Source organism: Carya illinoinensis, chromosome 9 (assembly GCF_018687715.1).
Source record: "Carya illinoinensis cultivar Pawnee chromosome 9, C.illinoinensisPawnee_v1, whole genome shotgun sequence".
Taxonomy (NCBI): Eukaryota; Viridiplantae; Streptophyta; class Magnoliopsida; order Fagales; family Juglandaceae; genus Carya; species Carya illinoinensis.
This window is the reverse complement of record NC_056760.1, coordinates 14,270,474-14,325,405: the sequence shown is the minus strand read 5'-3', so window position 1 is coordinate 14,325,405 and position 54,932 is coordinate 14,270,474. Positions and strand designations below refer to the sequence as shown.

General features: G+C 34.9%; 6 protein-coding genes across 19 annotated transcripts; all 6 read left to right on the top strand.

The window, feature by feature from the left end:
* Positions 1-3,380: 3,380 nt before the first annotated feature.
* LOC122276345 (CBL-interacting serine/threonine-protein kinase 23-like) lies at positions 3,381-11,632 on the top strand. Of its 2 annotated transcripts, XM_043085988.1 has the most exons (15): positions 3,384-4,324; positions 5,330-5,392; positions 5,622-5,693; positions 5,824-5,931; positions 6,107-6,187; positions 6,535-6,588; positions 6,673-6,798; positions 7,540-7,629; positions 7,776-7,895; positions 7,987-8,115; positions 8,732-8,848; positions 9,467-9,523; positions 9,610-9,684; positions 10,689-10,764; positions 11,353-11,632. In XM_043085988.1, the coding sequence occupies exons 1-15, from the start codon at positions 4,145-4,147 to the stop codon at positions 11,385-11,387; spliced, it is 1,383 nt and encodes a 460-aa protein (XP_042941922.1). In that variant the 5' UTR covers positions 3,384-4,144; the 3' UTR covers positions 11,388-11,632. The 2 variants fall into 2 exon arrangements, with proteins under 2 accessions (XP_042941923.1, XP_042941922.1); XM_043085989.1 differs by lacking the exon at positions 9,467-9,523 and having other exon boundaries at positions 3,381-4,324.
* A 12,421-nt stretch (positions 11,633-24,053) lies between these two features.
* Positions 24,054-33,597, top strand: LOC122276836 (receptor-like protein EIX1). Its single transcript, XM_043086733.1, has 9 exons — positions 24,054-24,645; positions 24,871-25,025; positions 25,154-25,256; positions 25,339-25,449; positions 25,522-25,869; positions 32,364-32,589; positions 32,932-33,091; positions 33,222-33,329; positions 33,517-33,597. The coding sequence occupies exons 1-9, from the start codon at positions 24,054-24,056 to the stop codon at positions 33,595-33,597; spliced, it is 1,884 nt and encodes a 627-aa protein (XP_042942667.1).
* A 910-nt stretch (positions 33,598-34,507) lies between these two features.
* LOC122277332 (CBL-interacting serine/threonine-protein kinase 23) lies at positions 34,508-37,972 on the top strand. Of its 13 annotated transcripts, none has more exons than XR_006228983.1 (6): positions 34,533-34,815; positions 35,621-35,664; positions 35,751-35,825; positions 35,912-36,092; positions 36,830-36,922; positions 37,492-37,972. XR_006228983.1 is itself a non-coding variant. In XM_043087291.1 (5 exons), the coding sequence occupies exons 2-5, from the start codon at positions 35,091-35,093 to the stop codon at positions 37,524-37,526; spliced, it is 228 nt and encodes a 75-aa protein (XP_042943225.1). In that variant the 5' UTR covers positions 34,542-34,815; positions 35,012-35,090; the 3' UTR covers positions 37,527-37,972. The 13 variants fall into 13 exon arrangements, 2 of the variants coding, with proteins under 2 accessions (XP_042943225.1, XP_042943224.1); XR_006228978.1 differs by lacking the exon at positions 35,621-35,664 and adding an exon at positions 35,012-35,132 and having other exon boundaries at positions 34,542-34,815; XR_006228985.1 differs by lacking the exon at positions 35,912-36,092 and having other exon boundaries at positions 34,508-34,815; positions 36,796-36,922.
* A 1,221-nt stretch (positions 37,973-39,193) lies between these two features.
* Positions 39,194-42,554, top strand: LOC122277320 (receptor-like protein EIX1). Its single transcript, XM_043087277.1, has 2 exons — positions 39,194-41,351; positions 41,471-42,554. The coding sequence occupies exon 1, from the start codon at positions 39,222-39,224 to the stop codon at positions 40,968-40,970; it is 1,749 nt and encodes a 582-aa protein (XP_042943211.1). The 5' UTR covers positions 39,194-39,221; the 3' UTR covers positions 40,971-41,351; positions 41,471-42,554.
* Positions 41,160-42,605, top strand: LOC122276835 (receptor kinase-like protein Xa21). Its single transcript, XM_043086731.1, has 4 exons — positions 41,160-41,351; positions 41,471-41,755; positions 41,873-42,157; positions 42,276-42,605. Exons 1-4 carry the CDS (start codon positions 41,160-41,162, stop codon positions 42,603-42,605), a joined length of 1,092 nt encoding a protein of 363 aa, XP_042942665.1.
* Positions 42,606-42,684: 79 nt separating this feature from the next.
* LOC122277465 (receptor-like protein EIX1) lies at positions 42,685-44,877 on the top strand. The gene is made up of 3 exons (XM_043087445.1): positions 42,685-42,963; positions 43,083-43,367; positions 43,485-44,877. The coding sequence occupies exons 1-3, from the start codon at positions 42,772-42,774 to the stop codon at positions 44,742-44,744; spliced, it is 1,737 nt and encodes a 578-aa protein (XP_042943379.1). The 5' UTR covers positions 42,685-42,771; the 3' UTR covers positions 44,745-44,877.
* The last annotated feature ends 10,055 nt before the right edge of the window (positions 44,878-54,932 follow it).

The window sequence follows — 54,932 nt, the reverse complement described above, 5'->3', positions numbered from 1 at the left end:
ATACAATATTTACAAACTTTAAAATAAAACATAAATAATATTAAAAATATATATTTAAATAAAATTTTACTTTTATATAATTTTTATTCAAATTTTTTTCTTATTTTTTAAAATTCATTCAAATATTTTCACTCAAATCATTTCATTATTATTTATAAAATTTTAAAATATTTCAATTATGCGAACATGCCTACTTCTGACCCGAGAATTGTCTCTTGCTAGGTTTTCAAGCTACAGCTTTGTCTTCGACTTGAAACTTTCCAAAAAGTAAGGGAGAAAAAGGCAGAGAAATGTTGGCTTTAGAAAATTGCTTTGAATACTGTTAATACGAAACTCTTTGTAAGTTAAAACTTAAAAGGTTGTTATCAAGGATTGATCAATCACGATTGCTTGTTTGACCTCACGAACGAAGATGAATCTTCAATGGAAAATGCTTTATCTCTCGAATCCTCGATAAAGCATCCCGATGTCGTTTCCCGATAAAATTTTTTTTACTTTTGCTTTATTTTTTATTTTTATTTAATAATTGAAAAAATATTTTTAAATAATGTTATGAATTATTTATTTTTTTTAAAAAATATTAAAGGTGATTAAAAAAATATATGAAAAAAATAGATTGCACTCATTGGGCTTTGGTAGCTATAGTGCTACTCAACTTCAATAACTATTTAGTAAGATGTTTAACTGGTTTGAATATTGAGTTGAGATGAGATGATATGAAAATTGAAAAGTTTAATAAAATATTATTAAAATATAATTTTTATTTTAAGATTACAAAAATTAAATGATTTATTATATTTTATTTAAAATTTTGAAAAAATTATAATAATTATATTAGATAATTTCACTAAACAAACTAGGCTAAGATTATTCCGTTCCCTCCTCTTGTATAATTATTTTAATTTAATGTAATTTTATTTACAAATATATTTTGAGGACCACATGAACTTCAACTTCAAATGGTCAAAAAATCATGATTTTTTATTTTTAAAACTCCCAACAAGAATTAAAATAGGGCATTTTCAAGGAAATCAAATTAAGGCGGGCAATTGTCTAACAAACTTACAAATTTTATATGAATTCAAAATAAAATTTATCAAGAAATATTGAGAGTCCGATCTGTTTAACAGAAATGTGAGTTTAATTAAATAGATTGAGTTATAATTGAAATGTTTCGACCTTAACGTGGTCGGTACCACTACGGCCGCGTATCCAACACTCCAGCCCCATTCTTTATTACTTTTTCTGTCCCACTAATTGACTAATAAATTATGTTAATTTAATAATTAAGTAATTTTACGTATGATTATAAAATACTTAAAATTTATGTAATCATTCAAAAGAAATAGAATCTATTATTAAAAAAATTAATTTTTTTATATAAATCTCATATTTTATTTAATTTTTTTAAAACGATTACGTGACCGTTACACCATTCACGATTATAAATATCTTTTTAATTTAAATATTTAAACATTCATAACTAATTATAACATATCTTGTAGAGTTTCGAATAATCATTAGGTTTTATTTATTTTTTCTAACCAGAATCATTAGAAGTTGCATTCGACAAATCTCATTATATAGAATATATTTATAATACTTTAATATGTATTATAATATAATTTATTTTTTTACTATATTTAATTTATTTGTATAAATTAATCCGTATCAATTAATATTATTATTGATTGATTTATTGTTATAAATAGGAACGTATATCTGACGAATCAAAGTTGCCTAAAAAAAGAAAAAGAAAATCCAATGCAAACAGGACCATTCGTACCACTTGGTCATTCGTCTGCTTAATTGATGAAGACGCTTGAATAATAAAGCATATTAGTGTTATAATGGGGACACTTTCAGTTGTTTTTTCAATGAATAAATTGAGTGTTTTATTTAATCATTGATATATATTTTTTTATTTCTTATACTTTATCAATGATTTTGAAGAATAGGAGAGTTTTGATATGTCATTCAATGTATGTCCGTAATGACCTATTCTTCTGAATATTATACATGATTATCCGGAAGTTTCATGTCCAACATGTGTTTGTGACTTTGTTCCATTCTCCAGAATTTTCTCAAGACTCTCGGATTCTTGAATCAGATTTTGTTGAAAGCAAGTTTTTCTTTTCTTCTTAACCTTTTAAATGAAAAACTAATTAAAAATATCCCACCTAAATGAAAATACATTTTCCTAAATTAGTTAATTATAGAAAATGATTTGTGCAAAATTAAAGCAAAAATATCTTTCATTTAACATATGATTGTATAAAAATTATAAAAAATACTTATAATTATATAATTTTTCTCACCTAATAAGATTATAAATTTTATTTATAGAATATTTTTTTATAAACCTACCGCTTCTCATTTCTTAACTATATAATAGCGTGCAAGTGTAGGTGTAAAAAAGGAAAATCCAAATCTTACCGAGAATTTCCATGAGAGTGAGTACCATTGTATTTTTTTTTTAATTTTATTTTAGGGTTAAAGAAAGTATTTTTAAATGATTTTATGAATTCTTTTTATTTTTAAAAAATATTTAAGGTGTTTAAAAAAATATTTAAAAAAAGAAAAAAAAAGAATTTTTATTTGAATAGGCGAGATTCTCAATAGGTGTATACCACCTACAAAGAAATTTGAATAATAAGTTGGTATGATAGTTAGATAAAATATTATTATTATTTTAAATTTTAAAAAATTAAATTATTTATTATAATTTATTTAAAAATTTAAAACATTTATAATAATTAGACGAGCAAAAATCATTTTTGAATCTTAACTAAGGACTCAGATATCTGGTTTTCACAAAACATTGCAAATTATGAATAGCATTCAAACTATTGTTTTTAAAATCGTACCGTACCGGCCGGTATACTCTGTATCGGTACAGAAATTCTACATATTTCATACCAGTTCAAATACCGGCCAGTATCGACCATACTAGCCTATGTACCGGCTGGTATTTCGATCTTAATTTTTTTTTTCATTTTTTTAAATTAAAAATTTATTTTTTTATTCTTAATTTAGACTAAACTATTTATAATTTATATAAATATATATATATTTATATTTTAAAATATATTAATTATATTTTAAAATAATAATTTATATATCAATTATTTTAAAATAATATATAAAATAATATTAATATTGAAATATTTCATTTTAATATATTGACCGATATGATATTCGATACCGTATTCAAAATATTGTTTCGTTGAAATAGCTTGTCTCGGTTTATGTTTAGTATTTACAACGCGCAGAGTGGCTAACTACCCATCCTTATTCTACTCTGATTGGTAACACTGACACATCACGAAGGGGACCCACGTGGACGGCTGAGACGTTGAGCTCTCAACTGAAACAGCCAATCGCTCTACGACACGACTGTGCCAGCCCAGACGCGATCGCATGACGCATGAAGGAAGCGACCGCATCACGGCTCAACCCTAGTTCCTTCCGCCTTCCTCGCGTACGCACGCGCATGCACCAGACCCATAGATACAATACGAAGTCATACATACCCGATTCCAATCAATCACTTGCTCACACCGGCCTGATAACTCCAGCTTCAGCTACCAAAGAGCAGCCAGCCGCTCAATTCCTTTTTCCGAAAATAGCAGAGAAGGAAGTTTACGCACTAATCCACGACTCCCTCCAGATATCTGCCTCTCATTGATTTCGCTTTCTCATTACTAATATGTTTACGATCCCGTAATTTGCTATGATTCTTACAGCCTTTTAATTACGGTATCCTCATTGGTCGGTTTGACACGGATTCATGGGGTTTCTATCTGTTCTAACGGCCCGTATCTCCAACAAAAGCTGGAAGCCCGGGTTTGATTTCGATAAGGATATTTAGCGAATTTTAGTGCCTTTTTGTTTCCGTTTTAGGTTTTATTTAACAGGAAAGGAAAAATGAGGGTTTCGAAGTCTCAGGTATGGCAACCCTGCAAGAAGAAGAGGTCTTGATCCTAGAGCTCTAGAGAGAGCGGAAATTTGATTCTAGAGAGGGAGGGCCATTTAGTGGAAGGATTTTTGAGAGACACAAACAAAAAGAGAGAAACAAGTTTGTGAAGGAGTCCGATTCTGGAGTGGTGGAATTGCGCTGTGGGGGAGATCCAAGAGGGAGAATATGGCGTCTCGGTCGAGCAATAGCAACAGGACGCGCGTGGGGAAGTACGAACTGGGTCGGACGCTGGGTGAAGGCAATTTCGCCAAGGTTAAGTTCGCTCGGAATGTCGTTTCCGGCGAGAATGTGGCCATCAAGATTCTCGACAAAGAAAAGGTTCTCAAGCACAAGATGATCGGCCAGGTCTAACTCCCCATTTTCGTTAGGATTTTACTAATGATAGATGTTTTCTTTTTTGGTTGGATTAATCCCTCGCATTTGTACGGATTTTGTTAAAATTTATATGTTTTGAATAATTAAGCTTTTCGTTTTTGTTTAAAATCTTGGTTTCTCAATTTGGAGGGGTAATATTTGGTGATTGACTGTTTGGTTTCCTTGAAAATAACTAGGAACTTGGCGAAGAAAGTTTTGTTACTTTTAATTGAAAACAAAGCAAAAGTCAGCTTTGGCGAGGTGACAAAATCATCTTGTCATTCTGTGACCAAATACAATGTACAGGACCTATCAAGTCGTATCGAATTTATTATTATTATTATTATTTGTTCCTGTTACAAGGGAAAGAAGTAGACTTGCATAGCATTTTAGTTGGAAAAATTGTACTCTTGGAAAATAACACCTTGTTAAAAAAAAAGAATTGAAGAGACGTGGAACTCAGTTTATTTCAGTTTTATCCCGAATGGCTGAATAAAATTGCAAATTGATTGAATCGAGTTCTATTAAGTTTTATATGACTTGATTTTGAATCAAGTGTGTAGATGCTAAAAGATAATCTCTTGTAAGATGAACGGAGTCATAAATTTGGAAAATTTTGCGTATTATTATATTATAGTGGGGATGTGGCGATCAACTCTAGTTTAGGGTTTTCTTTTGTGTTTTGGGGGTTGGGGGGGGGGGGGGGGTGTGAATGTAATATTTTCTTACCATAGAAATTGCAAAAAAGAGGAGATATAAGAAAAAAAAGAAAAGAAGCAACATTTTGATTGCCAGATGAGTTCTTCACAGTTCACACCCTGCACTGGCAGTATGTGAAAAATGTGATATTTGTATGAATGTGGCCATGCAAAAATATTGTGGAAGTTTTTTTTTTTATAAGTAAAAAATATTGTGGAAGTTTTAAAGTTATTTCTTTCAGTTTGAATATCAATATGTCTTACATTAACTATTTTCTGACTGGTTTATCCTTTGCAGATTAAACGTGAAATTTCAACAATGAAATTGATTAGACACCCAAATGTTATCCGTATGTATGAGGTTAGAGAGCAGAGCCACCTCCTTTAATTTAATTTTTACCTTATCTCAATAATATGGCATGACTAGTCATTCAGTGTATTCTTCATGCTTTATTTTTAGTCGTTGATATTAACCTTTTACAGCAATCAATTTCTATGTTCTGGATTTTCCACATGTTCAGTACTTAATTATAATGTTTCTTGACTATCTTCTGCATCCAAGTTGATTTTGGGTAGTATTACTGGTGTAGGTGATGGCTAGCAAGATGAAGATATACATTGTTTTGGAATTTGTGACTGGTGGGGAGCTGTTCGACAAAATTGTAAGATAGTGGTTGTCTCCTACTGATGATTAACATATGCAATCTGTAATAAAGTGCCTAAATTACTTGTTCATGATACGTTAACGACTCTATATAATAACTGGTTTTTGCATTATATCTCTTGAGCCAGGCAAGTAAGGGGAGGTTGAAGGAAGATGAAGCTAGAAAGTATTTTCAGCAACTTATTAATGCTGTGGACTACTGTCATAGCAGAGGTGTCTTTCATAGAGACCTAAAGGTGTGATTCCTTACTGTTGTTTCTGCTATCCTTTGCCTGCTAATGTTTTCGGAATGTTAGCCCCAGTGTTTTCAAAGTTAAATAATTCAGTTGGAGGCGAACTGATCTGTATGTATTTTTTTCAACTATTTCAAAATGAAAAAAACTGATGTTACTTTCGTTTGTCATTTCACAGCCAGAGAACTTACTGCTTGATGCTAATGGTGTTCTCAAAGTTTCAGATTTTGGATTGAGTGCACTACCACAACAAGTTCGAGTGAGTATGAAGACTTAATGCCTTACACAAAAAGTGTAATTAGGTGTTTTCTTGCGTATACTTCCTGTGTACTTGGGAAATTCCTTTTGTTGTGTTTCAATAAAACCTTACTCTTACCTAGAAAAAAAATTGCCTTACACAAAAAGAATATCATAATAAAAGTTATCCAGAACTTAATATGAGAGGTGTTCGTGGCTACCGGCCCCTAGAAGCCTCACTTTTCAGTTTGATTTGTCTGTGCCAAACAGTCTGTTTTGGATTTTTGATACTGTGGAGAAGTATGAGGCATCTTTGGCATAATCAATTTGTGAAGGTTTTATGACTGATAATCTTATCCCTCTCTTTAGGAAGATGGGTTACTTCATACAACATGTGGTACGCCAAATTATGTTGCTCCAGAGGTATATTAGGTCTTGTTTCTAAGTGCAAACTACTATTTCTTAATCTTATGAACCTATTTTTTCATTCGCGCCCTACTTTTCCAGGTGATTAACAATAAAGGCTATGATGGAGCAAAGGCAGATCTGTGGTCATGTGGTGTGATTCTTTTTGTCTTAATGGCTGGATATTTACCTTTTGAAGAATCCAACCTCATGGCATTATATAAAAAGGTTAATTGCTCTCTGGCTCTCTGTTAACTCATACTTCCTAATGTACATGTGAAGGCAGTGAACTTCTTGTTACAGATGCAGATGAAGTAGGTCGATAATTTTCTACACTGTAAACAATTCTAACAAAACTGAGTAATAGCTGGTCAATGAAGTGGCGCGAATGTGGAAGCGATGCTTCTTGTAAGGCAACAGAATGGGGGCAGAAGAAAAATTGGGGGCCTTTGCCTTTTTTCTTTTTTGCATTTACGAAAAGAATAGAACATCTTTGCAAATGTGTCATCACTGTGGTCTTTTCCGCTTAAAACTTTTACCATGTGTGTCTTTTTGGTTGTGTGTGGTGATTGTATGATGCACAATTTACATTGTATGGTGTTGATAGGGCATTCTCTGTTCAAGTGTGATTTGAATGCATAGATCTTATTGCATTATTGTGTATCTTCTTGTCAATATGCTATGTATACAATACTCAAGGAAAAGAGCACAGGTCCCAGACAAATGATAATTTAGTTTTTTGTTTTAAGTGTGTCATTTGTAAGCCATGCAGTTGTAAGATTTGTGGTGCATACGTAGACAACATAAGTTCCTATTGGGGCTGGACTCTTGGGCAGTTCTAGTTTATCTGATCTTTTAAATGAGTGCTTGCTATTTTTAAAATATGAACTTTATATTCTTTGTTTATAAGGCTCCATAATCTGATCATTGATGTTTATTCGCTCTATGCTTGCTCTATGATCCATACAGATATTCAAGGCCGACTTCACATGCCCTCCATGGTTCTCCTCAAGTGCAAAGAAACTGATAAAAAGAATCCTGGACCCTAATCCCTCAACAGTACGTCATTGTCTCTTGTTCATTATTATTGTTTACAACTATGTATTTCTTTTGTATTACTTATCAAAAATGTATTTATTGCGTATTAAGTAAATAAAAAATGTATTTTTTGTGTATTTAATATCTGAACCAATCAAATGAAACAGCGAATTACAATTGCTGAGGTCATTGAGAATGAGTGGTTTAAGAAAGGATACAAGCCGCCTAGTTTTGAGCAAGCTGATGTTAGTCTCGCCGATGTGGATGGTATTTTCAATGAAATTGGGGTAAGATTCATGTTGTAGTTATATTGTTCTTATTATTGTTTTGGTTTTTTGGTTATATTGTGACTTTATAATTGCTGTTTACCATGGACAGGATTCTGGTGAGCTTATTGTGGAGAGGCGGGAAGACGAGCAGCCTGTGGCTCCTGTCACTATGAATGCATTTGAGCTTATCTCTACATCTCAAGGCCTCAACCTCAGTACTCTCTTTGAAAAGCAAATGGTATGCTTGACTTTGGCTGTGATATCTGACTTGGAAAAAGTTGTACTGGAGAACCTGATATTTCAACTGTCGACGCAACACCTCATATATATCACATGAGAAAGGATGATGATCTGTTGACCTAAATGCTAACTTAAGGCAATTCAGAAGGATGTGATTTTTTTCTCCACGTGTTACTTGGCTTGAGGATGTGATAATAGTACATTTTGTGCTCAAATTCTGTGCAGGTTTTTTGATATTTTCAAACTGTATGTGAAAATAAAGGCTGGTTGATACTTCAAAATAAGCGCTGATGCAGATAATCAAGAATAATTTTAGGGAAAATCACACAAGGCCCCAAACTAATATTCATTTTGCAATATGACCACCAAACTATCAAAATCGTCACTCAAAGATTTTAAGTTGTAAAAATAGAGGTAGTATAGAAGGTAAATGACAACTTTGATAATTTAGTGGTCATAATACAATCTGAGTGGTTGTTTAAACTGTAATTTTTCCATAATTTTATCTTTAAAATTCCGTACAGTTGAAAGAGCTAACTAGCTTGTCATTTGTTGTTGGATTGACACCTTGACATCAAATTTAAGAAAATTGCTGACAAGTCTATGGTAACCAGGGACTTATTAAAAGGGAAACCAGATTCACATCCAAATCTCCTGCTAAAGAGATAATCTCAAAAATCGAGCAAGCTGCAATGCCTCTTGGTTTTGGTGTAAAGAAAAATAACTACAAGGTTCAATACTCTCTTTTCCATGCAATTATTGTAATTATCTGCTTTTGTGAACTTTTCGATGACTGTCAATGGTTGGGTTTTGTACTCTTTGTCAAAATCTTGATAATAACTTCATGGTTAAGTTACTCATGCAATTGATGGGACAAGGTGCAGTAATCACAATCAATATTTCAGCATTTCCCCTCATGTTGGGCAAACTTCTTAATAAGTTGGCTCAACATGTGGATTTTTTTAAAAGTTGAAATAGGGTTAAAGAGTTGAGTGAGAGAACTCCCAGATTGTCGTTCTGATACTACTTTAAATTACCAATTACTCTAAAAGATTTAGTTGATGAGAAAATTTGTATTTAATCATTCAGTAAATATTTCCACAATGTCAAATATTTATACTGCATGATTGGTTGCATAAAAAAGGCAAAATAAAGTGTATTCACTTACAAAGTATAATCTTCTGGTTCCAAACGAGATTTGAAGGGCAGATGTATTGTATGAAAGTGAGAGAAACTGGAGAAATCTAGAAGTCCAACTTTAGTATTAATCAATCAAGTGTTCAATTGTCTTTCACTTCTGACAACCCCGCCACCCCCACAAGTTGTCCCTCATTTTTTACCTATCTCAGTTGAAGCTTCAAGGTGAAAAAACTGGACGTAAAGGTCATTTATCTGTGGCAACAGAGGTACATCTATTTAAATCCCCCCCTCTTCTTGTAATTTGTCCCTTAGAAGTAATTTGTCCAGAACTTTCTACAATTCTCTTTTTCAGATTTTTGAGGTGGCCCCTTCACTCTACATGGTTGAGGTTCGTAAGTCTGGAGGAGATACTCTAGAATTTCACAAGGTATGGTGTACAATATCGTTTGCACTTCGTGGCATCTACTAGTATAAAATTATTTATCTATTGAAATTCTGCCTCTATTGGCATAGGCCATGGTTCATATGCTTCCTCATCTAGTAGTGGTGATTTCTCTGCCACCAAGCTATCAATGCATGTGTAGTGCAGCCGATAGACTTCACCAAGGTCCTCGTTGCTTGCTTTTCATGGCTTGCGATTTTGGAAGGACAAAACTCATGGAACATAGGCCTGAGGGGTTAGTGATGGTAGTGGAGTGCTCTGGGTCTCTATTTACACGTACCTGCATCCCAATTGAAAGTCTCCCTCCATGTCATTCCCATACCAAGGATGGGCAACTTATCGGTGCCCATCCCCACAACATCTCTTCAGTAATTATAGATAATAAGTGTGTGTGTGTGTGTGTGTGTGTGGGAGAGAGTCTAGTGACTTATGTGATGGTTGTGCACGGGAAATAGAGTGAACCTTGGGTTTACAGTTACATGAAGTGCATGGAATTTTTGTAATTATGTAATAATTGAAGGGCAAAGTTAAAAATAGATGTGATGTGGCATGGGACAAGGCAACCTAAAGCTGTCACTGTCAAAACCCCATATTCATCCTTTCCTCTTTTCATTTAATCTATAGCTGTCCCATATGGTTTGAAGCAGGGAGGATGACCTTTGACCCAACTCATTGCCTCCACTACTTGGGGTGGCAATAAGCCTGGACATACAGGCCACTTTTAATCCTGGTATATGAGAATGATGAGATACGCATCAGGCCTGGGACCTAGCATGTGGCTGTGGATCTGGATTACTGTTTGAATTTCTGGGCCCATTGGGGCTTTTATGTCAGCCAAAAACCAAAGTCCATCCTCCCGCATGTGGCATGAACAGGACAGGCCAACTCTAGAATCGGAACATTTAGATATTGTTATCATTCCATCTTATGAAATCATTTACTTTTTCCTCATTAGCTCAAGTTTGCAATTGATTATCCCAATGTTGCAGTTCTATAAGAGTCTCACAACTGGGCTGAAAGATATTGTTTGGAAAACTGGGGATGAAGCAGAGGAAAGGAAAGGAGGTTAGTTTTCATTATTGGTGATTATTTTTATATTTCTTTTGACTTATAATCAATTTGCCAATGGTCTGTTGACTGTGATTCTTCTAAAAAAATATCAGTTTTCCACTGGAGGTTAAAGTATGCAAAATGTTTCTGATGCTTGGGAATTCTTGCATATGTGCCTCAAGATTTTTAAATTATTGGAGGTCATTTATGATATGTCAAACTTGGGCCTTGCCTAATTACATGGTTTAATAAATTCTTCTTACTTATATTAAAAAAAAAAAATTATGATATGTCAAACTGACATTTTTTTTTTCTTTATGGAGGCTGTCAGTTGACATGTAAACTAGCTAATGAATGGCCCATTTTCATATTTTCTAAGCCGATACCTTGCTGTGAATGGCCCTTACTTTTTAGATTTGACAAACGAGAGATTTTCCGACATATCACATTAACTCCCCCCTCCCCTCCCCTGCAGATGGCAGATCTTGGGGATGTTCTCTAGTATTATACATAAGCAAGAATTATGTGTTTGCTTTCCCTTGGCAATAATCACACAAGCAAATAACATTTACTTATTTTCTTCTATTGGTTGTAATTCTACAGGTGATGGACCTGATGGTGTTGTGGCATCTAAATAAGGGTTTTCTTTTGGCAGGAATATTGTGATACCTATAAAAAAAGAAGTAATATTGTGATTATATATATTTGTTTCTCTGGGTGAAATTGTTCAGAGTACTCAATTATGGACTGCACTGCTGTATCTTAATTGTGTCGCCTTCGCTTGAGTCCTTGACCCCCCTCATTCTGAACCCTATGGATGGTTGCCTAGACTCTCTTTGGATTAGACATTGCAAATATATCTGTACATACTTTCTTCTCCGTATGATTGGGTATTTTTGGTTCACATCTCAAATTTGTGTGAAAACTACTGTACTGTAGCCTAGATAGGTTGAGAGTAGATTGTAAAGGTTGGTTACATTTCGGAGTTGGGGGTCAGTAGTGTATAGCTGGTGGTTTGGCTTCGTTTTGTGGGTCTATTGTGTTTAATTTTCCTTTGGCACTGGGTATCCGGACCAAAATCCCGACTAATCCCGAAGTGTACATGTGGGTCTATTGTGTTTGATGTATTGGTGCTGCTTTTATACCTGAGGGGATGAGTTATGTATATGATGGATGATTGCTCTGTACGTGATCAGGTAAAGGGAGTCGTCTCTAAACTGGCTTTTGATATATACCTTTATTAACATCACTTCCATACATTTTAAAAACTCGCAATTTAATTTTTCTGTCCTGTCAAGCTTTAACGGAATAATATGCCACGCAGTCACAAGTCGAGATAGGGCATTTGCTTTTACGTGGTCTTGTTTGATAATTCTTGAAGTTGTATCTTTTTTTATAACTATTAATCTAAGGGTTGTTGAACACTGAAAATATTTAGGGACTCTTGGGTTTTTGCATCTTTTTGAATATTTGATAACTCTTTATTATGGATAAAAATGACGTTTTTTTCCTTCTGTTGTTCTTTTGACCATATGCTAAGATACTTGTAGACAGACGGCCTTTTGTCTAAAACATATGGTAAGACAATCTAACTACTTAAATATACAAATTATAATGATGTTTTGTGAAGTAGCGCTTAGAAACTCGAAGCAACGTGATGGATATTGTTGTTGAAGAATTCACTAGGAAAAAATCAATACGATAGACAATCTTAACTACAATAATGGAGTATGTGCTTCTATGTATACACATTCGGGTCCATGCCGGGAAATAAATATACACATGTATTTAATTTTTCTTGAACTATAAGCCCGAATCAAATAATTGGATAATATTCGGAATATGAGAGAGCAAAAGAAGAGGCAAAGGGCCAGATGACCTTCTACTTCAACGACATTCTTGTGCGAAAAAACAATCAGAAAGATGTAGTCCAAATACATGGTAGCTCAAGGGGTGGCCAGCGTGGGCATTTCTCTCGAGTTGAATAGTAATGTTTATTGTGCATTTTTTATGAGTCCATTGTTCATCACTATAACACGTCATCTTTTGATTGGATAATTAACTCGTTTGTAAACCAAAAACCATATCTTCTTAAAATATAAAATAGATAATTACAAAGAAAATATCAAATTAATTAGAAATATTGCTTAAAATATCGTACGTTTTCATTTACTGTATATAAATTGACATGCCATCGTGATCAAGTGCCTGCTTCTGCAACCAAGTGTGAAGTTGTAGCTGGTTCTTTTTCTCTAATTTATTTTCTTTGTTTTTTGGTTCTTGTTTGCTGTTTTCTTTTGTTCTTTTCCTCTTGAAAGATTGGATAATCTAAAAGTGCATGTACGAGTGTGAATTAACCATGAAGTTCACGGGTCATTGTTACCACATTTTTCTAGCATTTCATCCATTTTCTAGATGAACAGATATTGACCCAAATCCCTAAACTAATGCCTTTTGTGTTTTTCCTCTTGAAAGATTGGATAATCTAAAAGTGCATGTATGAGGGAGAGTGAATTAACCATGAAGTCCACGGGTCATTGTTACCCCAGTTTTCTAGCATTTCATCCATTTTCTAGATGAACAGATATTGACCCAAATCCCTAAACGAATGCTTATAGTTTTAAAGAACTCGGGTTCTTTTTGTATTTAATGACCTTTGTACTTTTATATCATTGTTGTTTCCGTAATCCAACTTTTACGGTGGAAGGAAGATTGACTAGCTAACATAATTGTAAAGGTAAAAATTGGTTAAAATTAAATGATAAGGTTTATCTTATCATTATTTGATTAAATTTGGATGAATGATAAGGTTCATCTTATCATTATTTGATTAAATTTGGATGAATGTAAAATAAGTATTGATTTGTATCTAAACAATATTGAATCTATCTAGAAGTCTTAGTTGTTGTTTAGATAAGTTTTTGAGGTTAAAATCGAGTTCTGGAAGATTGGTATTTATCAAGAAGAAAGCTGAACAGAGTTTAAGTCAAAAACAAAAGATATTATCGTGAAATGCTAGCAGTCCGTCGGAACACGTTTTCATGTCTGTTGCTAACCGTCAGCAGAGTCCTACTACGACTAGAACTCTTTTAAACAGAGTTTAGTCAATAACAGAAGATATTATCGCGAAATGTTAGCAGTCCGTCGGAACACGTTTTTGCGTCTGTTGCTAACCGTCAGTAAAGTCCTACTACGATTAGAACTCTTTCCAGACTTTCTATTTAAAGGGATTCGGTTTTGTATCTTTTCAAGGACTTCAAGCCACGAATTTTACAGAGGAGATTCTGAGCGTTTATGAGAGAAAATTCACTTGAGAATTTTCATGGGATTTTTCATATCTTCTTGAGTGTGATCGTGCTTTGAGTGTGAAGCAACATCGATTGGATTTCAGCCTCTAGAGTTCCAGAAAGGAAGTCAACATTTAAAGATCGCCAGAGGTTCTGGCTGCTACTGCGGTAGAAGACAAACGGGTCGTTTGTCTAGGCAAGTAAGAGAGTCGAATTGCAAAGGTTTTGTAATTGATTATTGCTTGTAATTGTTCTTCAAATAATAAGATTGACTTTCCTGGGTTTGGCTGCCCCGTAGGGTTTTACCTTTAAAGAGTTCTTTAAAGGGTTTCCCTTCGTAACCAATCGTTGTGTTTTGCAAGTTTGATTATTTATTTTAAAGTATTTGATTCGTTTCATAATTTTAATAATTGAGATCTAACTTATTTGTTCAAGAAAATTGGTAGACAATTTCGTGGTTTTACAGGGGTACGTTGGGAATTTCAATAATGTTGGGCGGCAATATTATATTCTTTTCCAATCTTTCATGCTTCATCTATTTTAATGCTATCTATGTTTAGCCATGAACAGATAGGTTTTGTGATCAATTACATGATTGTAATATTATGACAGATAAGTCAGAGAAGATGGACAAGGGATTTAATACTGCCAGATGCATCAAACACGCAAATAAAACAAACACGTTTCGACGAAATAAATGCATAATTTCTTGGTAAATTCTTGCTGCATGGATATGAAGACGATGCATCCCGACTTTATATATTGATTTGGTGTGTGGCAGGACAAGTATCCTTAATTCCTAAAAAAATATCATTAGCTGTTCATGCAAGTATTTCAAGAGTAGTATGGCTAGTTCCCACAACTTCGTCTCCATTGCTCATCTCTTTCTGTTTTTCTTCTTCCTCTTTCTGTTGGGACCTCCTTGTTTGGAATTTATCAAACACGCTTCATGCACCGAAAGCCTAACTGTCAAATGCTTAGAGAAGGAGAGGAAAACACTTCTTGCCTTCAAAGAAAGTCTAATAGATCCATCAGGTCGGCTCTCTTCTTGGGTTGGTGAAAATTTCTGTACATGGATAGGCGTTGGTTGTGACAACAGAACAAGACATTGTCAAAAATGGATTACAATTCGATGATCCTTTTCAGAGGATTTATCCCCCTTATATAGAACATATTTACATATCTATGTACTGTCTAGTTTGAGCGGGAAGAGCCCCTAAAATTACGCCTAAGGATTGAGATTACAGCGCCGTATGTAGCCTCCCTCTATTTAGCAGTGTTGACCAGCCTCCCTCTATTGCAGCGCCGTATGTAGCCTCCCGTATGGACTGTTTGTACATTGACAGCCCCCCTCAAATTGATGCCCGTAGATCAACAAGCATCAATTTGCTACTTAGAAAGCAATGTCGATGACGAGTGAGAGCCTTGGTGAAAATATCAACAATTTGGAGTTCAGTAGAAACATGTGGAAGAGTGATAATACGAGCTTCAAATGCTTCACGGATAGAGTGAAAATCGACTTCAATATGCTTCGTGCGCTCATGATAGACAGGATTGGCCGTGATCTGAATAGCACTCGTATTATCGGCATGTAGAGGTGTGGGATCGGTCTCAGAAAAATCTAGCTCAGCAAGCATACCTCGAAGCCAAATAATTTCAGAACAAGCTAAAGACATTGCTCGGTATTCAGATTGTAACAGCCCGCTAGAAATTCAATTGTGAAATTTCTGTTAACTTTAAGAACCTCGTGAAAACCCCATAAGTTTTCACGAATCCATTAATCATATAGGTTTTTGTCTAATTACATAGTTAGTGTTATTATTTACTATGGTATCAGAAGTGTGTTTTTGATTATTGGAGATAGTTAGAAGTGTCAAAATGTATTATGGTTTGTGCCATTAGACTCGGAGGGTTATTTAAAGTCTTATGGCGCAATAACATTTTTTCATATTTTCGGTCAAAACGTATGTTTAAAACTGTAGATATTATTGGATAAAAAGAAATATCTTGAGATAATTTTCATGAATATTATTGGGTAAAAATATTTTGAGTTGATTTTTATAGATATTATTAGATAAAATATTATGAGATAATCTTTTATAGATATTTTGGGTAGGAGAAAACTACACTCAACTCTCAACTCCAGCCTCATCTCTTCCATATCTCATCCATAATTATCTCCAGCCACCTCTCCCCACGAAATTATCTAATTACACCTTCCAATAAAAGATTATCAAACACTCTCTCTCGGACAGCTTTTAGGAGGTCTTTTGTACGCCCATTTCGAAGCTGTTGTAAGTGTTTTATCATAAATTCTCCTTCATATAAGTTGTTCCTTTTTGAGTCTAGTTTACATGGATATATTATTTGCCCCATTTGAAGATCATTTGGTCAGTCAAATATTATATAAACTATAGAAAGGTTATTCTGGGAGATAAACTGGAGAATATGTTATAGTTTGGAGTTTTTGACCAAGCTAATGGATAGATATTGGTCCGAAATTTTTATGGAGTATTGTTAACATGTATATGTGACTATTGGTTGAGGATTTTTGCATGATTAAAGGTTTTGATGAAAGATTTACTTAGATTTAGAAACTTAGAAACTGGAAGAAGAAAAACAGTTTCTGTTTTGAGAAAGTTTAACTCTTTGGTGGTCTAAACCTATTCTAATGACTTTAATAATTTTATTGGAGGATCCTGAGTATCTTATATACATGTTATATTATTATTTTGAAGATATTTGATGTTAGTTTCAAAGATATGAAATTTTATGCAAAGAGATATTCAAACAAGCCAAAGTATGGATATTCTTGGCTAAATTTATGTTTTGGTTAATTTCTAACCATGTGATCTTGAATTAGAAGCTTATATATGTTTTAGGACATCTTTTTAAACCATGTGATGATTTGGTTTGAAGATCATATATTTATAAGTCATAGATCAAGATATTTATCAAAACTAGTTGAGGAAAAAGTTTCTGTTTTTGGATTAAGTGTAAAACCAAAAACTCCAAATGTTATTTTGTGATTTTGGTGACTTTGGTTTGATGATTTAAAGCATGGTTGATGTTAGGATGATATTATGAATATGTTAGAAGTAAGATTTGATTTTTTGAAACTCTTGGAGATGTTTTGATTTAATGTCAAAACTTGTGATTCAAGTGCTTGGATCTTTTTACAAAAAAGTTTGGTGTTGATTATTAGCTTTTTCTAAATGGATGTTTTAAGTATGGTTTTGAACTTAGGATTGGAAGATGTTTGTTGCAAAATTTTGGTTTAAGCATGAGTTTTGAAGTTGGAAGGAATTGCAACAAAAATAAAGGGAAATGGCCTATGGATGTTTCAACCATAGTGTGTTCTTCATAGTTGTGTTTTGTTTTAAATTTTTCTGAGTTGATATTTAAGTTTAGGATAAAATTTACATGAGGAATGTAAATTTTAGAAACTTTTAGAGTTAGTATGCAAAATCCTTAAGTTATGGGTAAAACAGTCATTTTTCCACATGTAGAGAGTAAAATGAAAATTTTACTCTTTAAGTTAGTATTTTCCATATTTCAAATTATTAGTGATTTAGTTCTAACTTTTAGAATTACTAATTACAGTTCCTCGTGATCGCACTTGAAGTTTTATAAGAAACGCGGAGATCGAGGTAAGTTAGCTTTTAACTTACTAGCAGTCTACTGTGTATGTGTGCTAAGTAAAGGAACTACAGTATATGTATGTGTGTTATTATATATGTCATGCCATGCTAAGTTATCACGTAATTGTCTGTTATACAGAATTTATTCTGTCATCAGTTTTTATCTGTTACATAATATATTCTGTCATGTATCATTGTACGTTACAAATATGTCATGCTAAGTATGCCATCTATTACATGTATGTCAAGTCATGTAATATTCACTGTTGCAAGTATGTCATGTTAAATATGTTGTCTATTATATGTTATGCCATGTTACGAAATGTTTCTATCTCAAGTTGGTCATGTATTCTAAGTTATGTTCAAGTCACGTTATGTTACGTCAGGACTTCAGTCCTTTCGTATTCCAATTACATTTCATCTTGAGTACATTATGATGTGTAGAATACATGGGGCCACAACAACTGTGGAGTATGTATTTAACTACAATTGTGATGCGTAAAATACATGGGGCCACAACAACTGTGGAGTATGTATTTTTCATGTTAAGTCAAGTTTGTGTAGAATACATGGGGCCACAACAACTGTGGAGTATGTATTTACACGTAGAATACATGGGGCCACAACAACTGTGGAGTATGTATTTTTAATGTTAAGTCAAGTTTGTGTAGAATACATGGGGCCACAACAACTGTGGAGTATGTATTTACACGTACAATACATGGGGCCACAACAACTGTGGAGTATGTATTTACACGTAGAATACATGGGGCCACAACAACTGTGGAGTATGTATTTTTCATGTTAATTCAAGTTTCAGAGCAAGTTCATGCTAAGTCAAGTTTCAGATCAAATTCATGTCAAGTCAAGTTTAGTTCACGATTCAATTTAAGCTATGTCAATTATGCTATGTTGTACGCTAAGTTATACTTTAATTACTTATGAATTTGATTATGCATTTATGCTTTTACTGTCATACATGCATCATTAGTCTGTATGGAAGTTTTTTGTTAACTTGCTGAGATTTGTAATCAAATCTCACTGTGGTAGTCCCAACTACCATTCCCCCCGAATGGTAGATCTTGTTACAGGACCTGAAGGAAGATCAGGAGCTGACCAACTAGATACAGTCGACTGAACGACGGTGCGTCGTTAAGGTTAATATAGTAGTTAAATTACTACTTGTACGATGGAGTTGCATCTCCAGTACTTTTAGATCATAACTATTTTGGAATAGTTCTGTGATCTTAGTTATTCAATGTATCTTTATATATGAAGTATGTTTTAAGTATTTGGGATATTTTAATTTGGTGCATAGTATTGCTAAAGAAAAAAATTATCCGCTGCGAATATTGCATAATGTTAGATGCATGTTAGGATTATTGCATCTTATATGTCATGAACGGGGGCAGGTAACCTTGTGTTGTATGTCTCGACGCTTCAAATGTCCGCCAATCCCAAACGGAATTTGGGGGCGTCACACAGATTCTGTAGATGACTTAGAAACTCGGTCTTGCTTCTTACTCTTCCAAGAGACCAATGCATTACCTAAGAATACACACCAACCAGTGATGAAGCGACGTGTATCCGCACAACCAGCCCAATCAGCATCGCTATAAGCAGCCAGATGAGTCGAGTTGCCGGCTGGGAAGAATAAACCACGAGCAGAAGTGCCATTAACATATCGTATGATCCGACGAACAGCAGCCAAATGAAGATGACGAGGAGTCTGAAGAAACTGGCTGACTTGCTGTACAACAAAAGAAATGTCGGGTCTAGTAATAGTGAGATAAACAAGGCTACCCACCAACTTTCGATATAAACTGGGATCAGAAAGTAAGTCACCCTCCTCTTTGCGAAGCTTGACATTTAATTCCATAGGAGTATCCACAGAAGTAGCCTCCTGTAGACCAGTTGTAGCCACCAAGTCACTAGCATACTTATGTTGACTGAGTGAAATACCAGAGGGACTACAATGCACTTCAAGACCAAGAAAATATGTGAGAGATCCAAGATCCTTCATATGAAAGGACTCTGAGAGATGAGTCTTGAGCTGGCCAAGTAAGACAGAATCGGAACCAGTGATCACAATATCATCAACATAGACTAAAAGAACAACAATACCCATGTCTGATTTCCGAAGAAACAATGAAGTATCATACTTGCTCTGCTTGAATGAAAATTGTAATAAAGTTGTGCGGAATTTATCAAACCAAGCCCTCGGAGCCTGTTTGAGACCATAAAGAGAGCGACGAAGCTTACACACATGTGAAGTCAGAGAGCTGAACAATCCCGGGGGTGGCTTCATATAAATACACTCTTTAAGATCCTCATGAAGGAAAGCATTCTTAACATCCATCTGATGTAGTGGCCAATCACTGGAAGCAGCAAGAGCTAGAATCATACGAACAGTAGTCATTTTAGCCACATGAGCAAATGTCTCTTCATAATTGACACCATATTCTTGATTATTCCCTAGTGCAACAAGCCGAGCTTTGTAACGATCTAAACTTCCATCAGATTGGATTTTGACTGAATAAACCCATTTGCAACCCAGAGGAACAATGGTGGGAGGACATGGCTCAATGTCCCAGGTGTGGTTGGCCTCTAAAGCGTCAATTTCTTCCTGCATAGCTTGTCGCCAACAATCATGCTTGACAGCTTGTGAGTAGCATGTGGGAATATCAAAATTGGATAATGTAGTAGTAAGAGCAGAGGCAAACCACCCATACCTATCCGGAGGTACTGATACTCGAGAAGAGTGACGTACCAAGTGCTCTGAAGGTGCTGCAACTGATTGATCCTGGAGCATGGTAGGATCAGATATTGGTTGAGCCACCGGAAGAGACTGTGAGTGGGAGCGTCTTGTATACACAATACCTGGTTTAAAACGGGAGCTGACTAGATGAAGATCTGAGAACTGCTGTTCAAAAGATGGGAGGACCACAGTAGAGGAAGAAGGTATAGAAGACACAGGAAAGAAATGTTGATTTTCAAAGAAAATAACATTCCGAGAAATGCGCGTACGATGTAAAGTGGGATCATAGCAAACAAATCCCTTTTGACACACATTATATCCCAAGAATGCACATCTAACAGATTGAGCAGATAATTTATGTCGCTCATGAGGAGGTAAATGGACAAAACATACACAACCAAAGGTACGAAGATTATCATAACTAGGTTGTTTAGCAAACAAGCGGAAATAGGGAGACTCCATGTGTAAGACTTGGGAAGGTAAACGATTAATCAAGTGAGTAGCAGTTTTCAGAGCCTCAACCCAGAACATGGATGGAACAAATGATTCTAACAAGAGTGTATGTACCACATCAAGAAGATGACGATTTTTGCGTTTGGCTACTCCATTTTGTTGGGGAGTAGCAGGACATGAACGTTGATGAATAATACCTTTAGAAGCCAAGAATGCCTGAAACTCAGTAGATAAATATTCACCACCAGAATCTGTGCGTAATGTTTTAATAGTCGCAGAGAATTGATTGTCAATGTACGCAAAAAAACTCAGTGAAAGTACGAAAAACCTCAGATTTAGAGCGAAGAAAATAAACCCAAGTGAATCTGCTATAATCATCAATGAAAGTCACATAATATTTAAATTTTTCACGTGAACTAACCGGGGAAGGTCCCCAGACATCACTATGGATAAGATCAAAGCAGTGAGAGGCTCTACTAGCGTGTAACGGAAATGGAAGAATTTTACTTTTACCAAGTTTACAAGAATCACATTGAAGAGATAAAGAAGAACGTTCTTCATTATCAAGAAAACCCGAGTGCAATACATGAGATAAAATCTGAGCATTGGGATGTCCTAAACGACGATGCCACATCATACTCAGAGTTGGAACATTATGACAAGTAAAGGACTTAATAGACGAAACTGAAGAAAGTAGTGGAACAGGTAAAAATAGTGGAAATAAACGCCCCACTTTAGGTTCCTTCGCGATCGGCTTCCCCGTTACCTGGTCCTGCACAACACATCCATCACCAGAAAAGTGAACAGCACAGTTGTTATCAACTAATTGACCAACAGAAATAAGATTTGTGGAAAGTTGAGGAGCAAGAAACACATCAGTAAATTGAGAAGAGGCATCTCCGATAGCAGTTATTGGCAAGGCACTACCATTGGCAGTCTGAATGGCAGATTGACCAGCATAGGGCCGAACATGACATAGAGCAGTAGGAGTATTCGTCATATGATTAGAAGCACTCGAGTCTACATACCAGAGTTTAGTTGTATTTTTACCTTGAAACCCCATTGCAGATAATGCCGAAATTAGCATTTGTTGCACCATTTCTGGTGTACAGTAATTTGTTGCAGGAGGTGCAAGATCGGAGGAAGCACCTGAGGAAGAGCCATGTGCTACAGAAGTTTGAAATGCGTGAGCCTGACGATTCTGGGGACGTATACGACAGTCTTTGATAATGTGACCCTTCTTCTTGCAATAAGAACAGTATTTCTTAGGACAATTAGCAGCAATATGCCCGTATTCCTTGCAGCAGAAACACTGTAAGGTGCGAGAATGAACAGGCGGTCCTCGTCGTTGAGCAGCATAAGCCATAGGAGGGAACCCTGAACTTCCATGAGAGTGTTTCAGAGAAGCTTGAGTACTGAGCCTTTGTTCTTCACGAAGTAACTCACCAAAACAAACATCAAGAGAAGGAACAGGCGAGCGATTCAGCAGAGAAGATCGAACAGATTCATACTCGGGGCGAAGTTTCATAAGAAACTGATCACGGCGACGAGTCTCGTGAAGACTTTGAATAGTGGAAAGAGAGGTAACAGGAACATCCGCAGTAATCAAATCAGAATATTCGTTCCAAAGAGTCAGAAAGGCCGAATAATAGTCTTGAATGGAACGACTGTCATGAGAAAACAAGGCAATCGTATGCTCTAACTGAAAACGACGAGCACCATTATCTTGATGATATACTTTCTTTAAGTAAGTCCACATGAATTGAGCAGTACGATGAGGCCGTAAGTGGGTGATAATATGTGGCTCAACTGAGCCAAGAAGCCAAGACATAATTCGAGCATCAAGCACATCCCAATCCTTGGATTTATCAGGATTAGATGCACAATCAGTGCCATCAATATGCCCCCAAAGATCTTTTCCTTTAAGAAAAAGTTCAAACTGAAACGCCCATGTAGAATAATTATTTCCCGAAAACTTAGTACATACAGGTACGGAGTCCATATTAAAAAATTAAATCCGAGAAGAAAATTAAATGGAACCCGAGATAAGACTAATAAATTATATCCCACGGCAAATCCATAAAAAAATGACCACGGTTAAAAGGCTAAGAAATTACGAAGTGCTTTGGAATAACTAGCAAGGGATCAGATCAAAACAAAGTTCTAAAAACTTTTCACCTCAACCCAAAAGATTTATTCACGCAGGTTGATATTCTCTGGACAAGATGGATCAACTTTTTAGGTGTGAGTCAATCAAATATCTTCAACTTTTGACTATTACTGTTTCTGACTTTATTGAAACTTGCAAGCATGGATTTATCTATATATTCCCATGGCTGAGCAAGTGAAATTGAATCGAGTTCAATAATAGCATGTGAACAATTATTGGGACCGAGAACAGCAAAAAAAAATAATTATTTGCTGCAAGCTGGATAAGACCGAGAAAAGCAATGTGAGTTTCAAATGCTTGAGCAAAATTGGATAAGACCGAGAATAGCTAAAAAAATAAACAATCGAAAATGATGAGCAACCGTGGGACCGAGAACAGCAAATAAACAATTATTTTGCTGCAAGTTGGATAAGACCGAGAAAAGCAATGTGAGTTTCAAATGCTTGAGCAAAATTGGATAAGACCGAGAATAGCTAAAAAAGATAAACAATCGAAAATGATGAGCAACCGAGAATAGTTAAAACCGAGAAAAATCGAGAATAGCTAAAACCTGAGACGTGAAGGAAATTGACCGAAGATCTGTGAAAGCTTGAAGCCAGCTCGCAGAAACAGGGCAAGGGAGAGAAGCGAACAGAGTTGACCGAGAATTACTTAAAGTCCCTGCATCCTGTGTTGAGCTGAAGTCCGAGTATGGGTCAAGTGGGAGTTTAGTGGGTTGGCCGGGGTTGGCTCCGTTATCTGCTGAGTTTATCTGCTGGGTTGGCTCTTGACCGGATGGGTTTCCTAATACTGCAGAGAACTGTCGACAGCCTCAAAGGACCACAATACTAGAGATAGGCTGAAGCAAGATAGAGCAAAAAAGATTCAAGCTCTGATACCATGTCAAAAATGGATTACAATTCGATGATCCTTTTCAGAGGATTTATCCCCCTTATATAGAACATATTTACATATCTATGTACTGTCTAGTTTGAGCGGGAAGAGCCCCTAAAATTATGCCTAAGGATTTAGATTACAGCGCCGTATGTAGCCTCCCTCTATTTAGCAGTGTTGACCAGCCTCCCTCTATTGCATCGCCGTATGTAGCCTCCCGTATGGACTGTTTGTACGTTGACAGACATGTCGTCAAGCTTGACCTCAAAAATCCAGTTCCTGTCTTTGACACAAGAACAAATGAAGTTAGTAAAGCTTTCAAGAAATCATGCTTGGGGGATAAGATAAGCCCTTCTTTACTCGAATTAAAGCTTTTGAGTTACCGAGACCTAAGCCTGAATTATTTTAATGGAGACGATATTCCAACTTTTTTGGGTTCCCTTGAAAGTTTGAGGTATCTTAACCTCTCGTTTTCATCTTTTGGTGGAGTTATTACTCCTCATCTTGGTAATCTATCACGGCTCCAATATCTGGACCTCAATTCACTTTCATTCTTTGACATCTTTTCAAGATTGGAAGTCGAAAGCTTACACTGGCTTGCTGGTTTTCCTTCCCTTAAGTACCTTAGCATGAGTCATGTGGTAAACCTCTATAAAGCATCAGATTGGCTACAGGCGGTTAATGTGCTCCCTTCCTTATCGGAGTTACACTTGGGTGACTGTGGACTCGTTAGTCTTCCTCGAACCATTTACTCTATAAACTTCACAGGGCTTTCTATCCTTGATCTCTCTTCCAACGAATTTTACTCCCCAATACCTCACTAGCTGTCAAATTTGAGTGACCTTACAGTACTCAATCTTGCCTCCAACACCCTTTGCGGTGTCTTTTCTGATACTGCAATTTTTAATCTACATTCTTTACGTGAGCTTCATCTTTCAGATAATTCCCTACTTGAAGGTCAGTTACCATCTAGTTTGGGAAACTTGACCAACTTGCATATATTGGATTTATCTGGTAACAAATTTATAGGAGAGATACCGAGCTCATTTGCCAACCTTTCCCAATTGCAAACGTTTGATCAAAAGTCCAACAACGTAAGTGGGGAGATAGTTGGGCTTGTGGATGGTTTGTCTCAATGTTCTACATCCAGCCTAGAAACCTCGCGTCCTGTTCTTTTTGGGGCTCAATTCCATCTTCTATTGGGAAATGGTCATCCTTGCAGGAACTTTTCCTTTCCAAAAATCAAATGAATGGAAGTATTTCAGAAACCATTGGGAATCTATCAATGCTGGTTTCCTTGTACCTGGATTACAATTTTTGGGAAGGTGCCTTGACTGAAGCTCATTTTCAGAATCTCTCTCGATTAGAAGCAATGATTTTGTCTGTTTCGGATTTTAGACCTTGCAGCCAATTACCTGTCAGGGGGAATCCCTCCATGTCTGGGGAACTTGAGTACTAGCAATGATGATGATCGTGATTTTTCTCCTGATTTTGGGGAAATGTTCGTGGTTATGAAAGGTAAAGAAAATCTATATAAGTCAATTCTTTCTCTTGTTCATTCTTTAGACCTTTCAAACAATAATCTATCAGGAGAAATACCTGACAATATAACAAGCCTATCAAAGTTTATCAACATGAATTTGTCTGCGAATCAATTAAATGGAAAAATTCCTGAAAACATTGGGAATATGCACGATTTAGAATCGCTTGATCTCTCAAGAAGTGAGCTTTCTGGTCCAATCCCCAAAAGTTTGTCTGCTTTGAACTTTTTAAGTCACTTGAATTTGTCATTCAACAACTTGTCGGGACAAGTGCCATATGGAAAACAGCTTCAAACACTGAATGACCCATCTATTTATGAAGGTAACTATCTACTTTGTGGCCCTCCTCTTCCGAACAAGTGTCCAGGCTTTGAAACTGAACCTAGAGGATCACCAGGTAAGGGAAATGGAGAAGATGACAGGGACGGAAAGGGAGTACTTGATTCACCAATATCATTCTACTTTTGTTTGGTAATTGGATTTATTGTTGGATTTTGGGGAGTTTGTGGGACTCTTATTATTAAAACTTCATGGAGGCTGGGTTACTTCAGAAGCTTTGATCATATGAAAGACAAGATTTATATTTTCATTATGGTCAAATTGTTTCTCTTTCTAAGAAGGATCAAGTTGGAGAGAAGATGAATGTATGGGAAATTATATTGGTCAGAGTGGTTCCCTCCTGTGATGATTGACAAACGGGAAAACTCCTAAGTTCGCTTGTGTTTTTTTATTTCTTTCTTCATACTCTGAATGCTTCAACTTTTATTTGCTGAAAGCTTTTCTAAAATATTTGGTTTTGGCATGTTATAGTAGACCTTTTATCTTTACCAAATGCATTGTGCCATTCAAAAGATGATAAGTGGCATCACAGGTTCTTGTTGAACATTAAGTACCTTTATACCCAAACTTTAATAAGTTACCTAAAAGATAAGCTGATCGAAGACAAATCAATAGGAGGTGAATTAAAGTATTTAACAAACACACACATGTATATATATATGTATGTATATATATATATATATTTATATATTCTAAGGTTTCCACAATTAATGCTCGTCCACATACTAAATAATAAAACCCATATTTGTCGAAGAGTGCATCTTTGTTCTGGGATGCGGTGTAAAGGTAGCTTTTACTTGACCCTCAAATTCCAATATGCAACATAGAAGATGCACAAGTTTTATTAAGAAAATATGCATCATATCACAAATGATCGAAACCAAAATACTATAAAATATAAAAGCATAAGTCTTAAAATCCCCCTTAATTCTAATTATTCTTAAATCTACATTTAACCACCATTCGAGTCGTTACTCGAGATATATTGTCAAAATTGTCATTGCAAAAACATCATTTTTTTTTAGGAGGGGCCAAATTTCTATCGTTTGAGACATTTATTTAAAATAAAAAAGAGATTAAAAATTCAATAAACATAACTATATATAAAATTATATCTCGATAAATTGCTATATACGCATAAAAATAAAATTCTAAAAACACAACTTAATATATGTTTCACATTTATGATAATAATATTTCATGGAATAATATTGATCATCCATTATTATTTTTGTAACGAAATATTTAGAACTCATTTTTTTCATAAAATCTATCAAGTGAGGCAATCTTACATTTTAGTGTGTAATCTAGTTAATTTATTAAGTTTCATGTAAAATCTGATATTTTCGTGTCACATTAAATATATAATAATATAATTGAAAACTTAAATAAATCTTTTCTTGCTCAATGAAGTCTAGCGGATAAAAACTCTCAACTATTTTTCATATAAATTATTAATTTTACATGATTTTTCTTAAATTTTCACTTTGAATTCCATATTAAGAAGCCTAATATTATATAACAAAAACTTTGGATCCATATTAATAAATTTATTATTTCTCCTAAACTTAGTTTAAATTAATCTTAGTGAGGTCACGTCCTTGAAAATAGATAATATGTAGAAATTATACAAAATTTTGAGACTATAGAAGAAGTTTGGAGAGAAGCATTTCTAGGTATATTAAAATTTTAGGGAGCAACATAAATTATAACTATTTTTGGAGAGGCATTCTCTATATTTATAGGGTTATAAATGAAATATAGGGGGATTTTAAAATTTGAAAAATATTTTGGAGGGCCATGGCCCCCCTTCTGCCCAACGTGGGTCTACCACTAAGAATTGTCACTATTAATCATGCCGCTGCATGTGGGTGGCGGCTAGAAAACCATCGGCCGACCGTTGCAGGTCACTAGATTCTGGCAATCGGAAATTTATTGGCCACCGTCTGGCCCACCCATTTTTTTCAAATATTAATTTTAATTGTTTTAGTTTTTAAAAAGTGTAATTTTGCGTAGTTGTGTGCTTTTGATCATTAATTAAAAACTTCAGGAGAAAAGCTTCAAATCGGATGTGGTGTGTAAATGTATTTTACACCCTCTAATAAAAAAAGGACACGTAAGAGATCCACGTTATTTACGGTAGAATTGATTCAATGAAATAATTTCTCAACCTCCTTTCACTCTCTCTTACTCTCAAAGTCTCTCTTTCTCTTCTCTCTTTCTCCCCCCTTAGCTCTTTTCTCCTTTTTCATCAGTCGCCCTCTCTCTCATCTCAAACCTAAGTCAGTATCTCTCTTGTACACATCACTTGGTGGAGGAATGCTTGTCACCTACTCCTTTTTTAGTCTCCACTCTCTTCTCTCTCTCTCTCTCTCTCTCTCTCTCTCTCTCTCTCTCTCTCTCTCTCCCTCTCTCTCTCTCTCTCACATAGGGAGAAAGAGAATACCAGAGAACTCACAAGCTTTTTAGAGAAACAAATAGGCAGATAGCTCCCTGTGTTTGCTCTATTCTTTGTAGTGCTTCCTTTTTTTGGGCTTTGATTGATTTCTTTCTTTCACTCTTTACTTTTTTTTTGTTGGGTATGTGATTGAGAAACACAACTGTAAGCTATACTTGAGGGGTTTCTCCAATGGCAAAGCTTTGGGGAGTCACACGAGGTCTCACATGTTGAATCTTCCAATTCCTACAAAACCAGAATCTTCCAACTCCTATAAAACTAGAGGAAACACCATTATCACCAATACCACTGCCACAGCCACCACATGACTAGATTAGTGAGATTGAGGGGTGAGAAAGAGAGTTTCGGGCCTGAGAGAGAGAGAGAGAGATAGGAGGGAAGGGGGAGAAAAAGTGAGGGTTTCGGCTTTTGGAGAGAGAGAGAGAGAGAGAGATGGGGTTGCATGGGATTTGCTTCTCTACAGTTGATTTTACTTTTCACTTGTTAGAATGCATAGACGTCACAAATACATTGAAGGGTGTAAATCTCTTGTTAACACCGCATCCTGTCCCTAGCGCCTCTCAAAGTTAAGGTCATGTCATGTTTTTATAGGAGGGTGTGAAAGTGAATTGTACACCACATCCGATCGAAATTAAATTTTTTGTGGAGCCATAGAAGTAAACAAAGAAAAAATACAAAATTATAACAATATTATGATCTTTTGCCTGAATTAGGCTTCTTAAGAACCCTCAACGATAACTAATAAGACGATCTTGAAGTGTTGCTGTCGTTCATCTTCAGTTAACAATATGTGTGAATCAGTAGTAGTCAAGATATTAAAGATTGTTGATCATCATGTACTGCAGCTAGCTGCTGCCCAATTTGTTGGCAAAATTAAAGCAAACTTAATATGAACCATTCTTACTGTCGTAAGGCCAAAAGGATCATGAATTAATCAAATCATCGCAACCCTCTCTCTCTCTCTCTCTCTCTATATGTATATATATACACATGTCATCAATCATTCAAAAATAGTAAGATACATGCATGTAGGCAGCATCCATTTTGAAACAATTAAGCTGTCTTAACAAGCATTTCGTCATTAAGTTACATGCTCGACCTTAAAAGCCCATTTTTGGTTAGCGAAAGGAAGATTAGAAGTCATGCTACTTGGTGGGTGAATAATTTTACTCGATCGATCAATATAAAGCTTTTGAGTTATCTGTAGTTTGTAGTACCCAAGTCTGAAGGACTTCTAACCACATAAGGATGAAGTTTTTTTTTTTAAGGATTTTGGCTTGTACGTCGTTCTTCAGTTTATTTTAAGCTTTTTTGAATAAAGCCGATTGTTATTAATATTTTGGTGTTATACGTTTTTGTGCATTTAGATGCAACTTATCCAAATGGTTTAATATTTGTGTGGGTACATCTATTATCTTTATTGGATTTGTTTAAAACGTATATGGTGTTTATGTTCGGACTGTTTTGGCTATATTGTTTTGTTTAAGCCGTTTTAGAATTTAAGAGATTCATTGCATGTTTTGGCTGCCGTATTTTTTTTCCCACGTCAACTATGGAGTTTAACTATTTTGGCTTCAATAAAGAAGCAAATTAGTTGAGAGATTTATTCTTTTATGGGAAAAATCAGATTCATCTATATCAATTTGTTGCGATAGTGCTACTACAGTTGGTAGAGTACAAAACCGTTACTGTAACGTTAAATCCAGATCCTTAGAGGAAAAACACAGTACTGTGAGGTTTTTTATTGATGGTGTGATTAATGTGGATCCACTATACAAAGTTTTGACAAAGGAAAATGATTTGGAATACATCGAGGGGAATGAGATTAAAACCCATGAATTCATGAGCCATGTATGAGGATATCCAACCTGGAACCAGAGATCCTGAGAATCGGGTTCAATGGAAAAAACGAATCATATGATGGTCGTAAGAAATGCACTATTTATTTTATTTCTCATTTCTATTATGTGAGCGCATTTATCCTGTAATGTTGTGGATCATGAGTTTTTTGAGAAATTCTTAATGAAATTCTGTAGCTCTTATGAGTAGGGTGTAAGAATTTTAGGAACACCCTTGACAAATTTCACCTATGTGAGTGTGGGAGTGGGGCCGCTCTATATGAGAATCGGGTTTATGCTCAAATACACTCATGAAACCGGGATTAGCACAAGACCGTAATGTGTTGGCTAATAAAGCTCATGTCAACACTTGGGTTATTATGTGTGAGTAATAATTATTTATTTCCCTTAAGTAGCCATAGTTCAAGTCTAAGACCACTACTGACTCTGGAGTAAATGTTGTTATTTCATTAAGTGAAGGTTCAATGCAGAGCACACATTCATAATACATAATAATCATTGTTTATCTGGAAATATATCTCTTATTTATATTATTTTTTAAAAAATAGTGGGGGAATATTGGTATTTTTTTAGTAAATAATATTTATTAGTAACGTTTTTGTTTAAGAGATTATTACCGTTACTTAAATTCCTTAATTCAGTCTTTATTTCTCTTCTTTTGGGTGCATGTACGTATATAGAAAGTGATTTTATAGCCGTTTGCCAACTTTTAGTCTTTAGCTGTTGGTGTGTTATATCTCATTAAAATATCTGTCGGTGGTGGCTGATTTATTCTTTCAGTTTAGAGTATTAATGTTGGCATTTTATTTCTTTCTTTCAATTTTCATTCCGTTGAAAAACATTATTGTTTTTTATCTTTTCATTCAATAGCCCAGCTGAACCTTTCTAAAATGAACAACCGTCAGTTAACCTTTACTTTGATGGCTCTTTACTTCAATACACGTTACCAAATGCAATAAATTAAGTTTTTATTTAAATTTTGATGAACGTGGGCGTCCGTCGGATATATGTGTTCGTCCTAGTGTGGTGTGTCTTTCTTTCATGGAGGGGAAGTACGTAGATATTATATTTTTGAGAGTATTTTTCAGATAAAAGAGATGTGTTCTTTGAGTGGAGCTTCGAACTCAATCATTTGTGCAGAGTTGGTTCGGACTATATGACGATCAGTTGGGCTATTGTATTCTGGAGGAGTCAAGTCAAAAAGAATCTGCTGCACCGGTGAATTTGAAACTTTGTACACCGTAGAGGGCTTGAATCTCCTTAAAGAAAACGAGATTTCCGTGCTTCAGTCCAAACTGGCTTCGTTTCTATTTTAACTTTATTGTAATTTTCATTACATTATTGTGTAATTTCACCAATAGAGCTGGTTTCGGATGAAGTTCTCAGGAAAATACGTGACTTTGGCATAAGGCTACAACAAGGTGTTGATTTGTGTGTGTGGTAGCCCTCTATTGATGGTGATTTTACGACCAAATCCGCATGGAAATTGATTAGCCAACGAGGTGATTTATGCACCTGGAAGAAATGGCTTTGGTAGAATTGGCTATCAAAGAAGATGTCGTTTTTTGTTTGGAGGTCAAAAAGAAAGGTTGTCTCGGTTGATTATATTATTCAGACTTTAGGCATTCCTTTAGTTCTAAATGTGAATGTTGTGTCCAACCTCAAATGGAAACTTTACATCATATATTATGTGAGGGCGGAGGAGCTCAAAAAGTTTGGAAGTTTTTTGTCGACGCTTGTCGTATGAGGATTTCTCGGATCCAAAATTGGGAGGGGATGATGAGTTTTTTTGTGGCAGAGAGCTTCAACATCTTCTTAGGTTGGGTGGCTTCGGGGAGTTCTTCCTATTGCAATTTCTTGGGTGTTATGGAGAGCCAGATGTGGTAAGAATGGAAGGGGCTATGATAATGTTATTCAATCTGTTAAAATCTTAATTAGAGATATCTTGGGTAAGATAAAAAAAATTTTGATTTCTGGGCAAAAATGATAGGGCGCTAATGGAGATTTTATCTTGTCCAATTATTCTTGTGGTTACAAAGGCAATTAAATTAATTGCTTGGAGACCGTTGGAGTGAGGGAGATTTAAACTAAATGTGGATAAAGGTTCTTGTGGTAACCCGAGAGAGTCAGGTGGGGGTGGTATTATTCGGAATCATAAAGGCGTGGTAGTGGTGGGTTTTTCTCACTCATATGGTCATGCTACTAATACCATTGCTGAATGTTGTGCTCTTCTAGATGGTCTACGATTGTGCAGGCATTTCGGCTTGCGGGATATATTGGTCGAGTTGGACTCAACGGTTATAGTTGGATGGTTGGCATCGGGGGTATGCAAGTATTGGTTTCTATGGAAATTTTGGGAGGAAGTTAAAGCTCTTGTTTCTGAACTCAATGTCCGCTTTGGTCATATTTTTAGAGAAGCTAATATGGTCGCAGATTTTTTAGCAAAGCAGGGGACTCAATGGTATAATGATGATTTTTGTGGAGCGAATTCCATACTAGGACCTATTCGAGGATTTATTCATATAGACAAGCTTCATATTCCTTATATTAGACGTTGATGGTTTTTTTGGGTTGGTAGTTTGGTTTGTTTTGGGATTTTTGGCACCTAAGTTTTTGGTTCTTATGGTTATTTTTTGTAAATTCTCAAGTTATTTTTTGATTTGTCTCCATGGTATTCCTCCGCCACAAATGAGGGTTTTTTTGAATAAAATTGGGAAGTGGTCACTCATGAACATTTGATCTCGACTCTTTAAAAAAAAAAATCTTGAAAGATAGCTTCATTCCTTCTTTAGATACTACACAGGCTTGAGAAGCCTCGATCTTCGAGAAAACAAATTATTTGGAAACCTATCGGCATGGATATGAGAAAGCTTATGTGGATATACATTGTTTTGATGGCTAGCAAGATGAAGATACACATTGTTTTGGAATTTGTGACTGGTGGGGAGCTGTTCGACAAAATTGTAAGATCGTGTTTGTCTGCTACTGATGATTAAAATACGCAATCTGTAATAAAGTGCCTAAATTAGTTGTTCAAGATATGTTAACGACTCTATATTATAATTGGTTTTTGCATTATATCTCTTGAGCCAGGCAAGTAACGGGCGGTTGAAGGAAGATGAAGCTAGAAAGTATTTTCCGCAATTTATTAATGCTGTGGACTACTGTCATAGCAAAGGTGTATTTCATAGAGACCTAAAGGTGTGATTCCTTACTGTTGTTTCTGCTATCCCCTTGTCTGCTAGGCTGCTAATGTTTTTGGAATGTTAGTCCCCATGTTTTCAAAGTTAAATAATTTAGTTGGAGGCGAACTGATCTGTATGTATTTTTTTTTTTAACTATCTCAAGATGAAAAAAACTGATGTTACTTTCGTTTGTCATTTCACAGCCAGAGAAGCTACTGCTTGATGCTAATGGTGTTCTCAAAGTTTCAGATTTTGGATTGAGTGCGGTACCACAACAAGTTTGAGGGAGTATGAAGACTTAATGCCTTACACAAAAAGTAGAATTAGGTGTTTTCTTGTGTATACTACCTGTGTGCTTGAGAAATGCCTTTCGTTGTGTTTCAATAAAACCTTACTTTTACCTCTAAAAAATTTGTCTTACACAAAAGGAATATCATAATAAAAGTTATCCAGAACTTAATATGAGAGGTGTTAGTGGCTACTGGCCCCTACAAGCCTCACTTTTCAATTTGATTTGTCTGTGCCTAACAGTCTGTTTTGGATTTTTGATACTGGCGAAGTATGAGGATCTTTGGCAAAATCAATTTGTGAAGGTTTTATGACTGATAATCTTGTCCCCCTCTTTAGGAAGATGGGTTACTTCATACAAACATGTGGTACGCCAAATTATGCTGCTCCAGAGGTATAATAGGTCTTGTTTCTAAGTGCAAACTACTATTTTTTAATCTTATGAACCTATTTTTAAATTCGCACCCTACTTTTCCAGGTGATCAACAATAAAGGCTATGATGGAGCGAAGGCAGATCTGTGGTCATGTGATGTGATTCTTTTTGTCTTTGGCTGGATATTTGCCTTAATTTGAAGAAGGAAAAATATAGTTACAAGTACAATTATGTATTAATCTGTGTATTAATATGATGTGATTGGTCAAAAAATAAATTTTATTAAAAATGATGTTAATTTAAATTTTAAGTATGAATAAATCAAAATTAGTATACAGATTAATACGTGACTGTGTTTATATGTAACAAAACTCTATATAAAAAGGTTAATTGCTCTCTTGCTCTCTGTTAACTCATACTTCATAATGTACACGTGAAAGCAGCCAACTTGTTGTTGGTAAGTAGTCTAGGTGTGTGCAACCGGACCGGATTTTTTCCGGTCTGGTCCGAAATCCGGAAATCCGGCGAGTAAATTTTTTTAATATCCGCCCGGATCCAGATGTCAACCCGGTTTTCCATACCCGGCTATTTTCAATGTTTCATATCACGATTGATTTCACCCTCTTATTTCCTGCCCTTTCTCCAATCTCTCTAATCTCTGAAAAGTGAAACCCTAGGTCCTTTACGCTGCAGCCTGCCGGGACGCCGTCGATGTTTTGCCGCTGCCATCGCTCTCTTCCTCTCATTTCACTCAAGTCCTCAAAGCCCCTTTCTCTCTAATCTCTAATCTCTAACCTCTATCTCGCAATTTCTCAACTGTTGAAAAGTGGAAACCATACGGTATGATCCTCTCTTTGCTACTTTATTTAGTGTTTTTGCTACTTTATTGCATCACTTTGCTGATATCCGAAAGATTTACCATCTTCCATCTCCAAATCTCTTTTGGGTTCATGTGTGGTGGATTTGGTTTTACTTTTGTATCGTGGCCTTGTTTTCCCTTTATTTTTCTTCTGATTTTGCATAACATCCCTTGTAGCAAAACCAAGTGATTTCGCTTTAAAGTGGTATAGCATGCGGTTTGGTTTGTGGACAGAGCACTGGACAAGGATCTGCCCATGAACAGAACACCAACCACTAAGAAAACTTGCACAAAAATGGTGGGTTGCATCTCATTATTATCCAAAATATGAAATCAAATTAACAAATCCCCCTTCCCCGTACCTTGACGAAAAGCCAAAACCCCTCTCCGTCGATTTCTTGCTCTGTTTTCTTCGCCACTTCCAAAGCAACCTCACATTTTAAGCGAAACCCATTTATCCCAAGAAAAAAATAAACAAATTAAATGGATGAAAAGTGAAAACTCGAAAATTGCAAAAAAGCATAAAAGAAGACCCAAGAGCCTTTCCTCTTAATAAGTTGGCTCAACATATGGATTTTTTTAAAAAGTTGAAATAGGGTTAAAGAGTTGAGTGAGAGAACTCCCAGATTGTTGTTCTGATACTACGTTAAATTACCAATTATTTTAAAAGATTTAGTTGATGAGAAAATTTGTATTTAATCATTCAGTAAATATTTCCACAATGTCTAATATTTATATTTATATTGTCCAATTTGTCCCTCATTTTTTACCTATCTGGACGTAAAGGTGAAAAAACTGGACGTAAAGGTCATTTATCTGTGGCAACAGGGGTACATCTATTTAAATCCCTCCCTCTTCCTGTAATTTGTCCCTTAGAAGTAATTTGTCCAGAACTTTCTACAATTCTCTTTTTCAGATTTTTGAGGTGGCCCCTTCACTCTACATGGTTGAGGTTCGCAAGTCTGGAGGAGATACGCTAGAATTTCACAAGGTATGGTCTACAATGTCGTTTGCACTTCATGGCATCTATTATTATAAAAATATTTATCTATTGAAATTCTGCCTCTATTGGCACAGGCCATGGTTCCTAGGCTTCCTCACCTAGTAGTGGTGATTTCTCTGCCACCAAGCTATAAATGCATGTGTGGTGCAGCCAATGGACTTCACCAGGCACCAAGGTCCTTGTTGCTTGCTTTTCATGGCATGCTATTTTGGAAGGACAAAACTCAGGGAACATAGGCCTGAGGGGTTAGTGATGGTAGGGGAGTGCTCTGGGTCTCTATTTACACGTACCTGCATCACAAGTGATTCACAACTGAAAGTATCCCTCCATGTCATTCCCATATCAAGGATGGGCAACTTATCAGTCCCCATCCCCACAACATTTCTTCAGTAATTATAGATGATAAGTGTGTGTGTGTGGGAGAGAGTCTAGTGACTTCTGTGATGGTTGTGCACGGGAAATAGAGTGAACCTTGGGTTTACAGTTACATAAAGTGCATGGAATTTTTGTAATTATGTAATAATTGAAGGGCAAAGTTAAAAATAGATGTGATGTGGCATGGGATAAGGCAACCTAAATCTGTCACTGTCAAAACCCCATATTAATCCTTTGCCCTTTTCATTTTAATCTATATACCTGTCCATATGGTCTGAAGCAGGGAGGATGACCTTTTGACCCAACTCATTGCCTCCACCACTTGGGGTGGCAATAAGCCTGGACATGCAGTCCACTTTTAATCGTGGTATATGAGATACACATCAGGCCTGGGACCTAGCAGGTGGCTGCAAATCTGGACTACCGTTTGAATTTCTGAGCCCATTGTGGCTTTTATGTCAGCCAAAAACCAAACTCCATCCTCCTGCATGTGGCTTGGACTGGACAGGCCAACTTTAGAATAGGAACATTTAGATATTGTTATCATTCCATCTTATGAAATCATTTATTTTTTCCTCATTAGCTTGAGTTTGCAATCGATTATCCCAATGTTGCAGTTCTATAATAGTCTCACAACTGGGCTGAAAGATATTGCTTGGAAAACTGGGGATGAAGCAGAGGAAAGGAAAGGAGATTAGTTTTCATTATTGGTGATTATCTTCATATTTCTTTTGAATTATAATCAATTTGCCAATGGTCTATTGATTGTGATTCTTCTAAAAATATATCAGTTTTCTACTGGAGGTTAAAGTATGCAAAATGTTTCTGATGCTTGGGAATTCTTGCATATGTGCCTCAAGATTTTTAAATTATTGGAGGTCATTTATGATATGTCAAACTTGGGCCTTGCCTAATTACATGGTTTAATAAATTCTTCTTATATGAAAAAAAAAAAAAAATTATGATATGTCAAACTGACATTTAAGCTGTTAGTTGACATGTAACCTAGCTAATGAATGGCCCATTTTCATATTTTCTAAGCCGATACCTTGCAGTGAACGGCCCTTCTTAGATTTGACAAAAGGGAGATTTTCTTAACCAGAAAAGTAGACAACATATCACATTAACTCCCCCGTCCCCTCCCCGGCGGATGGCAGAACTTGGGGATGTTCTCTAGTATTATACATAAGCAAGAATAATGTGTTTGCTTTCCATTGGCAATAATCCCACGAGCAAATAACATTTACTTCTTTTTCTTCTATTGGTTGTAATTCTACAGGTGATGGACCTGATGGTGTTGTGGCATCTAAATAAGGGTTTTCTTCTGGCAATAATATTTCTTTCTCCGGGTGAAATTGTTCAGAGTACTCAATTATGGACTTTGTCCCCTTTGCTTGACCCTCTCATTCTGAACCCTATTGTTGGTTGCCTAGACTCTCTTTGGATTAGACATTGCAAGTATATCTGTACATACTTTCTTCTCCGTATAATTGGGTATTTTTGGTTTACATCTCTCAAATTTGTGTGAAAACTACTGTACTGTAGCCAATTAATTTTCCTTTGGCACCTGGTATCCAGACCAAAATCGCGACTAATCCCGAAGTGTATATTTGGGTTTATTGTGTTTGATGTATTGGTGCTGCGTTTATACCAAAGGGGATGAGTTAGGTATATGATGGATGATTGCCTCTGTACGTGACCAGGTAAAGGGAGTCTCTACTCTCTAAACTGGCTTTTGATATATACTTTTATTAACATCACTTCCATACATTTTAAAAACTTGAAATTTAGTTTTTTTGTCCTGTTAAGTTTTAATGGAATTATATGCTACGCGGTTGGAAATCGAAATATAATTAACATGGCAGAGTGAAATTATATGAGCATCATAAAAAACAACATTCATCTGCGGTAGTGGCCGAGAAAGATTTCGGCAATTTATAGGACATATGACCTTCACAAAAATCGCTTATTATGCAGAGGAGATTGTATAAAGTAAAAGCTATTTCTTTTCATTTTTTCTTATTTAACTTCAAGCTCTAGGGTGATGTTTTTACAAGGTTATAAATGATGTACAAGAAGTAAACTCAAGTCGTGTTTAAATAAAATTAGATCATATTCCACTCCTAAAGTCTAGTCACGAATGTATGAATTCAATTTGTTTATGCACCCTTACAAATCCCCAACGGTTTCTAAGAAATTTTCTAGATATCGATGGGTCATAAAAAAACATACTTTAGTACTACTGGTGCTGATTTTTTAAGTCATAGTTTTCAAGAAATTTTTGAAATATCGATGCTTCATAAAAAACATGCTTCAGTAGTACTGGTGCTGATCTTTTAAGTCAATGGACATTTTCTTCATGTCCATTGCATGCTTAATTAATCAATGCATGACTTTTTAAATTTAATGACTTAACCATCAACATACGTCATGACTTTTTATTATTATTTTGGATTAGATCGATAATCACAATCCACATTACTGGTGGAGGTCTTTTCGATTGTGGAGTTTTTTTCTTCAATCATCTAACAAATGGGTTTCACATTTATAAATTAAGAATGGATAAAACAATATATCTATATGAGATGACAACGATATTATATACTCTAAAAACATATAATTAATTTTCTATATTATTAAAAAATGGGTTTTCGATAAACGTCTTAATTTTTTAATTATTTTTACTTTTTGTCAATGAAAAATAACTATAATTTTCTTTTAAATAAAAATAAAAATAGTCTCAATCTTCTTTTTCCACCCCAAATATATACGCAACGTTAAAATCTAGCTGGTGTAAATATTGCAAGTGGCAGACCACATAATCAACGTCCCCTAAAAATATGATCGGATTGACTAGTCAACCTACCGTAGTTGTGACGGCAATATTATATTCTTTGCCAGTCTTTCGTGCTTCATCTACTTTATATATTGATTTGGTGTGGCAAGACAAGTGTCCTTAATTCCCAAAAGCCTATCATTAGTTGTCCACGCAAATATTTCAAGAGCAGTATGGCTAGTTCCCACAACTTCGTCTCCATTGTTCATCTCTTTCTGTTTTTCTTCTTCCTCTTTCTGTTGGGACCTCGTTTGGAATTTATTAAACATGCTTCATGCACCGAAAGCCTAACTGTCAAATGCTTAGAGAAGGAGAGGAAAACACTTCTTGCCTTCAAAGAATGTCTGACAGATCCATCAGGTCGGCTCTCTTCTTGGGTTGGTGAAAATTGTTGTACATGGAGAGGCGTTGGTTGTGACAACAGAACAAGACATGTCGTCAAGCTTGACCTCAAAAATCCAGTTTCGGTCTTTGACACAAAAACAGATGAAGTAAGTAGAGATTTCAAGAAATCATGCTTGGGGGGTAAGATAAGCCCTTCTTTACTCGATTTAAAGCTTTTGAGCTACCTAGACCTAAGCCTGAATAATTTTAATGGAAACAATATTCCAACTTTTTTGGGTTCCCTTGAAAGTTTGAGGTATCTTAATCTCTCGTTTTCGTCTTTTGGTGGAGTTATTACTCCTCATCTTGGTAATCTATCATGTCTCCAATATCTGGACCTTAGTTCAGGTTCATTCTTTGGCAACTTTTCAGGACTAGAAGTCGAAAGCCTACAATGGCTTGCTGGTTTTCCTTCCCTTAAGTACCTTAGCATGAGTGTGGTAAACCTCTCGAAAGCATCAGATTGGCTACAGGCGGTTAATATGCTCCCTTCCTTATCGGAGTTACACTTGCATGGCTGTGGACTTGTTAGTCTGCCTCATACCATTTACTCTATTAACTTCACAGGGCTTTCTGTCCTTGATCTCTCTTCCAACAAATTTGATTCCCCAATACCTCACTGGCTGTCAAATGTGAGTGACCTTACAGTACTCAATCTTGCCAACAGCTCCCTTCGCTTCTTTTCTTATACTGCAATTTCTAATATACATTCTTTATGTGAGCTTCATCTTTCACATAATTTCCAACTTGAAGGTCAGTTACCATCTAGTCTGGGAAACCTGACCAACTTGCATATATTGGATTTATCTTTCAACAATTTTACAGGAGAGATACCGAGCTCATTTGCCAACCTTTGCCAATTGCAAACGTTTGATCTAAGTTTCAGCGACGTAAGAGGGGAGATAGTTGGGCTTGTGGATGGTTTGTCTCGATGTTCTACATCCAGCCTAGAATCACTAGTTTTGAGTGAAAATAACTTGCTTGGGGGTATCCTGCCACACTCATTGGGAGGGCTCGAGAAATTGAAGACTATTGACCTTGGGTATTGTTCTTTTTGGGGCTCAATTCCATCTTCTGTTGGTAAATTGTCATCCTTGCAGGAACTTTTCCTTTCCGATAATCAAATGAATGGAAGCATTTCAGAAACCATTGGGAATCTATCAATGCTGGTCTCCTTGGAGTTGGATTACAATTTTTGGGAAGGTGTCTTAACTGAAACTCATTTTCAGAATCTCTCTCGATTGGAACATATGGTTTTGTCTGTTTCAGAATCCACCAAATGGACATTGGTCATAAAAGTAAATCATGATTGGCTTCCTCCTTTTAAGCTTAAGCTTATCGGATTATATAATGTGTTGATTGGACCACAGTTTCCAACATGGCTTCGAGATCAAACGGAGCTTATGACTCTTTTACTTGTCAATGTTGGCATTTCCGACACAATTCCGCACGGCTTTTGGAATTCCTGCTCAAATATTGGGTATTTAAATTTTTCCAATAATGAACTACGCGGACAGGTATCACACTTACCAATTTGATCACCCTTTGGTAAATTATATTGACTATAATTCAATTGTTTCAATATTTGTACAGATCACTTTTTCTCGTGAATACATTTTTTTTTCTTTTTACAGATCCCTAAAAACATAGGTGAACTATTGCCCAAGTTGTCAGTTTTGGACTTCTCTTCAAATTCTCTTACTGGTGTAATTCCCTCTTCTACCGGAATGTTAAGAGAGCTTTATTTACAAAACAATTGTTTATCTTGGAAACTGCCTCCTCATTGGAAGAATTTTTCATCGTTATCTGTATTGGACATTTCAAACAATAGCATTTCCGACACGATTCTGCACAGCTTTTGGAATTTCTGCTCAAATATCGAGGAATTATATCTTACCAAGAATGGACTACGCGGACAGGTACCACACTTACCAATTCAATCACCCTTTGGTAGATTACATTGACTATAATTCAATTGTTCCAATATTTGCACATATCAATTTTTCTCATGAATACCTTTTTTTTTTTCTTTGTACAGATCCCTGAAAACATAGGTGAACTATTGCCCAAGTTGAGAGTTTTGGACTTCTCTTCAAATTCTCTTACAGGTGGAATTCCCTCTTCTGTTGGAATGTTAAGAGAGCTTTATTTACAAAACAATTGTTTATCTTGGGAATTGCCTCCTTATTGGAAGAATTTTTCATTGTTATCTATATTGGACATTTCAAACAATAGCATTTCCGACACAATTCCGCATGGCTTTTGGAATTCCTGCTCAAATATTGGGTATTTAAATTTTGCCGATAATGAACTACGCGGACAGGTATCACACTTACCAATTCGATCACCCTTTGGCAGATTACATTGACTATAATTCAATTGTTCCAATATTTGTACAGATCACTTTTTCGCGTGAATACCTTTTTTTTTCTTTGTACAGATCCCTAAAAACATAGGTGAATTATTGCCCAAGTTGTCAGTTTTGGACTTCTCTTCAAATTCTCTTACTGGTGGAATTCCCTCTTCTACCGGAATGTTAAGAGAGCTTTATTTACAAAACAATTGTTTATCTTGGAAACTGCCTCCTCATTGGAAGAATTTTTCATCGTTATCTGTATTGGACATTTCAAATAATAGCATTTCCGACACAATTCCACACGGCTTTTGGAATTCCTGCTCAAATATTGAGGAATTATATCTTACCAAGAATGGACTACGCGGACAGGTACCACACTTACCAATTTGATCAACCTTTGGCAGATTACATTGACTATAATTCAATTGTTCCAATATTTGTACAAATCACTTTTTCTCCCGAATACCTTTTTTTCTTCTTTGTACAGATCCCTAAAAACATAGGTGAACTATTACCCAAGTTGTCAGTTTTGGACTTCTCTTCAAATTCTCTTACTGGTGGAATTCCCTCTTCTACCGGAATGCTAATAGAGCTTTATTTACAAAACAATTATTTATCTTGGGAACTGCCTCCTCATTGGAAGAATTTTTCATCATTATCTGTATTGGACATTTCAAAAAATAGCATTTTCAACACAATTCCGCACGGCTTTTGGAATTCCTGCTCAAATATTGAGGAATTATATCTTACAAAGAATGGACTACGCGGACAGGTACCACACTTACCAATTCGATCACCCTTTGGCAGATTATATTGACTATAATTCAATTGTTCCAATATTTGTACAAATCACTTTTTCTCCTAAATACCTTTTTTTTTGCTTTGTATAGATCCCTAAAAACATAGGTGAACTATTACCCAAGTTGTCAGTTTTGGACCTCTCTTCAAATTCTCTTACTGGTAGAATTCCCTCTTCTACCGGAATGTTAAAAGAGCTTTATTTACAAAACAATTGTTTATCTTGGGAACTGCCTCCTCATTGGAAGAATTTTTCATCATTATCTATATTGGACATTTCAAACAATAGCATTTCCGACAAAATTCCGCACGGCTTTTGGAATTCCTGCTCAAATATTGAGGAATTATATCTTTCCAAGAATGGACTACGCGGACAGGTACCACACTTACCAATTCGATCACCCTTTGGTAGATTACATTGACTATAATTCAATTGTTCCAATATTTGTACAGATCACTTTTTCTCATGAATACCTTTTTTTTTTTCTCTGTACAGATCCCTAAAATTATAGGTGAACTATTGCCCAAGTTATCAGTTCTGGACTTCTCTTCAAATTCTCTTACTGGTGGAATTCCCTCTTCTACCGGAATGTTAAGAGAGCTTTATTTACAAAACAATTGTTTATCTTGGGAACTACCTCCTCATTGGAAGAATTTTTCATCGTTATCTGTATTAGACATTTCAAACAATAGCATTTCCAACACAATTCCGCACGGCTTTTGGAATTCCTGCTCAAATATTGAGGAATTATATCTTACCAAGAATGGACTACGCGGACAGGTACCACACTTACTAATTCGATCACCTTTTGTGAGATTACATTGACTATAATTCAATTGTTCCAATATTTGTACTGATCACTTTTTCTCATGAATTTTTTTTTTTGTCTTTGTACAGATCCCTAAAAATATAGGTGAACAATTGCCCAAGTTGAGAGTTTTGGACTTCTCTTCAAATTCTCTTACTGGTGGAATTCCCTCTTCTATTGGAATGCTAAAAGAATTGGTAATTCTTTTTTTACAAAACAATTATTTATCTGGGGAACTCCCTCCTCATTGGAAGAATTTGTCATCGTTATCTATATTGGACATTTCAAACAATGGCATATCCGGCAATTTTCCAAGCTCAATGCAATATTTGAGTTCACTAAAGCTGTTATCATTAAGCCAAAATCATCTTGAAGGGAAGCTTCCTTCCTTCTTTAGATACTACACAGGCTTGAGAAGCCTTGATCTTGGAGGAAACAAATTTTTTGGAAACCTATCGGCATCGATAGGAGAAAGCTTATCATCTTTGTTGTGGTTGAGACTCAGATCTAACTCTTTTGAGGGGAGCATACCTTCACAATTATGTTTACTTTCAAGTCTTCAGATTTTGGACCTTGCAGACAATTATCTGTCAGGGGGAATCCCTCCATGTCTAGGGAACTTGAGTACTAGCAATGATGAGGACCATAATCTTGGTTTTCAGGAAATGTTAGTGGTTTTGAAAGGTAAAGAATATCTTTATACGTCAATTCTTTCTCTTGTTCATTCTTTAGACCTTTCAAACAATAAACTATCAGGAGAAATACCTGACAATATAACAAGCCTATCAAAGTTTATCAACGTGAATTTGTCTGCAAACAATTTGAATGGAAAAATTCCTGAAAATATTGGGAATATGCACGATTTAGAATCGCTTGATCTCTCAAGAAATGAGCTTTCTGGTCCAATCCCTAAAAGTTTGTCTGCTTTGAACTTTTTAAGTTACTTGAATTTGTCATTCAACAACTTGTCGGGACAAGTGCCATTTGGAAATCAGCTTCAAACACTGAATGACCCATATAGTTATGAAGGTAACTATCTACTTTGTGGCCCTCCTCTTCTGAACAAGTGTCCAGGCTCTGAAACTGAACCTACAGGATCACCAGGTGAGGGAAATGGAGAAGATGACAGGGATGGAAATGAAGTACTTGATTCACCATTATCATTCTACATTAGTTTGGCAATTGGATTTATTGTTGGATTTTGGGGAGTTTGTGGGACTCTGATTATTAAAACTTCATGGAGGCTAGCTTACTTTAGAAGCTTTGATCATATGAAAGACCAGATTTATGTTTTCATTATGGTTAAATTGGTTCTCTTTCTAAGGAAGATCAAGTTGCAGAGAAGATGAATCTATGGGAAATTAGATTGGTCTGAGTGGTTCCCTCGTGTGATCATAGACAAAAGGAAAAACTCCTAAGTTTGCTTGTATGTTTTTTTTTTTGCCCCTTATTCATACTCTGAATGCTTCAACTTTTATTAGCTGAAAGCTTTTCTAAAATATTTGTTTTTGGCATGTTATAGTAGACCTTTTATCTTTACCACATGTATTGTGCCATTCAAAAGATGATAAGTGGCGTCACAGTTTCTTGTGGAATTTAAATACCTTTATACCCAAACTTTAATACGTTACTTAAAAGATACGTGATCGAAAACAAATCAATTGTAGGTGAAAGTATTTAGAGTAACAACATATACACCCACACACACAAACACAGACACATATATTTTCTAAGGTTTCCACAATTAATGCTCGTCCACATATTAAATAAGAAAAATGATATTTATAATTGTGAGTGTGCAAGCGCCGCACAATTATTTAAAAAAGAGTGAATAAATACGAAACTCAAATGAAAAGAAAATTAATTTTTAATAGTTAATCTCATTCTTTTTTAAAGTGACTGCACAATACTTGCATACTTCCCGATTGTATATAATATTACTCATTAAATAATAAATAAAAATTCTATGTATAGTAATTTATACGAATTCTTTTGCACACTCCATTGACATAATTGGTTATGTATTAAAAAAATTGATCTAACGAATCATATAAATAGAATGCATAAAAAATATATAACAATGACTGTATGTAGTATTATTTAATAATAAAACGGATATTTGTCGAAGAATGCATCTTTGTTATGGGATACGGTGTAAAAGTTTACACTCTCAAATTCCAAGACGCACAAGTTTTATTAATAAAATATGTATCACACATGACCGAAACTAAAATACTAAAATATAAAGCATAATTCTTAAAATCCCTTAACTCTAATTATTTTTTAAATTACATTTAACCATCTTTCCAGTCGTTACTTGAGTTATATAATCATAATTGTCTATGGTCGAACCAGCAATTTGTTTAAGAGGGGATAACTTTTCTATCATGTGACACATTTATATAAAATAAAAAAGAGATTAAAAAATTCAGAAAACATAATTATTTATAAAAAAATTAAAATTTTAATTTTAATTGTTTTAGCTTTGGGAAAGTGTAATTTTGGATAGGTGTGTGCATCTTATCATTCATTAAAAAGGTTAAGGTCATGTCATGATTTTATAGGAGGGTGAATTGTACACCCATCCGATCGAAATTAAATTTTTTTGTGGAACCATAGGAGTAAACAAAGAAAAAACACAAAATTGTAACAATATTATGATCTTTTGCCTGAATTAGTAGCAGTCAAGAGATTATCCTAAAGAGTGGCATGCCGTTCATCTTCAATTAACAATGTGTGAATCAGTAGCAGTCAAGAGATTATATATTGTTGATCATCATGTACTGCTGCTAGTTACTATCCAATTTGTTGGCAAAATTAAAGCAAACTTAATATGAACCATTCTTACAATCACAACGACAAAAGAATGAATTAATCAATTCATCGTAACTCTCTCTCTCTCTCTCTCTCTCTCTCTCTCTCTCTCTCTCTATATATATATATACACACTCACACACACACACACACACACACACACACACACACACACATACATACACGACATCGATCATTCAAATACAAGAAGATACATGCAGGCACCGTCCATTTTGAAATAGTTAAACTGTCTCAACAAGCATGTCTTCATTAAGCTGCATGTTCGACCTTAAAAGCCCATTTTTGCTTAGCGATTAAGGAAGAGAAGTTATGCTGCTTGATGGGTGAATTATTTTACTAGATGGATTGATTTAAAGCTTTTGAGTTATCTACAGTACCCAAGTCTGAATAATTCAAACTGCTATCAGATTATTTATTTAATGATCCTATTAATTGGGATTTAGCGAGATTTCGGCCTTGGAGATTTTAGTCTTTCTGAGTGCATATGTGTGAGAAAACTCTCTTGAGAACATTTTAATTGTTTTTCTATCATTACGTGTGATCGTGCTCCATGTTGGAGATAGAGTAATCGTGATTCAGCCACTGAAGTTTCAAGAGAAAAGCCAATCTTTGAAGATTGTCGGAGATTTTGACTGCTACTACGGTAAAGACAAACGGGTTGTTTGTTGTGTCAAGTAAGAGAGTTAATTGACAAAGATTTTGTAATTGAGACTTATTTGTGCTTGATATTCAAATAATAAAATTAACTTTTCTGGATTTGCCTGCTCTGTAGGGTTTTACCTTTAAAGAGTTCTTTAAAAAGTTTCCCTTCATTACCAATATTGGTGTTATGCAATTTATTTACTTTATGTTATTATTTTATTATTAAATAATTGCATGGTTAAAGACTAACTAATTTGTTGAGTGAATTGGTAGATCTTTGAATTAAAATATAAGGATACATGGGTAATTTCAATTGGCATCAAAGAGTGCTTCACTCATTCGAGTGTGATCCAAGTCGTTGTAGATCATGTCGTCATCGTTAACAGCCATGCCACACTTTGATAGGAAAAAATATACTTATTGGAAAGTTTGTATGTGGGCTTTTTTCAAGTCGTTGGATGAACGTGTATGGTATGCAATTAAACAAGGATGGACTACCCGAGACAACTCTTGATGCTTGGATAAGAAATCAGATCAACAACTACAATTAGAATAATAAAGGATTTAATGCTATCTTCATGGTTGTATCTCCCAAAAAATTTAAAAGAATCTCTATGTGTGATGTTGCTAAAGAAGCGTAGGATATTTTGTAAGTTACACACTAGGAGATAATAATTGTAAAAAAATTCAAAATTACAATTGTTAACCTCAAAATTTGAAGAGATTAAGATGCTAGAAGATGAGAGTTTTAATGATTTCTATGCTAAACTTAATGATATAGTAAATTCCAGGTTTAATTTTGGCGAAAATGTGGAAGACTCAAGAGTTATGAGGAAGATTTTAAGGTCTCTGTCTAAAAGATTTTGCATAAAAGTTATTGTCATTGAGGAAAGTAAGGATTTGGATGTTATTAAGGTTGAAGAATTGGTCAGTTCTTTACAAACATATGACTCCTCATTTCCTCAAATAAGAAAAATGTAAATCTATTGCTTTAAAAACTGTGAAAGAAGATCGAGAAGATTTTTCTGATGAAAAAAATCTGAATGATGAGGATATAGCTCTTATTGCAAGGAAATTTAGAAAATTCTTTTTTAACAAGAAAGCTAGTGGAAAGCAAAATCGAGGTAAGAAAATTTCTACAAAGAAAAAATGATTATAAAAAATGGAATAAAGAAAAATATGAGAAAAAGGACAAAGTAAACTGTCATGAATGTTCTAGATATGGTCATATAAGAATGAAGTGCCCAAATTTTAAGAAAAACATAGGAAAAGCATTAACTGTCACATTTAGTGATAGTTTAGAATCTGAAACTTCTAATTCATCGTCTGATGATGAAATTTTGTTTATAATTTTTTCCACTATTGTTGGTAATTTTCTTAAAATTGTGCTAACAAAATTTGAAAGTGAATATGATGACAGTGACACGAATATAGCTCTTGTTGATGCTGATTATGAGCTGAGTATACATGAAGCTTATAACGATTTTTGTGAAGAAGTGGTCAAGCTGAAAAACTTAACAATAAGTTGTACAACAAACTCACAGTAGTGAAGAATGAAAAGAACAATCTTTCGGAAGCATTGAAAATTTCCGAAGTTGAAATATCGAGATTGAAGGCTCAAAATGATACACTAGATAGATAATTGAAAATTTTCCAAGAGTGCCAACAAAAATCAGCAACTCAAAAATTGGATGAGATGTTAAGCATTCAAAAATCCAGTTGTGATCATACTTGAATAGGGTACACAACTTCCCAAGGCAAAGATCCTAAGCCTCATCATCCACTGCCACTACCCTAAGTGTATTGTCTTGGTCAAAAGAAGCCAAGTTGTGGATACTCCAAGAGAAGCTACATCTAAGTCAAATGATTCTAAAAAGTCCAATGAAAGATCAGCCTCAAAGAAGCTGAACCAAGATAAGTTTGCAGGTAATTTTGTTCCTATTTGTCATCATTGTGATATTTCAAGCCATATAAGGATATATTGTTTTAATTTGAGTAAAGTGCAGAAAAATGGAGGTGAAAGAAAATAAAAAATAAAGGGAAAGACTCATGAAAATCATGTTCAAAAGTTAAGTCATAAAATAGCTTCTATAAGTCTCAAACTTGGTGAACTGTCAGAATTTTGTCTTCACAACAAATAAGAGATCATACAAAGTGATGTTGATAAAAAAATAAGTCAAAACTCCAAGCAAAATGAGTAGTCAAAAAAGATGTCGTATGTCAAATCGATGGACAATTGCTTTTGATACTTGAACAACCATGCTCAAGACATATGTCCGGAGATAAGACCTTATTCAGGAAAATTGAATTGACTAGTAGAGGCACCGTAACCTTTGGAGATGGTTGCAAGTCCATTGTTGAAGGAAAATGAAGTATTGAAATACCTGGACTACCTATTCTTCATAATGTTTTATTTATTAATGGTCTTAAAACTAATTTGCTTAGCATTAGTCAATTTTATGATGATGATCTTTCTATGCAATTTTCAAAGAAAAAGTACAAAGTTTACAACCATGCTGGAGAATGGATCTTGAAAGACACTAGAAAGTTGGACAATTGCTATGGAGTCTCCTCAACATCCAAATTGTGTTGCCATAAAGTCCTATTGGATGAAGCCAAGCTGTGGCACAACGACTTGGTCATATCAACTTTAGAGGCTTATCAAAAATTTCAAAAAGTGAAACTATCGCTGGTTTGCCTTGGTCTTTTAAAGCTAAGAAGATGGTTTGTGGATCATGCCAAAAGGGAAAACAAACAATAGCACAACATAAGAAAGTTTTAGACATTCTCACATCTCGGCCACTTAAGCTACTTCACATGGATTTGAAGAGTCCAACACAAACTGAGAGCTTGGGTGAAAAGAAGTATATCATGGTTGTTGTGAATGATTTTTCTAGATTTACATGGACCATCCTTTTAAGAGAAAAATCTGAAATATTTGATCTTGCTAAGAAGTTGTTCAAGAGACTACAAATAGAGAATGATCTTTCAATCTCTAGAATTTGTAATGATCATGGTAAGAAATTTGAGAATACTAATTTTACTTCTTTTTGTGATGAATGTGGCATTCATCAAGATTTTTTGCTCCAATCACTCTCCAACAAAATTGAGTGGTGGAAAGGAAAAATAGAGCGATACAAGAAATGACATGAACCATGTTGAGCAGCAAAAAGATGGCTTTGTACTTTTGGGGAGAAGCTGTGAATACAACAAGTCACATTCTAAATAGAGTTGTTCTAAAACCCAACACCAAACATACTCGGGAAAAAAGGTCCAATGTCAAGTATTTTAAAGTCTTTGGCAACAAATGCTACATCTTGCGAGATCATGAAAATTCACATAAGTTTGACAGCAAGAGTGATGAAGGAGTGTTCATTGGATATTCATCAAATAGCAAGGCTTATAGAGTCTACAACTTACGGATAAAAATAGTAATGGAATATGTCAATGTGGTTGTAGATGATATATCAGCTGAGACTATGAAAAAGGAACTTGAAAACTTGGAAGAGATTGGTTGAGTCGTTGAAGAGGATGTACAAGGGCAAAGTGATGAAGAACACATGAGACAAACACCTCAAAACTCTCCCCATCCACAGAACAAATTAAGAACCTTCCTCAAGGGTTACTTACAATCATCCTAAGGAGAATATTCTTGGTGAGCTAGATGAAGGTATGAGATTTAGAAATAGAGTTCTAAATGAAGTTTCTTTTGTGTGTTATTTGTCATAGGTTAAACCTAGGAAAGTTGAGAAAGCATTAAATGATAAAAGTTGGGTTAATGTCGTGCAAGAAGAACTTCATCAATTCACAAGGAATGATGTTTGAAAGTTGGTTCCTAGATCTAAAAATTATAACAGCGTTGGAACCAAGTGGATTCTCAAGAACAAGTCCAATGAACATGGAACCATTGTGAAAAACAAAGCTAGGCTGGTTACACAGGTGCAGGGAATTGATTTTTATGAAAATTTTGCTCCAATTGCTCATTTAGAATCTGTCTGCATACTCCTTAACATTGCTTGTCATCTAAATTTAAAGTTATATCAAATTGATGTCAAGAGTACATTTTTAAATGGACTTCTACAAGAAAATGTATATGTTGAACAACTCAAAGGTTTCACTAATCACCTCTGTCCTCACCACATGTACAGGTTAAAAAAATCACTCTATGGGCTGAAACAAGCATCTCGTGCTTGGTATGAAAGATTAACAACTTACTTACTTGAACATAGTTTTACTAGAGGACAAATTGATAAGACTCTCTTCATCAGCAAATCTGGTTGGCTATTCGGATGTGGATTGGGTTGGAAATACTAATGATAGAAAGAGTACTTCCGGATGGTATTTTTAGGTAAGTGGCAATCTTGTAACTTGGATGAGCAAAAAGAAAAATTCAATCTCCTTATCTATAGTTGAAGCCGAGTATGTAGCAGCAGGAAGTTGTTACACCTAACTCCTTTGGATGAAAAATATGCTTGAATGCTACAAGTTCTCTCAAGATACTATGACTATTTATTGTGATAACTCTAATGCAATTTGTATCTCCAAGAACCATGTTAAGCATTCTAGGACCAAGCATATAGACATTAGACATCATTTCATTAGATACTTGGTCGAGTCTAAGATAGTGTCTTTGGATCATGTATCTATTGAGCATCAATTGACTGACTTGTTTACTAAACCTTTAGATAATTTAAGGTTTGAGTTTTTTAAGAAAGTCATAGGTGTGTGTGATATCAAGTGAGAAGTACAATTGCATTTTTTTTTTCTTTCTGCACATCATTAGCTAGGACATGCATTTTACATTTTTTTTTTTTGTTTATGTGCTTTAGTCTGTTTTTTAGGTTAAATCATCTTACATTTCTTTTTGTGTGTCTCATATGTTATTATTTCTTTTGAGCAAAGTCCATATTTGGTGTGCCAAGTCTTGAGCACTCAGGTTCTCACACATTCTATTCTTTAGGGGTGTAACCGGTCCTATTCGATCTGGTTTTGTACAAATTTTAGAACTGAACAGGTATACACTAGTTTTGCATTTTTAAAAACCAATCCCAGACTGGTTACCCACTTAAACTGGCACTTTCAGTTTTACCAGTTATGGTCCAGTATTTCCGTTTTAATGCTAACATATTAAGTTAATTATACTATTATACATATATTATACTATACTCTTATAATATATTAATATATACTAATACTATATATTATACTTGTTACTACTACATATAGTGTATATATATATTATAATGATATAATGATACTAATACTATATGTTATACATATTTTATTAGGCCATAAAATGTAATTAATATATATATTTTATATTAATAACATATGAATAAACAAATGTTCATATCTAAGATTAAAATTTTATATTATAAATTATAATATAAAATTATTTCATATATAATTATATATATTATATATAAAAATTTCATATATAATTATATATATAATATTTTAATAATATTAAAAAATTAATTCTTTTAGATATATATTTTATAAACCGGTTCAGTCTGGTCTGATTTGGTGCCAGAAAGCCAAGAATTGAAACCGGACCGGATTTAACTAGTTTTTAAAATGTAGGAACCGGTCCCAGACCGAACCGGTTCACCAGTTCAAATTTTCACCCCTACTATTCCTTAGGTTGATGCATCTCTATATTTTTGTACAATCCACATTATGGATGTTAACCTTATGGTTCATTTGCCAAAGTCAAATCCTAATGCACTGTGAGGAACTTAGTTTCACATATATATATATATATATATATATATATATTTTTATTATGAATATTCCATAAAGGGTTATAGATGCTCAACAAATGGGGAGTCTACACCTTATATTAACTAATACTAGTTGAACCTAGTATTAAAAAGCAAGACGTCTCCCATTGTCCAATATATAGGTTTGATCCATAGAGAAAAAGTCGATGTTTTTTCATTACAGAAAAAGATAAACACTATACATGAATCTATCCCCTAAGTCCTTATAGAAAAAAAAAATGTTGCTCAAGTCATTGTTGAAAAAGATGAGAAATTAAAATGGACATATCAAGGGCTATGCAACCTTGTGTTCAGAGGAGATCCTCTACCAAGTATTTAGACCTTAGCATAAAGTTTAACTTTTAAGGTAAAGGACGTACTTCTTGAAAGTATCTATATAAAGTAAAATATAAAAAATATATATATATAATAATATAATATAAAGTAAGTGACCTCCCTCTCACATTTACATGGACTTTGATAATGATGAACTTTTGAGATAAGTACAAGCACTGTGGGTTGTTGCAAATGAGAGAGTGCATTTTATTTATTTTTGGTGTGTGAATGAACTTATTCTTGGACATATGGTGTACTCAGGCATGTGCCTTGATTCAATTGACTTTACAAATTTTCAAGATTTTTTTTGGTAATCAGTTTTAATCATTTATTTTTCATTTTATTATTAGATAGGTCTAGGAGTTTTGTTTTTGAAAGTCTGTTTTTGATCTGAGAATTTAAGTCTCAATGGGACTCTGAGCCTTAGGATCAGGTGTGTGGCACGTTAAGTCACTAAATGATTGAGTTTCCATACAATATAAACTAATCCATCACCCCCTGACACGTTCTCTCACATCACCCACAGCAATATCACTTCAAGTCACCTAGTTGAACCTCACTAACCACATCGCTTGTGTTCTTGTGCACTTAGGACCTTAAATCTCGCACATATTTTCTTTGCCCCTTCAAATCTAAGTCATGGTATGTATTCTCCTAATCTATTTCCCTTTCTTTTAACTTTTAGGGCTTGGAGCACATCCATATTTGAGGATTTTTGACATTTGCTTTGATTTCTGTTTTGGGTCTTGGCCTCTTGAAGTTTGGGTTTTGATTTGTGCAAATTGTTTCTTGGGTTTGAGTTTTTGATGTATTTAGGAAGGATTTTTTGGTGATTCATGGTTCCTACTCTTCGGTCTTCATATTGTGCACACCATGTGTTTGTGTATTTGTCTCCACCAACTTGTCTAATTCATTTGTTTATGGTTTTACACATATTTAAATACCATTTTAGTGGTTGTTTCGGTCAAGTTACTGGAACGAAATATTTCGATATCAGTATCATTTCGTGTATCGTTTCAGAATAGTCTACACATGAATAAATTATATATATATACGCATAAACTATATCCCAAAATAACAATAAAACAACTCAACAATACTTCTTAATACAAGTCTTAAGTCTTAACAATACACATACTTGTAAAACTAAATAAGTTCTCAATCCAACCATTAAAATAAAATCACTCATCTTATCAAGTAAGTATTTTTACTTAATAAAAAGTATTTTTAATAAATTTATTAATTTTATTTTTTAAAAAGAAATATTTAATACATTTGTAAAAATATTTAAAGAAAAAAATCTCTATATTCGTTGACTCCCTCGATAATTACAAGGATCCATGCACCTCATCATCACACAACCACTACCTCCAGTTAATTGCTCTCTCCTGATTTTCTAGGTATGCTCATCATCACACATAATCCATGCACCTTCCGAAATCCCTCTATGGTACGCTATATTGAAGAGCGTGGATGTTACCACTCGTATCATAAAGGACACGTGCCAAATACATATTCTGCATGACGATAAACACAACTATGCACATGGATCAATGAATGGAGACTGAGGAAAAAAAAAAAAGACCAGAAGATGATTAGATCAAAGAATACCCTGCAGTTTTACAAAAATGATCCTAAAGTTTATATAAATTACAAAACTACCATCAATTACTCAACAGTTAACGTACCAAGCAAAATTTATATTTCGGCCAGTATCTCAGATTTCAGCCGATACCAGATGAAACACACCGATATGGCCGAAATTTCTTCCGGTATGAAACATGGCTCTTCTCTGTATTGGCTACTATTCCGGTATAGCATATTTTGGCTGTATCAACCGATACAGTGTGATTTTTAAAATCTTGGTTTTACATGAAAGAGTTGGGATCTAAGGGCATTTTTCGTCATGTCAAATCAGTCTTTTCTTTGTGTCTTCATTTCGGCACATCTAGGCTTGGTCTT

Bases quoted from the DNA above. Each gene is read 5' to 3' on its own strand.
- LOC122277332 (XM_043087290.1), top strand. From the start codon at position 35,091: ATGAACAGAACACCAACCACTAAGAAAACTTGCACAAAAATG. The intron at 35,133-35,750 runs GTGGGTTGCATC...TCTCTTTTTCAG, and splicing joins AGAAAACTTGCACAAAAATG to ATTTTTGAGGTGGCCCCTTC. The intron at 35,826-37,491 runs GTATGGTCTACA...GTAATTCTACAG, and splicing joins ATACGCTAGAATTTCACAAG to GTGATGGACCTGATGGTGTT.
- LOC122276836 (XM_043086733.1), top strand. From the start codon at position 24,054: ATGCCTAAGGATTTAGATTACAGCGCCGTATGTAGCCTCCCTCTATTT. The intron at 25,450-25,521 runs GTAAAGAAAATC...ATAATCTATCAG, and splicing joins AATGTTCGTGGTTATGAAAG to GAGAAATACCTGACAATATA. The intron at 25,870-32,363 runs GTAAGGGAAATG...GTGCTCTTCTAG, and splicing joins TGAACCTAGAGGATCACCAG to ATGGTCTACGATTGTGCAGG.
- LOC122276835 (XM_043086731.1), top strand. From the start codon at position 41,160: ATGTTAAGAGAGCTTTATTTACAAAACAATTGTTTATCTTGGAAACTG. The intron at 41,756-41,872 runs GTATCACACTTA...TTCTTTGTACAG, and splicing joins ATAATGAACTACGCGGACAG to ATCCCTAAAAACATAGGTGA. The intron at 42,158-42,275 runs GTACCACACTTA...TTCTTTGTACAG, and splicing joins AGAATGGACTACGCGGACAG to ATCCCTAAAAACATAGGTGA.
- LOC122277320 (XM_043087277.1), top strand. From the start codon at position 39,222: ATGGCTAGTTCCCACAACTTCGTCTCCATTGTTCATCTCTTTCTGTTT.
- LOC122276345 (XM_043085988.1), top strand. From the start codon at position 4,145: ATGGCGTCTCGGTCGAGCAATAGCAACAGGACGCGCGTGGGGAAGTAC. The intron at 6,589-6,672 runs GTATATTAGGTC...CTACTTTTCCAG, and splicing joins CAAATTATGTTGCTCCAGAG to GTGATTAACAATAAAGGCTA. The intron at 8,116-8,731 runs GTATGCTTGACT...TATGGTAACCAG, and splicing joins CTCTCTTTGAAAAGCAAATG to GGACTTATTAAAAGGGAAAC.
- LOC122277465 (XM_043087445.1), top strand. From the start codon at position 42,772: ATGTTAAAAGAGCTTTATTTACAAAACAATTGTTTATCTTGGGAACTG. The intron at 42,964-43,082 runs GTACCACACTTA...TTCTCTGTACAG, and splicing joins AGAATGGACTACGCGGACAG to ATCCCTAAAATTATAGGTGA. The intron at 43,368-43,484 runs GTACCACACTTA...GTCTTTGTACAG, and splicing joins AGAATGGACTACGCGGACAG to ATCCCTAAAAATATAGGTGA.